This window comes from Ambystoma mexicanum, chromosome 3p (assembly GCF_040938575.1).
Source record: "Ambystoma mexicanum isolate Mex_15411 chromosome 3p, UKY_AmexF1_1, whole genome shotgun sequence".
In the NCBI taxonomy this organism is placed as follows: Eukaryota; Metazoa; Chordata; class Amphibia; order Caudata; family Ambystomatidae; genus Ambystoma; species Ambystoma mexicanum.
The window spans coordinates 105,268,865-105,340,953 of NC_090925.1; positions in this window are offsets into that span (position 1 = coordinate 105,268,865).

Genomic DNA, 72,089 nt, shown 5'->3' on the forward strand with positions numbered 1-72,089 from the left:
CAAACAAGACGAAGTAAATAAGAATCTATTGGCAGCCCTCGCCTCAGTCAATGAGGGAAAACACAATGATATGATTGATAAAAAGCTCTTTGCTGAAGTAGTAAAGGAAGCACTGGCCCTCTTCCGTAAATCCCACATGGAAACAAGTGGCGGTGCACTACCCGGAGCTTGCAATGTTTCGCACATGCTATCGAAGGAGCAACCGACGGCATTGTCTCTACTGCACAATAGTGCTTCAGTATCAGAGAACGAAGCTGTAAAAATGCAGCCAAGCCAAAACGAAAGCAATCTCGGCCAAATGAACAGGGTCCCTAAAAGCTTTTTGTTGGCTTCTAATGGCCCTACTGAATCAGAATCTGTCGTTCAACCTCACTTCGTGGTAATTGATTTAGAAGGACACGCAAGTAGTGGTGACTTATGCAGTGAAATTACTGGGCCAGATTCTATAATGGAAGCTTCCTTTCATACTGCGTTTTTACAATCTAGAAGCTCAGCAAATCTTGCACAGCTGGATATTCAAACTGCGACTGGTTCAGTCTCTCAAACAACAGCTTCTGATCTGGTCTCTGGTAATAAAGCTGTGGCTGTTGACGCTATAAAGTCAGCAGGGTTATTTCCCATTTTTGGAGGCTCAGTTGCTGATCAACAAAAAAATGTGGAAATTAAGAAATCCCAACCACTGCAAGCCAAGAAGCAAAAAAATCTGCCAGGACATAAGAAGAGTTACCAAAGAGGTGCCCGTAAATTTCTTCGTAATATTAACGTGCTACAGATTGTTGACAAAGCAATCACCACACAGTTGAAATCAGGTGTAGTAACAAAAGAATGTAATAAGCTGCCAGCAGAGTCAACTATAAGCTGTTTGCAAGCAGGGACCTGCCAGCCGGTTGACACCGCAAAGGCAGAACAAGATGAGCTGATGGATTTATCGGTTTATGAGGACTTTGATGAAGAAGAATGCTTACCAGTGAAACAACATCTCGATGCGTCTATCATCATAAGAGGGGTCACCTTGCCTAATAGACAGAGGGTGGTTAACATCGTAAAGAGTGTGGAAGTCGGTACGACGAATCCCAAAATGATTGTGCCGCGGGATATACAGGATCAATGAAATAAACCTGCAGCTGTTAATGGGGGCAGAATCTGCTCCATAATTCCGACTGAAGTAGCTGCTACTAAAAGTGATTTGGTACTTGCGTGCCCTGTGTTTTCCACTTTACAAGAAAAAAGGGAACAGCTAATGTCTAATTTACAAATGAAGCACCACGTGTCCGGGAGAGAAAGTTATCTACCTCAGAATGCCCCTAACTTGGAAAGGGAAAGCTTTGCGTCTATTGCAGCTCCTTTGTCTGCTGTCGTATCTGACTTAAAAAAAGATGAGTATCATTGGCTGAAAGTATTGGAGAATAGACAGAATAGCAGTAAAGGGCATGAGACAGTCCGTCCCTTGGATCAGACCCTGATGATCAAATTGATGCTGGGGAGGTTGGAGTCTCGTGATAAATTAATCTTGAATCGATCAAATGTATTAACATTGCTCCATCACGTCCCACCCCTACGATCATTGGGTACCAAGGACATAAATATTGTCGAATTCCCTGATGAAACATGCAATGACAAGGTGATTTTTCACGTTGATTCCAATATAATTGCAAACACAATTTTGGAGGCGAGTGAAGATCTATTGTCCTTGGGGTTTGATATTTTTAAAATAATGGAGAATGCACGCCGCAAAAACTCAGAGAATGATGCTGCAATGGGGGCAGTCTTAGCGTACAAGAGTCCAATTCATGCTCAACAGTGATGAAACAGCAAACTGCTCTGGTGGTACACATGCCTATTGTGCAGAACCATAGGAGTGAGCCGGTACCCAAAGCAGGGCAAACAGCAAACAACTCTCAAAGAGTGACGTTTGTTGAGCAGGAGGCAGTTTTGAGAACCAGTCCAATGGATAACATTCGAATTACTATAAACAGTGGCAAAACTTTGGACGAGAGTGCAGCTGGTTTATCAAGTAGCCCAACTTGTAAAGAAAACAACCGAGCAGGAAATGGCTGGCCAAGGCACTGAATGATAAAGCCCAAAGCTAATGCCCGAAGGACAGAGCAGTGCAAGCCTGTACTTTTGCCTCATGGAACACCCGCAGCTTTTTCCACTTGCTGAATAACGTATGGCTTCAAGATTCTCAGCTACTTTGTCTTCAGGAAACATGGATGTGTGAAAGGCCAGTTATTGCAGAGTTTGAATGTGCCCCGAATACAGCAATTAAGGCAGAGAAGGGGCGACCGACGGCTGGCCTTCTATGTGTGATCAAGCAGTCTGATAAAATCCACGAACCATACGCCATACATTCAAGTCTCAGAAATAGGTAAGATCAATCTCTTGACAAAGGACGTGGATGTGATTCAGGTCATAAACTTGTATTGGAATCACCGTTGTACAGGGACCTACCCTTTTATTGACCAAGTAACAACGATCATTGACAACTTGCTTGATTCAAATAAAGGGGTCGGAATTATAGTATGCAGTGATTTAAATATTGATTTTTTCAAGGCCCAAAGTACAACTAGCGAAAGACTGGTTGGAAGAACTAAATACAAGAGCATTAACGATGTTAAATGGTTGTACTCAAGGGGATACCCCGGCGAAGTCTACATGACACCGGGAGGGCCACTTGTCAACTATAGACTACATCTTTACATCGGACGGTCTGCATGCTCGGGTAAACTCTCTGAAGGTTCTTGCAATGAAAAATAGTGATCACAAAATGTTGCAGCTGAAATTTCAAGAATCCAAAACCGACCAATGTCGAAAATGGGCGACGAAGGTCCAGGTCGAATCAAATCGCCTAAGATTGAGGCTGGATGAACAAGAGGTGTCTAATCTATATAATCAATTTAAGACCAATTCAGAGGAGGTGGAATATGCCTCTTTATTGTCCCAATTCAAAGCTAAAAACATTGGGCTAAAACAATGGTCGTTTCGTAAGACTCATTGCTTCGATCTAATGGTGATGCAGCATAAGAGAGTGATGCGTGCCGAGATTCGGAGAAATAATCAAGGGCCAGCGAGGAAAGCAAGATGCAGAGGCCATGTTGAAGACCCTAATAAACAAGAACAGCAGCAAGTTTTGGCGAATCATTATTCGCATGGAAACGCCGCAGGGAGCTTTACAAGTGTGCTTGGTGTCAGAGCTGGAATGGGTAAAGCACTTTACGACATTATACAATAAAAACCCGGTTAGCACTTTTTCATCTGTGCAGGAGACAACATCATGGGATTTAAAATTCTCGAGAGAAGAAATTTGAGACATTATCATGAAAGCTAAAAACTCCAGGGCACCCGGACCAGATGGGTTGACGAATTTTACGATCAAACAGTTCCCTGATCTCTGGGCTGATTTTTGCTTTGATTTATTTGTGAGAATTAATCTGCACCAACAGACCCCTGCCTCATGGAAAACGGGGATAATTGTCCCAATTTTTGAGAAAGGTGACAGAACTTCACCTAAAAATTATCACCCTGTGGCCTTACTGGATGTTTTGGGTAAGATCTATGCTTCATTGCTCCAAAAAAAATGGATCAATTGGGCCCAATTAGCAAATAGAGTTGACGAAAGACCAGCAGGCTTTGTGAAAAAGGTTGGATGTTCTCTGAACCTGTTTGTCTTGAATCTCCTGAAGATGGAAGCACTACGCACGAACAGCAAAGTTTATCTCGATTTTGTTGATTTCTCCTGCGCATTTGATATGATTGATCGAGAGTTACTCTGACAAAAACTGAGATTGTGGGGCAGGTCTGTTAGAGGCTATTAAAGAACTGCATACGGACACTTCAATCGCAATCTGTTTAGACCAAACGGGTAACCTGGCTTTGCAGATTAAGACACATAAGGGGGTAAACAGGGCTGCCCGTTGGCAGCTGCAATCTTTAGTCTCTTTATTTCAGATATTGGTGATGCAATAAATTTGCTGCGTGCATTTAGACCTAAGCTCCATTTATCCCAAGTAAGTTGGATACTGTACGCGGATGATTTGGTCATTTTGGATGTAACCCCGATCGGCTTACAACAAAAACTTGAGGCAGTCCAAAAGTATGTGTCTCTGAACAATCTGAAAATCAATGCAGCAAAGAGCGAAATCTTGGTGTTCCATATCTTAAGAGCTACTCAACATGCAAAGGGGCCAAAGTTTGTATGGAAGTTAGGCCAGGATCCGTTACGCATTTCAAAAAGTGTAAAGTACTTGGGCATGACTCTGAATTCCAGCATTTGCGATGGCCCATGGATCCTAGAATCAAAGAGGTGATGTGGTCAATTGGCATGTCAGGGACTACTCCTACACAGAAGGTTCGGAAAATTCTCAATGCGACCTCTGAGAAATTTCTATAAACAGAAAGTGTCGCCGATTTTAACATGCGGAGCAGAGAATGCTTTCGGATGCTCATTCCATCATTGGTCATCGTTAGAGCATATTTTCTGGACTAAAGCCTTAAGTTTACCAATTGGTATTCCGACTGCTTGCATACGATATGAACTTGCTCTAATCTCTTTGCACGCTCAGATTAGTTGGAACTTATTGGCATTATTTCGGAAATCCAGAGCTGATGAGAGTATCTTGAAATTCCGAATTCTTCACAAGGCGCCCTCGTGTGGAACAGACATTGTCTCTCTGTGGTAAAACACTGTGAAAATCTTCTACTTGAATATGACATTAGCATGGAAACTCCTCAATCAAATCCCACGGCAGCGAAATTGAAGATCTGGCGTGCCAATTGGGAGGCCACGTGCAGCGAGAGATCCGCCGCCACAGCGATGACAAATTCACCCGTCGAGGCAAGAGGTTTTAATGTGCTACAGAAATACTTGCAACTATTTCCAAATCCCAAAGCACGAAGACTATTTATGCTGTTCCGCTTAAATGCTCTGAAAACCAAAGAGCGGTCCAGCAATTGGGCTTGTAATATAGGCGTGAATCTCTCATGCCGATTCTGTGAGAGCGAAAGTGAATCACTTAAACACCTAGGGCCTCATCACGACCCAGGCGGTAAGGGGTTTACGGCGCCGTAAACAGCGCCGACCCTTACCGCCTGAGTACGAGGTCCCTTAGCGCCATGGCGAATTTAACACCTGCTTTTAGCAGGTGTTAAAATCCATGGCACTAAGGGACCATGGAGTTAATTACGCCACCGTAATTTACGGTGGCGTAATTAACGCCTTCCCCACTCCCATTATGCCCTATGGGGCAAAAATGGGAATGGGGAAGGGTAAATGGGGATTGGGGACTTACCGCCCCGCCAAGGTCCGAATGGGGCGGTAAGTCCGCCAACCACCATGGCGTAAACGTAGTTTACGCCATGGTGGTAAAGTCACGGCCCAGGCGGTAACTTACCGCCTGGGTCGTGATGAGGCCCCTAGTGTTGTTTTGCCCGATATTGAAAGACGAGCGATCAATTCACGTGGGACGCTGGAGTGATGATCATCCTACTGTGTGTGCGGAAGAATGGTGGATGAGAATGTGGAATGGCATCGACAAGAAACTAATAATGCCTCTAACATCCTTTTTAGCTTCAATTGAAGTCAGGTTATACACGTGCGAGCAGTCACAGAGTGATTGACTTAAGTGGAAGTAAGATGGATAATTCATTATGAGTTGGATGGACTATCATGAAATGGGGGGATTGGAGAGAGATTTGTGTTTGGTTTTGTTTTTGTTATGTCTTTTTGTGCAATATTTTAAAGGTTTGAATTTAAACCAATAAAATGTTTTTAAAAAAAGAAATAAAAACAGTTTATATTGTGTTGTAAACTATCATTATTTGCAGTTTAGTACAAATTAATTTAAAAGCTGGCCTTGTGATGCGGGTAAGTGGCCTCATGCAGATCGATTTCTGCTAAACTGCATTAAACTACAAGATTGACATAAGTCAACATACGTTTTTTATTAAGTGTTTTATCAGCATCTTGAATTGCGATTAGTTATTTGCCTTTGCTTCAGTTTGCTGGCTCTGGCAGCAGTTATTGTGACATCACAACTCAACCCAAGTAAAAAAAAAACAGCCTTAGTGAGGGACTTTAACGAGGACTACGGGCTGTTACCCTATAGTGCGGTGCACGACTCCTGTTATTATTGCCAGCAGAGGTCAAGGGTGTTGATACCTTCTTCTTTTGTGAAATAAAAGTTTAGCATGGGATGCTGTTGAGTTCAGGGTTTGGCCACAAATGACTCTGACACTCCAGTGAACTGTTAACTTATTTACTTAAGTTTAGGCACACCAAATACAGTTCTTAGAGTCAGGTAAGTAAAAGGGGACATAGGACACCCACCGGCATCCTCTCTCGGGGCTTACATCCTTGCAACTAACAAACCTGGAACTCACTCATAGATAAACATTCTAAGCCCTGCATTCCATCTCAAGATTCTAGTCACTTGCACCAGATGAATGCAAAGTTAATCACAACACATCTTTCCCCTATAGGGACAACAACAAGAACAGTAAAGTATCGGTGGCAAGATCAATATTTCATCAAAAGATTTGTCCAGTAAAGTCCCACCTGAAAAACAAAAGATTATTCAAAGCATTTCATATATAACCACAACCAACTCCAAAAGGTTTAGACCCTGTCACCACTTCAAAATCTATTAACATTAACATCAATGTCCATCTGTGGATTAAAATTAAAAGTCCACCTGTGGAGAGAACATATTAATATGCCTGCATAGAACAGCTAATGATGAACACTGTTATCAACTTAATAACTCTAATGAAGATTTAATAAACACTCAAAACCTTAATATCTTATTTCACTCACACATCACCGCATACATGTCTACCAACATATGCCAAAACAATGGCACCAAAGTCTAGGAACAACATTTCCCTTTTTATACAGACAGTGTAATGGACAGTAGTCCGCTCAATGGTTCACCACAACCATTGCACCTTTTTACACATGCAACACATGTAATGGACAGTAGTCCGCTCAATGGTTCACCACAACCATTGCACCTTTTCACACATGCAACACATGTAATGGACAGTAGTCCGCTCAACGGTTCACCTCAACCATTGCACCTTTTTACACATGCAACACATGTAATGGACAGTAGTCCGCTCAACGGTTCACCTCAACCATTGCACCTTTTTACACATGCAACACATGTAATGGAGAGTAGTCCGCTCAACGGTTCACCTCAACCATTGCACCTTTTTACACATGCAACACATGTAATGGACAGTAGTCCGCTCAATGGTTCACCACAACCATTGCACCTTTTCACACATGCAACACATGTAATGGACAGTAGTCCGCTCAACGGTTCACCTCAACCATTGCACCTTTTTATACATGCAACACATGTAATGGACAGTAGTCCGCTCAACGGTTCACCTCAACCATTGCACCTTTTTACACATGCAACACATGTAATGGACAGTAGTCCGCTCAACGGTTCACCTCAACCATTGCACCTTTTTACACATGCAACACATGTAATGGACAGTAGTCCGCTCAATGGTTCACCACAACCATTGCACCTTTTCACACATGCAACACATGTAATGGACAGTAGTCCGCTCAACGGTTCACCTCAACCATTGCACCTTTTTACACATGCAACACATGTAATGGACAGTAGTCCGCCTGTGGAGAGAAATATGTTAAACTACATAACTCAATTAAAGAGAGAGACATGTACCTACAACATCACTCTAATAAATTAATATATATCAGCTCTAGTATCTCAACTCTAATCGCCTGCACCTCTGCATTCTCTCCTACTTCACCATTGCATAGAGAGTAACGGAGGAACACAGAGCTCCCATCCCCATCAAACTTCATAACTGAGTCAGGCCTCCCGCTGCAGCACTCATACCGAACTCCAGGACTCCACTTAAGCCAACCGCAGCAACCTTCGGTTCCAGTCAAAGGTAAGCGCTGACATCGGATAACTTTGTCAGTGATCTCAGCTGCCTTCACTATGACCAATAGCTTGTAGCCTTGGCGTAACAGATGTTTGCACAGTCCATGGGCCCCAGGCCCCTCCTAGATCCATTAACAACTTCCAACTCTTCTGAATGTCTGTACAGTCTCAATTCTCTTAAATGCTTTATGAGAGACTGCCACCTTGAACTTCACCATGCCAATGAATGAATGAACCTTGCTGCTCCAATGAACTTCACAGCTCCTTCTAATAACCATGTCTCACAGAGCCCACTGCACTTTACAGCAGACCGTTGTACCTTTCAACACTAGAACTTCTTGTCCCCACTGCCCTTTGCAGCACACCCTTGTCACTGAAGTGCCTCTTCACTCCCTATGCAGTGCCTCTTCACTGCCCCGTGCAGCACTTCACTGCCCTCGCAGCGCCTCACCTCTTCACTGCACCATGCAGCACTTCACAGCCTCTGCAGCGACCACTCACTGCCTCTTGCAGCGCCTCTTGACTGCCTCTTGCAGCACCTCTTAACTGCATCTTGCAGTGCCTCACTGCCCTTGCAGCGCGTCTTCACTGCCTGTTGCAGCACCTCACTGCCCTTGCAGCACTTCTTCATGCAGCGCCTCACTGCCTCTGCAACATCTCATTGCCCATTGTAGCGCCTCACTGCCCTGGCAGAACCTCTCCACTGCCTCATGCAGCACCTTTACATCCATAGCTGCTCTGTTATTCCAGTGCCTTCGTAGCGCCTCTGTCTGGGCCTTTCGTGCCCCCTCTGCCTCTGTAGCACCTCTGTCTGGGCCTCTATTGCCCTCACTGCACTTGCAGTGCCTCACAGCCATCCAGCGCTCTTACCTGAGAGAGGATCACTTCTCAGAGGGGGCGGGGGGCGGTGGGTGTCTCCCTTTGGTGCTGTCCCCCCAGCACAGCCAGATCCCATCCTCGTCGCCAGTGTTGAGTTCAGGGTTTGGCCACAAATGACTCTGACACTCCAGTGAACTGTTAACTTATTTACTTAAGTTTAGGCACACCAAATACAGTTCTTAGAGTCAGGTAAGTAAAAGGGGACATAGGACACCCACCGGCATCCTCTCTCAGGGCTTACTGTCATGATCTCTGCTTCCAAAAGGTCAGGGTTTTCCCAACTCCCTTGGAAGCAGATCCATAACCCAGGTTCCGAGAGCCAACCAGTCCCAATTGGGACCTTTTGGACCCAGTCCTGGTGCCAGTGGCACCAGGCTCATAAATATGCCCAGTCCCAGCGCTGGAAGCGCCGGGCTCATAATGCTTGGGTGGACTTACCTTCAGCAGACCATGCTGCTTACTTGCCTGCCAGTTGAGCCTCTGATCCTCTTCTGTTTGGAACTACTTTTCCTGTTGGGTGGGGCTGGAGCCACTCCCTAGATTCAGAACACTGGAACTCTTCTGGAAGGCAGGAACTCTTTTCTTACCAGGAACTCTTTTCTTACTTAGGCGTGGCTGTGGAAGGAGACACCTAAGCACTACAGGAGGCTATTTAAACCACACCCGGTGGATGAATCTTGCTTTGCGTTATTCTGCAACCTCTGCAGCAGAACGCTCATCGTGTCTTCTGCATCCGGTCCTGGGCCTAAGGAAAAAGGCTTACCATCCTGAATCCAGTCTTCAGCAACATCTATAAAGACAAGAAAGAACAGGTTAGCATTCCGGCATCTGAAAGGCAAAGGCTTACCATCCTGAATCCAGTCTTCAGCAACACCTATAAAGACAAGAAAGAACAGGTTAGCATTCCGGCATCTGAAAGGCAAAGGCTTACCAACTCTTTGCACGCTCCGGAGGCCTTCGGCGCTGCATCCCGCATCTGAAAGACAAAACAAGGTGCGTTTAAAGACATTGGGGAACTTTAATACTCACGTGCCATTACTCCTTTCCACATCTAATCCAGTGGGTATTCCAGCACCCTGCAGCCGCTCCGAACTCGTACCTGCAAAATAAAAAGACAGTTAGAGCGCATAGTGAAGCAGGCAACAAGCGCTTACTTACGTGCTTCCAGGCGCTTCTATTCATCACACGGGCTCCATCTTCAACTCACTTCAGCCCGTCATCCGCCATCGCCGGAACCCTGCAAAACAAGAGACATCATTACTAAAGACTTTAAAGACATTTGAATGACTCGAAACTTACCGTTCGTGCAGTAAACGACGGACAGCAGTCCTCTGAAGTCAAGAGGCCTGCGCTACCTATCCAGTGAAGAAACTGGTTACAGCACCCTGCCCCGAGGCAGATGGAGAGCTCGGCATTCACTTACCTAAGGTGAGAGCGTTAACCTTTGGGGGTCTACAGGAGAGGAGAAGAGGAAAGAGATAGGGACACCCCAATAACCCCAGTTCATTAACCCCATATTTTCTATCTGCAGACATCTTACTCTACACGTCAGGCATACAGTGCACAGAGGTCCAGCCCAAAGAGCCAACCGGGTGCTACACATCACCTTTGAAGATACGGTAGTCGCCCAGTCAAGACCGGCGCCTCTGCGAGAATCAGGTGAGCGTTACAGAACGCAAAGACTACCGCAAAACTCTCGCCCAGGCGCTATGGAAACCTCGGATACTGACCCCCTAGCCCGGTTACTTGGGGAACTAAGGGCAGAAGTGCATGCAGCTCGTCAGGAAACGAATGCTCTAAGAAGGGAACTAATTATTTCCAAGGAGAGAACAGACAATCTTGCTAGACAAGTGCTACAGTCACAAGCCGGACAGACCCCGTTACCCGCATCAGGGGCAAATCTTCCTTCAACATCCTCTATGAATCCAGTGCAGATCAACCTACCTGGGAATGTACCTCTGGCTCCGCCCGAACGATTTTCTGGTGACCCAAAGAGGTTTGCAGTATTTATCAATCAGTGCCGGTTGCACTTCTTATGCCGGCCAGCAGCCTTTCCAACTGATCAAGCAAAAGTAGCTTTTGTACTTTCGTACCTTAGTGGCAATGCGGCAGACTGGTCGATCCCTCTAGTTAATCAAGATGATCCGGTTCTCCATGATTTTAAAGCCTTTCAGCTTAGTATGGAAAAACTGTTCGCAAGACATTCACAGGGGCAGGCCTTGGACAATGAGCTTCTTTCGTTGCGACAGGGTAATCAAGACCTTTTGGCTTATATTGCATCTTTCAATAGACTAATAGTGGAAACTCAATGGCCTGAGGACAAAAGGATTACGCTGTTTTATAGAGGTCTACGTGGAGAGCTCAAAGACGTTTTAGCCCAAGTAGTGAATCCCCCACAAGACTGTTCGGATTATATAGACTTGGTCGTTCAAATAGATCACAGGCTGCAGAACAGGAAGGCCGATCGTTCCAAGTGTGATGCTCGAGTATTTTCCAAACCGCCAACTCCTTCCAAAGGAGTAGACTCCGGGGAACCCATGCAAATAGGGGGTCTGAAAGGTCCTCTAACACAAAGGGAGCGGGAAAGGAGGAAACAGTTGCAATTATGCCTATATTGCGGAAACTCAGGGCACTTTCTTCGAGACTGTCCGGTGAAACCTGCCAAGAAGGCAGTAGGAGCTGCAGTTACCAAAGTTACAAACTCTGAGCAGGGAAACGACCTCGCCCGACAAGAATAGAGGTCCTCTTGCCGAGCGTGAAAACCAGTTCCGTGACCTCGCATTTCGTGATACCTATGGTCCTCATTAGCCCTGATAATCCGGATCGATTACATGCAATTGAAGCTTACGTCGACAGCGGTGCCATCGGCAATTATGTGGATCATGAAATGGTTTTGAGGATGAATCTAACTCTTTGTCCCAAGGCTGTAAAGGACGTCATTACTACGGTGGATGGTACGGAGATAGCCTCCGGGCCAGTAACGCATACCACTCAAGAGGTGACGCTAGTAAGTCAAGATGGACACCATGAGAAGATCGTGTTCGATGTGATCAAGGCCCCTCAGTTTCAGATTATTCTAGGAATACCTTGGTTAGAGAAACACAATCCTCTGATCGATTGGCGAGCAAGAACGGTCCAGTTTCCAGAATGTGTCTCTACTTGTCACCCTCCACCTGGTGTTGCATTGGCAGCAATTTCTTCAGAGACTCCCCAGTTACCTCCCGAATACCTAGAATACCAAGATGTTTTCCGGAAGGATCAGGCTAACTCTCTACCTCCTCATAGGTCTTATGACTGCCAGATAGACCTGATACCTGGATCTACTCCTCCTTGTAGTAGAATTTATGCCCTCACCGAGCCTGAGAACCTTCACCTTCGACAATACCTGGATCAATACCTGGCAAATGGGTTTATTCGTCCTTCCAAGTCCCCTGCTTCTTCAGCTTTGTTCTTCGTTCCAAAAAAGGAAGGAGACCTTAGAACTTGTATCGATTATCGCTCCATGAACCAGATCACCGTTAAGAATAGATATCCGTTACCTTTGATCCCTGAACTCCTGGACCAAGTCAGAAAAGCATGCATATATACAAAGCTGGATCTTAGAGGAGCTTACCACTTGGTACGAGTAAAAGAGGGCGATGAATGGAAGACGGCCTTCCGCACCAAGTATGGGCTATTTGAATATCAGGTCATGCCCTTCGGACTTTGCAATGCCCCGGCCGCCTTTCAATATTTTATGAACGATGTCCTCAGAGAGCTCATAGATGTATGTGTTGTTGTTTACATTGACGACATCCTCGTTTATTCTTCATCGGAATCTGAACATCGGAAACACGTGAAAATGGTCCTCGAAAGATTGCGTCAACACAAACTTTTCGCTAAGTTGGAAAAATGTGTTTTCAACGTGACTGAAGTTGAATTCTTGGGATTCATATTATCACCTGGCGGAGTGCGTATGGATTCAAAGAAGGTCGATGCAGTTCTCAAATGGCCATCACCATCCTCCGTAAAAGGTGTGCAAAGCATGTTAGGCTTCGCTAACTTTTACCGCAGGTTTATCCCTGAATTCTCTCGAATAGTCCAGCCCATCACTGCCTTGTTAAAGAAAAACAAACGTTTTGAATGGTCTACCGAGGCGGAACAAGCTTTCCAGGATTTGAAGACTAAATTTATCTCTGCACCAATCTTAAAACACCCTCGCCCCGAACTCCCCTACATCGTGGAAACTGATGCTTCAAGCCTTGCCATGGGGGCAGTTCTATCACAAAAGGACCCGGTAACCAATCAGTTGCATCCCGTGGCATTTTGGTCCCGCAAATTCTCGCCTCCTGAAATCAATTACACGATTACTGACAAGGAACTTCTGGCTATCAAGTCTGCCTTTAAGGCTTGGCGGCATTATCTGCTGGGGGCCCGACACACCGTTACTGTGATTACGGATCACCGAAACCTGCAATATTTGAAGACCGCAAAAGCCCAATCCTCTAGACAACTCCGTTGGGCATTATTCTTTGCCGAGTTTGACTTCATAATTACCTATCGACCTGGTACAAAGAACGGTAAAGCCGATGCCCTTTCTCGGATGGGAGTGGAAGAACACTTGGTCAACCCTAAACCTGTACCAATCATTCCCGAACAAAGAATTCTGGGTGTAATCGCCACAGAATCCATAGAGGAAGTTAAGGATAAAGCCAGGCAACTTGTAACTCCAGCAGACATACAGAATTGGCATCTGCAGGGAAAGGACTTTGCAGTAAAGGACAACTTATTGTATTTCCAAGAACGATTATACCTACCCAGCACAGATTTACAGAAAAAAGTAATCTCTTGTTATCACGACTCTTTAATGGAATGTCATCCCGGTATAGCCAAGACCTCAGAAAAGATCAAGCGCTACTTCTGGTGGCCGTCTTGGAAAAAAGATATCAGAGACTTTATAATGTCCTGTGGAGTATGCGCCCAAAACAAGAGTCAAAAGGAAAGACCAGCAGGCCTCTTACGCCCTATTGACATCCCACCTCGCCCTTGGCATACGCTTTCTATGGACTTCATCACCGATCTACCTCCATGCTCCGGATACAATACGATTCTAGTAATCGTGGACTTATTCTCCAAGATGGCGCATTTCATTCCGCTCAAAGGCTTGCCAACAGCAGCAACTCTGGCCCGAGAATTTCTCGAAAACATCGTCCGACTGCACGGTTTTCCTTCGGTTCTAATTTCGGATCGAGGTAGTCAATTTATTTCTCATTTTTGGCGAAGTTGCTGTCGGTCGGCTCAAATTGATGTGAGACTATCGACCAGTCACCACCCTCAGACCGACGGACAAACCGAGAGGACCAATCAAACTCTGGAACAGTATTTACGCTGCATGCTGCAACAAAATGAAAAAACTTGGAAAGATATCCTTTGGATAGCCGAGTATGCCTACAATAACTCTGTCCATTCGGGAACTGGGAAAACCCCGTTTTTTCTTTTGTACGGCAGTCACCCTCGAACCTCGGAGTTGGATCCCCTCCAAGATCTTGAAACACCAGCAGTAGACTACCTGCATTCTACAATCACCCAAGCCTTTAAGGAAGCTGTTTCTCACCTTCAAAGGGCTAAAGAACAATACAAGAAAGGAGCAGATCAACATCGGAAGGAAGCCCCTCACTATCAAGTAGGGGATCAAGTCTGGTTATCCACCAAATATCTATCTCTAAAAGGGCCACGCACATTCAACCCAAGATACCTTGGTCCCTATTCCATCACTACCATAGTAAACCCAGTAGCGGTCAAGTTGGACTTGCCCCCGCACATGAAGATACATCCGGTCTTCCACGTCTCTCTATTAAAACCCGTGCAACCTCAAACCCGACTAACCAAATCTCCAAAACCTATCCTAGTGGATGGAGAACTCGAGTTTGAAGTCAAAAGCATTCTGGACTCCAAGATCTCCAAATCTAAACTATTCTACCTAATTGACTGGAAAGGCTACGGCCCCCAAGAGAGATCCTGGGAACCTGCTGAATATGTCCACGCTCCTCGCCTAATCAAAAGATTTCACCGAACATTTCCTGACAAGCCAAAACCCCCGGAGAAGCCCGGTTTGGGAGGGGCCTTGAGGGGGGGTACTGTCATGATCTCTGCTTCCAAAAGGTCAGGGTTTTCCCAACTCCCTTGGAAGCAGATCCATAACCCAGGTTCCGAGAGCCAACCAGTCCCAATTGGGACCTTTTGGACCCAGTCCTGGTGCCAGTGGCACCAGGCTCATAAATATGCCCAGTCCCAGCGCTGGAAGCGCCGGGCTCATAATGCTTGGGTGGACTTACCTTCAGCAGACCATGCTGCTTACTTGCCTGCCAGTTGAGCCTCTGATCCTCTTCTGTTTGGAACTACTTTTCCTGTTGGGTGGGGCTGGAGCCACTCCCTAGATTCAGAACACTGGAACTCTTCTGGAAGGCAGGAACTCTTTTCTTACCAGGAACTCTTTTCTTACTTAGGCGTGGCTGTGGAAGGAGACACCTAAGCACTACAGGAGGCTATTTAAACCACACCCGGTGGATGAATCTTGCTTTGCGTTATTCTGCAACCTCTGCAGCAGAACGCTCATCGTGTCTTCTGCATCCGGTCCTGGGCCTAAGGAAAAAGGCTTACCATCCTGAATCCAGTCTTCAGCAACACCTATAAAGACAAGAAAGAACAGGTTAGCATTCCGGCATCTGAAAGGCAAAGGCTTACCATCCTGAATCCAGTCTTCAGCAACACCTATAAAGACAAGAAAGAACAGGTTAGCATTCCGGCATCTGAAAGGCAAAGGCTTACCAACTCTTTGCACGCTCCGGAGGCCTTCGGCGCTGCATCCCGCATCTGAAAGACAAAACAAGGTGCGTTTAAAGACATTGGGGAACTTTAATACTCACGTGCCATTACTCCTTTCCACATCTAATCCAGTGGGTATTCCGGCACCCTGCAGCCGCTCCGAACTCGTACCTGCAAAATAAAAAGACAGTTAGAGCGCATAGTGAAGCAGGCAACAAGCGCTTACTTACGTGCTTCCAGGCGCTTCTATTCATCACACGGGCTCCATCTTCAACTCACTTCAGCCCGTCATCCGCCATCGCCGGAACCCTGCAAAACAAGAGACATCATTACTAAAGACTTTAAAGACATTTGAATGACTCGAAACTTACCGTTCGTGCAGTAAACGACGGACAGCAGTCCTCTGAAGTCAAGAGGCCTGCGCTACCTATCCAGTGAAGAAACTGGTTACAGCACCCTGCCCCGAGGCAGATGGAGAGCTCGGCATTCACTTACCTAAGGTGAGAGCGTTAACCTTTGGGGGTCTACAGGAGAGGAGAAGAGGAAAGAGATAGGGACACCCCAATAACCCCAGTTCATTAACCCCATATTTTCTATCTGCAGACATCTTACTCTACACGTCAGGCATACAGTGCACAGAGGTCCAGCCCAAAGAGCCAACCGGGTGCTACACATCACCTTTGAAGATACGGTAGTCGCCCAGTCAAGACCGGCGCCTCTGCGAGAATCAGGTGAGCGTTACACTTACATCCTTGCAACTAACAAACCTGGAACTCACTCATAGATAAACATTCTAAGCCCTGCATTCCATCTCAAGATTCTAGTCACTTGCACCAGATGAATGCAAAGTTAATCACAACAGATGCGCACAGTTGTTTTCCACAAAATAAACCTAAAGCCAAGATGGCCACCAATAAAACATGAGAAGAAGTTCTCGGAGGAGCGCCTTTTATTTGTATTCCCGATGTCTTCTGGATGATGACGTCAGCTGTGTGAGGATAGAGACAGAGAGAGGTTGAAAGGGAAGTGTCAAGATTAGGGGCGCACAGGGGACAGGGAGCGCAGGGGGGTTTGAGGGAGACGGCCGGAGCAAACAAAACAATTATTCATACATAGGCCTTTATCAGTGAATTCATCCTGTGTTCCGGGTAACGTGATAATCTGCTCACAAAAAAACAGGTGCTAAAAAGAAAACGATGTGCAGTCTGTTTTAGAAATATTACAAGCATCTATTTATTACATGAAAAACATGTGTAGATTATAATTCATCCGCCGTCTGATAGTTTGTTTTGAATGTTCATCCAGTCCCAGACCTTTATTGGTGGCGTGCAAATTCCTCCACTTGTCCGCTACATTTTTCATGCAAAATTGATCCTGTAACTTGACACTTCAATCAATCGTATCGCCAGTAGGCAATACAGCGATGTTAGAAATGGACGGTCACTTTCTTTGGCATCTCAATACCAACTTGAGTACCAGATTATTTCAACAGTTCACATTGTATTCCTTTTCTTCCTCAGGGCATTTTTAAACTCTGCGTTTTTCAGACTGTAGATAATGGGGTTACAGAGTGGAGTGACAGCGGTGTACGTCAACGAAAACATCTTGTCGTCTTTAGTTAAAAAGGTTGATGTCGGTCGCATATATGTTGAGCAGACAGACGAAAAGAACAAGACAACAACGATGAGATGGGAGGCACAAGTGGAAAAGGCCTTTTGGCGTCCCTTTGTAGAACGGATTTTCAAGATGGCTGAAATGATTTTTACATAAAATACGATGATTAAAACAAAAGACATTAGCGTCAATAAACTACCAATTATGTAGCTCGTTGTCTCAATAGTGAAAGTGCTACTACAGGAAAGCTTCATCAGGGCTGTCACAACACAGAAGAAGTGGTTGATTGTGGTGGAATCACAGAAAGAGAGCCGAGAGATTAGTACTGTGTGTGTTTTTGGGTCCATGAGACAAAGTACCCAGGTTCCCACAATCAGACGCATACACACAGCTTTATTCATAATAGTCATGTAATGTAAGGGAAAGCAGATGGCCACATACCGATCATAAGCCATGACAGCAAGAAGTACAAACTCTGCAGACACCAGAACGATAAAGAAATACACCTGCAAGAGGCACTCAGTGAGAGAAATGTATGTGCCCTCCTGAAAGAAGTGGACCAGCATTGGTGGGAAGATGAGTGAGGTGTAGCTGATATCGATGAAGGACAAATTTGTGAGAAAGAAAAACATGGGTGTGTGAAGGTTTGAGTTACAGTAAATTGTTGCCATAATAAGAAGGTTTCCCACCAAAGTCATTAGGTGTATCAGTAAAAACGTTATGAAAAGGGGAACTTGCAGCTGTGGAACATCTGAGAACCCCACAATCAGGAAGCCATCCGCTGATGTCCGATTTTCTGGTTTCATGTGTTTGGCAAACTTGAAAACAACCTGAAAAGAAAAGAAAAGTAAATATATTATTTGAGAACGGAGTCAAAAGGCAGGATGACTGCTGAAAATGAACTATAATCATCTTTTTTTCCATAAGGAGAAAGAAGGCCTACCTAATAATAATTATGGTAAATTATTAGAACACAGCTTGATATTTGTTTTTTAATGATTTTGTTTCATGTAGTCTCTCTATGGTACATTGCAGCCAATTTCTGTTACCATTTCACTGTTCTTGTGCTGTGGTTGCTGCGCTTTCATCCATCCCTTTTCCATCAAACATGTGTCTGTTAATACATTTACTAATTGTGCCATTTCTTAAAATGTGCATTCTAAAGATGCTTGTGATGAACCATGCTAGTGGAGATATAATAAGAGGACCAGTTGAACGTGGATCAGTGGTGCATTATAACGTCATCAGTCCTTTTATGTTAGTGCTGATATATGCTAGTTTACTCACCGATTTGGCGATCTTTCATGAGAGAACCAATACAAGGGCGTGGGTGAACAGAAACAAAGTGGGTGCGAAACAGCTTGAATCATCAAAAGAATTACAAACTTGATTTGACCTGAGTCGACATTTTGGAACCTTTCCCTAATTATGTTTGATGCATTGCATTTTTATTTTGGTTTCACTTGGTGGCATGTCTACGTTTTTGCGCTAGTAGACTTTCACTCTGATTCAAACTATACAGAGCGATAGGTGCATGTAGGTTGAACTGATTCAAATGGATTCGAACCAAGCATTTTCCAGCTTGTTTGGAATCTTCCAGCTTATGAATTGCACAATTGCAAACCGCCCTAGGAAGCAGCAGAACTTTGTACTTAGGGAATTTAACCAAGGGGTTAAAGTTAGGTTGAACGGTGCATAGAGGTTTGTCTGATACAACTGATTTATATTAATATTAAAATTGTTTCCAACCCTGCAAATTAAATGCATTGGGCTCACACTCAAGGGCTGCCATTTTAAAACCATGCTTGTGGTTCTTTTGTTTACAGTGATACAAGGTATTTTCAATGGCAATGCTCTCCCCCTCTCTCTCCTCTTGTCTTCCTCTTCTTAAGTACGTCTTCCTTGGAAGAGTGCATAAAGCAAACCACACTACCACTCAGTCTGGCCGCCTGTTCCCCCACAGCGAACAAGGTATCCACTTCGTCTCAGCCCTACAGGTTGTACGCAACGTCGTGAACCTCCTGACAAACTCCCTTCTCATGTAGCTTAGGAGCTATCCCTGACCCCCAAACTCCCGTCTTTTAAGATGGCTCTGTCTGCCCTCCATTTCCCCTACACTTTATCAAATTTACACTACTGTTCTCTTTTGAGGCTCAACCGATGGAAAAGTGAACTGCATTGTTAAAAACAGCCCCTGAGAAGATGGAAAGAAAAGAGGCTGCGTGGAGATACACTGTGAACCGAGTCCTGCACCACTGGAGAGAGAATGGCTCTGGTTTATGGAGGAATAGACAGTGATTAGGGAGAGAAATGGTGTATGCAGGGAATTGTACAGACAAATAGAAGCAGTGGTTTCCAAGTGTACATAAGGTTTATTCACTAAAAAAAAAGGTTGTTAAAGGGACGTTATGGTTAAGTTTCACTAATACAAACCTATGAAATTCGGTGAAAGAACTTTGTTAAAGGGATATTATGGTTACAAGTAAAACCCCCAGAAATACACCATTTATGGTAAGCTAAGCAACCATAACGTGCGCCACCACCGTGCACTGCTAAGACTAATACCCAGGACATCAAAGATGAGATCAGAAATGTCATTGATGACATCACGGATGGCATCGCATATCTGGGCCACTGGTTTCACTGACATGTTTAGGCTAGTTTTTCTTCAATCAGAATTTTTAAAATTGAGAAGGTGCTATATATATATATATATATATATATATATATATATATATATATATATATATATATATATATATATATATAAAAAGAAACATTACCCTTCTTATATCCTCTTAAAGTACTTTCTATATAGTTTGATTTGACTTCATAATGCACACACATGGGGCAATAAGCAGACGTCTAACACACAATTCACTTGTGTACATGTTAATCAACTCTATTGTTATTGTCATTTTTTGGTGCTGTTGTTTCTTTCTTACTTTAGTTTCCCTGTATGTGGCATCATCATTGCGCTGTCAGCAGGTCGAGCACATATTGGTTTTCCATCGTCATCAGCCTCAGGGCACGCAGCTCAACTCTTATAATGTTGAACCCTTGCTCGGTATCATTAGCCAACAGGATCAATTCCCAACGTACAATCTGGAGCCATTTGGCATTGGCTCGGGTCTGCACACGGTAGTAATTAGGATGTGAAAAATGTCTCCGCTGATGTAAACAACTTGTACTCATCAGGTATTTGTGCGAGTAGTTTAGATTAGTCTTTTGATATGTAATTCAATGATCTTTTCCTTCTTCTTAGTTGATCATACAGTTCTTTCTTGGGGAGGATGCAGAAGTCTGGTGGTGGAAGCGTGTGCTGTGCTTCGATTGTTGGGGCCACTGTGGGTGCTTCGTCAGGCAGTGGCCCCCTTTCAGGTGTTTTTCTGGGACTACTAACAGGGCTGAGTGTAGCATAGCTAGTGAACAGTAGCCCCTCCATGAGGGCAAGAGGTGTAAGTACACTTGTTGGCCACACACCCAGTAGTAGTCCATCAGCCCTGCAGTTCCCCTCTTGAGGTCTGGAATCAGCACAGTTCTCTGACACTGTTCATTCGAGCTGACAGCGATAGTTCCTTCACTGAAGAAGCACAGTTCATAAATCTTTTGTTGGTGCACTTTCACCGGCTTCTCTATGTCTGCAGCCCATGTCAGTTTTATGACATGTTCTGTCTATACTTGTGCGCATGTCTGTTCCACGAGAGACACCATATTTTCTGGAAACGCTAAAAGTCATTCAGATTTACACGTGAGGGTAATTTCTTGCCACTTGTTATTGATGTATTTCACTCCTTCGATCACCAAGTAGGGCTGTTTTAGACATTGGATTTTGTTAAGACTTCTTTTGCATTTCTCGGTGTCTGAATCAACCAGTTCTAGATGGACGCTGCGTGCCGGGAAAGTGCCTCTGATCCTACATACTGCAAGATGGATTAGGCATCTTCCTGTGATACTAAAGCCTTGGGAGCCGCAGGTGGGTGCAGTATTAAGGCGCACACATAGCAGCTGCTATTAGTTGTTCGCCTTCCCACTGCACTCATGTCAGAATACAAACTGTTTTTAGTTCTTGGGATGACGGATATCCTCAACTGCATCCAGGCCATGGCCATGGTATGCGTCATGTTTGGGTTTACGTACTTGTCTTTTCATTCTGTTTTAGCGTGATATGGGTCTTTTTGTTAGCCTGTTTCTGCTGTTCGTAGTATTTACATCATTGCTTATATAATTCACAAAAGGTTTTTGACATTCGGAAGTAGTATTTCAAACATTTTACTCGTGCACACAATCGTGCAGGTGTGGCTGTCATTTGTGGGGATCATATCATACATCTCTATTCTCATGTTTCCCTATTCATTTCAATTTAAGGGGGTGCTTTCAGTCATACTTTCATTCGGTTCAGGCTTGGAGATGATTCAGTTATGTTAAAGGCTATACTTTTGCTAAAATACCATTTCTCTTGTTCCCCCACTTTGTTTTAGATGGCCTCCCCAGATAAAAGATGTTCCCCAGTATACTCCTAATAAAAACATGAGAAGGGTAAACAAAAATGGCAGTAAAATGGAGACCACACTAATAAGAATACATTCTAGTGTTACTGATAACATTTCTATGGATAGGGTAATGAACAATTCAACGTGGAAGTCTTAATCTTTCTGACACCTGCAGTGGAAATAATAGCGGGTACAACAGAGGAAAGGGAGGGTACGGGGGTGAGGGTAAATGAGGTAAATGCTGGGGAGGGGCAAGGGTCAGGGAGAGAGAGTAGTTTATGCCTTTAGCAGCAATGCATGTTTGTATAGCTCTTGTACATGCACTTATAAAGTCAGCTACATGAACGGAGGTAGACTTGTTTGATTCGTTTTGGGCAGCTGGTGTGGAATTGGGTGGGGCCCTTTCGAATGTCTGAGAGGTGTATCCAATATGTAACTACTATGAAAATCTCTGTTTTTTCTCCATTAAGGCAGAAGCTGTTAGTTGCCATCCAGTTCTGGATGATGGAGTAGATTTTGTTAATGCAGATGGTATCCTGTTCTAGATTGCCTGTGATTGGGATGAGTATCTGTGTGTCATCCGCAAACTTTGTATATAATACTCCCATGGCATCTAGAGCAGTGAAGAGGAGTTTAGTATAGGCATTGTAGAGAGTGGGTAGAGGCAGGAGACTTACGAGACACCCAAAGGGACTGTTATAGGGTCAGCTGATTCTTCACCGATGGCTACTCTAGAGGTGCGATCTGACAAGAATGATTTGACCCAGGTAGTTGCTTCCTTGGAGAAGTGAATGTTTTTAGCTAATGTTAGGCATAGTTTGTTATGGTCTACTAGGTAAAATGCTGTGGATAAGTCAAGTAGTAGGAGGATGCAGAGGTTCCCTGAGTGTCTGATAGCGTCCATCTGGTTTTTTAGGTCCAGAGGGCTGTTTCTTTGCTATGTCTAGGAATAAACTGGATTGTCTGCCCCCTAACAGATAATAGTTTTCAAGGTGGGATTGTACTTGGGTATAGGCAATTTTATCTATGACTTTGAGGAGAAAGGGGACTGTTGTGATGGGTCTGTAATTGGTGGGAATGGTGGGATATAATGTGGTTTCTTTGAGAACGGGTTATTACCCAGGCTTCTTTGATATTGGCAGGGATGGAATTGAAATTGAAAGAGGCATTAACAAAATTTGTGATGATGGATGCAAGGGTCTCACCCATGAGTCTCACCGACAGGCACGGAGAGCATAACCATTTGATAAGTCAAAATAATTTGCAAAACATGATTTTTAGATGGAGTTAAGAGAACCACAGTGATTTTAAATTGCCCCTTAGCACATTTTGGCTGGGAAGGAGGCCGAAGAGTTCTTAATATGTAACTTTTGTAGAGCGGTACGTGCGTTGTTCAAGGCTCTGGCAGTGTCATGGAAGGGAGCACTTCTCATGAGAACTTAGATGAGATGACCGGGGAAGTTGAATAAAGTTCCGCTGGTCATCTCAAATGATTCAATGAATTGTCATTTTGATGTGGGAAGTGGGGGTTGGATTGTGAAATCACATATTTTAATTGTGGGCGTGTGGTAAGGTTTGTGGTCCCAATTACAAAGCATAATGTATGTTTTTCTATAAGGGCCTGATGTGCGAGTACCAATCATCTCAGTGTGGGGAAATGTTTTCATGTTGCAAAGTTACTAATGTTAATCAGCTCGATTATTATAAAAGTCTTAGATTTAGGGGCACTTCTTTGACAGCGCCTTTTCATGCAGTTCTATTCCACATTCTGTTTGAATATAGCTGTCCTAGCTGTGTCTGGGCCCTGAATAAACCTGCGTTACTTCTTGCCTAAATACACTCCTTTTTTGACAACTTTTGTAATTTGTATTGGTGAGCAGGTGCAGTGGGTCTAGGTCACATGGTCTAAGCCCCACCCATCTAGTGCCTTCCTGGTTGCCGCTCTTTTTCCCTACTTAAGGAGCCCTCCAGCCTCCTTTGCAGATGGGGAGCAGGTGCAAGAGGATTTAGGTCACCTGGCCTAAGCCCCACCCATCTGGTGCCTTCCTGCCTGTCGCTCTTTTTCACCACTTAGCAAGCCCCGCCCACCTGGTGCCTTCCTACTTGCCGCTCTTTTTCACCACTTAACAAGCCCCTCCCACCGGGTGCCTTCCTGCTTGCTGCTCTCCAGCCTATTTTCCTTTGCAGATGGGGAGCAGGTGCAAGTGGATCTAGGTCACATGGCCTAAGCACCACCCACCTTCTTAGCCCTGCCTCTTCCTTCCTGCTCTTAACTATTAGATCAAGGGCGTCTCTCACCTGGGCGTCCTAAGCAAGGGGCAGACAAAGAAAAGGGAAATTCCTGTTCGGACCAGGAGGACCCAGGGCCCGACCCCCTGCTCAGACAGCAGGTAAGCATGAACCAACATGTGTTACTCCCTCTGTCCCCACAGGCCATCCCCACCCCCTCTGGTCCACCGGTGATGTTCCCTTGTGCCCCCCACCCTTCTTGCACACAGGTGTTGCCTGTTGTGCTTGATTCTTCTACCCTGCTCCCCCCTCACCCCCCTCAAGCCTACTTCTGCAGGAGGCTGTCCTGATAAATTCTGGTTTCACCATCACGTCTTGTGGCCAAAGCTGGATTTGACTTTTATGGACTTCATTCATTCATGGTGTGTCACCCTTTCTCAACTCTCATGCTGGACTTCCTTTGCATCTTGTACTCATGGTGGTCCTCAATCATGCTGTTTCCATCTCCATCGTGTATCCTGGCTTGCAACATTATGTGTTACTACTGACTTCTGCAATTGTATTCACTCTCCCCTCTTGCTTCTCCACTCTTGTGACTGCAAACTCTCTGTTCCCTCCTCCTTTCCCTTCTCTTCTCCCTTTTCCTATCTCCTCCCCTTTCTTTCTTCTATGCACTTACCCCATCAGAATTGTCCCTGGACCTAGTATGTGTCATGATGCCTACCCCCGGGCATCCGGATCGAGTCCATCAGCCCTGGGAGCAGGCATCCAGATACTCATTAAAACCCCAACAGCCCCGGCTGGGGGGTGTTTGGATTCAGTCCTGGTGCCTTAGCCGCCAGGCTCATCATAGAAATCAGTCCTGGCGCCATAGGCGCCAGGCTCATAGACTTTACTTACCTTATGCAGACCATGCTGCAAATGAGTCCAAGCTAACGTGAGGCCTGGATGGGACTATTTTATTACAGGGACTATTTTTTACTGGGGTGTGGTTCTGGGGAACTTCTTACCTGGGAGTAATTTGCAGGCTATTTAAACCACGCCTGAACAGCAGTTCATGCTTCGTGTTATTCTGCATCCAGCAGCGTAACGCTCACCGTGTCTGCAAGTCAGCATCCAGTCTTCTGCCACACCCGCCTTGAATCCGGAGTTCCTAGACAAAAGGAAAAGAAAGGAGAAGAGGTTAGATCACGGACATTATTTGATTCTGTTAGGCAGAAACCTGTGCAGTTCCCTCTGGGACCACTGCAAACGATTTAAGACTACAGGTGTTTGGCAGTAAACCCACTTGGTAGCAGTCTGTACCACACAGATTCACTTGGTACCTGTGGCTGAGCAGTCAGACTTCCCTCAAGAAGAGTTAGGCAGTATACAGAGCATACATAGTAGGTACAGAGGCACAGTAGCACAAGCAAACACTGACCAGAGCTGGTGTAAAAGTATATAATTATTTATATAAAAGACACACTTGTAAATTACACTAGCACAGTAAAGGTAAGTACATTCAAAACACAGTCCTAATTACTATATGCACATCCCTAGTTATTTGTTGGACAAGTCTTAGTTAACACCACTTATTTCCAGACAGAGGTGAGTGCTTAACGTTAGATGGCACTCCAACAAGTTGTTTAAAAAGGGAGGGAAAAGGCAGAATTAAGCAAGCAATACGGCAAAACACTTTTCAGAGAACCACAGTAAGTATTAGAGAAGGCAGTCTATTGAGGAGCAAGGAAGTTCAGTGCCAGGCCCACTTTAGGGAGAGCCAGGCCAAATATGCCCAAGATCACACAATGTCACAAAGTCTCAAAAGTCTTTACAGGTGAGTAGAAAAGTTCTGTTAAGCTTAGAAAAGTTTAGTTAGGGTGTCCCAGGCTAACCCAGGTTCGAGAGCCGAGGGCTAAATCTACCTCGTACAATCGGTGGCAAGGGAAGCCGGGCGGAACACAGTACCTTCAAAATAGAAAGGATCCTCCAGTGGTGGCAGTTGTTCCTGGTAGTGGGTGCAAGTCACGGCGTCGTCCAGAGGAAGAGAAGATCTCGACGTGGAGGAAGGCTGAAGGTCGTTGCACTACCAGGGAAGAAAGCAGCCGTGGAGTTTTCCGGTTAAAAGGATGTTACCCCTCTTTCGCGGTAGAGGTAAAAAGTGGTATTCCGGTTGCCGGGGTGCTTGGCACAGGCAAGGCAGCCAAGAAATGCTCCAGGGAGGCAAAAAGAAGGCAAAAACTGGTTGTCCCCACCAGTCAAGGGAAGAAGACTCTCCGGACTGGAGATCTCCTCTGTCGTTGGGAAGTGGTGAGACGATGCCGCAGGGCTCCACCGGTGGTGTTGTCGTGGCAGGTCGGCTCAGCTTCTCCCTCTTCGGCTTCTTAAGTCCTGTGGCGACTTCTGAAGTTCCAGTCCCCAAAGCCCTGCTTTTATGCAGCAAACCCCCATTCACCAGTCCTAGCTGTCACTCAAACATGCTAAGTGGTGAGCCGGGGGGCTCACCACTGGGCCAATCACACAAAAGTGCGATTTGAGTTGCCAAGGCAACTCAGTCCAGGGTGGCTAAATCCCCCTCCCACACATCCTGTAGACCCAGACACAGTGGCACCACTTTGGAGGGCTTCTGTGCAGAAGCCCGCCAAAAGTGGAACAAAGGCTTGACTCGGGTTCAGGGTTACTGGAGTGAACCCAGATGCCATTTTGGCAGCGAGTTCTGGCAAAAAATCCCAACCGGTGAATTAATATTAAATAAATAAACCAGCGGTATCTTTAACATTGCACCAAAAAGTGGTGCATTAAAATCAATGGGAAATCCCATTGGGAAATATTCCGGTGGAATATTTCCGTGGTATCCACTGCCACCAGCCAGAAACTCGGCGAGGGAGGACGGGACAGTACCCCCTAGACAAACAGACCCAGGGGCAATCTAATTGACCCTACCAGTACTTCCACAGTATGATGGTTTGTACTGGTTCTGTTCACAATTTAAGACTAGTAAAGTCAATGGTGACTTTACATGCCCAGGGAGACAGTAGTCAGTCCCAGGGTATGGAGTCTATGTTTGGGGGTCACTATGACACCCCTGTGTTACTGCACTGAGGGTGCTGTGTAACACACATACAAAAACCAATGATAGCCTATGAGGAAAAATACCCCAAAGCCCATAAGCACATTACAAGTCACAGGAATACACTCAAATCATGTCCAAGAGTGAGGGTAAAAGAGTCTCACTCTTGGCAGGAGAAGAAAATAAACCCCAAAAATCCAGCAAAGCTGCTGGGGGACTCACTAGGTTAGGAAATTCAGCCTGAACAGAGAATTCTCCCTAACAGATTCCTTACCTGATTCCAGACCCAGCACATCTCCGAGCCTGGAAAGGACATTATTTCAGCACGCGTCGCTTCGCCAGCAGCAGCGCCGCGTTATACTCACCAGTCACCCGCATCTTTCAACTCGGCGCTGCCTCCATCATTTTCTTCGTCGAAACCCAGCACCTGGGGAGAAAACAAAAGGAATAACAAGGTGAGCCGAGAAAACTGACAAAGACAATCTCTTTGCCACCATAGGCTTACCTGCTTTACCACCGGAGGTATTATGCTTTAATTCACTGCATCTTTCTATGCCGCACCTATAAAAGAAGAGAAAACAGCAAGTTAAACTCATGCAACTTTTACCGGACAGTGTTTGGTAATACAGACTCTTACCTGAACGCCATCAGCTGCCTCCAGGCAATATTCTTTTGGACCCAGCTGCAACCTAACGACGGAATGGAACAAGAGTGAACATTGGACATATTGAACTCTTTGAACTTTATAGACACTGCAGTCAATTTCCTCTGGAACTCCTCCGGTACCTTCAAACCAGTGAAGTAACTGGTATCTACGCGCCCCTGCATGCCATGCAGTATGGAGAGCTCATCATTTAAAAACATAAGGTGAGGTTACCAAGAGGGGATATCAGAGGTGATTAGTGGGGAGAACGAGAACAGTTGGCGGGGCCATCATTAAAGTCCACGGGTGGCTAAATCCCTTTCTCCACTTGCAGGAGAATACTTCTACGAGTCCAGCAGACAAGATTAGGTGGGCCAGTCCAGACTGTCATCTCTTCACTACGCATCACATTGGTGGAGACCGCAGCTGTCCGGGTCCGATCGACGCCCCTGTGGGAACCAGGTGAGCGTAACAGAACATGAAGCCTATCTACAAATCCCCACCCAGGCGTAATGGATACCTCAGAAACTGACCAACTAGCCCAATTGTTAGGAGAATTTAGGGCAGAAGTGCACTCTGCGTGCCAAGAAACTAATGCCCTCAGGAAAGAACTGATTGTGTCAAAGGAGCGCACTGATGATCTTGCCAGACAACTGCTGCATAACCAAGCTGGGCAAACACCACTACCTGGACTTGGGGGGAATTCAACCCCCGTTTCATCGAGCAGCCCTGTGCAAGTGGTTCTACCAGGGAGCATTCCTTTAGCTCCACCCGAAAGCTTTCCTGGGGACCCGAAAAGGTTTGCCGTGTTCAAGAACCAATGCCGCTTGCACTTTTTATGCAGACCAGGAGCTTTTCCAAACGACCAAGCCAAAGTAGCCTTTGCACGGTCATACCTTAGTGGCAGCGCAGCGGATTGGTCAATTCCATTAGTCAACCAGGATGACCCTCTTCTTCGGGATTTTCAGGGTTTTCAATTGAGCATGGAAAGACTTGAGCATGGGAAGACTATTCGCCAGACATTCACAGGGACAGGCCCTGGATAACAAACTTCTATACCTACGACAAGGAAACCAGGACCTGCTAACTTATATTGCAACCTTCAATAGGTTGGTGGTGGAAACCGGATGGCCAGAGGTAAAGCGAATTACATTATTTCATTGTGGACTTCGGGGTGAACTCAAAGATGTTTTGGCCCAAGTTGTGACCTCACCTCAGGATTGTGCAGAATATGTAGACTTAGTGGTCCAGCTAGACCACCGACTTCAGATTAGAAAAGCTGATCGAGCTAAGTTCGAGAATCGGGTATTGGTTAAACTCAATGTTACTCCCAAAGGAACAGATGCATCAGAACCAATGCCGATTGGGGGATTTAAGGGACCCTTAACTCAAAATGAAAGAGAAAGGAGACGACAGATGCAGTTTTGTCTGTACTGTGGGGCCTCAGGACATTTTCTATGGGATTGCCCTATAAAACCATCCAAGAAAGTAGTCAGAGTTGCTGATAGAAATCAAACAGAGGCTGATTCAGGAAACGACCACGCCCGACAAGCGTAGAGGTCCGCTTGCCGAGCTTAAAGAAGGACACTCAGACCTCGCACCTAATCATACCAATGGTCCTTATTGATCCAAGGCAGCCATCACGTATGCACGCAGTTAGGGCATAAATTGAAAGCTGGGCCTTAGGAAACTATGTGGACCACGAATTGGCTTCTAGGATGAATGTTCCTCTCTGCAAAAAGACCACTTCGGATGTTATCACCACAGTCGATGGAACTGAAATTGCCTCTGAGCCTGTAGCTCATTCCACCACAGAGATGACACTGTTGGGTCAAGATGGGCATCGAGAGACTATTGTGTTTGACTTAATCAAAGCCCCGCAGTTCCAAATAATACTGGGGATACCTTGGTTGGAAACACATAATCCTTGTATTGATTGGCGAGAGAAGAGAGTAACCTTCCCGGAGTGTGCACACACCTGTTACCCGGAAAAAACCTTGAACAAAAGGCTGGCCACAGTCGCTAATCCGGTCATGCAGTTACCGCAGCAATATCAAGAATTCCAGGATGTTTTCCAAAAAGAACAGGCAAACACCTTACCACCTCATAGATCATACGATTGTCAAATCGACCTCATACCCGGCGCACAACCTCCATGCAGTAGGATCTACGCCCTTACGGAACCCGAAAACCGTCACTTACGACAATACTTGGACCAATACCTTGCTAATGGCTTCATTCGTCCATCTAAGTCCCCCGCATCTTCAGCTTTATTCTTCGTGCCCAAAAAGGAAGGTGACCTCAGGAAGTGCATAGACTACCGCGCATTAAACCAGATCACGGTGAAGAACCGATATCCATTGCCTCTGATCCCCGAACTACTAGACCAAGTAAAGGATGCTTGCATCTACACTAAATTAGATCTCCGAGGGGCATATCATCTGGTACGTGTAAAGAAGGGTGGCGAATGGAAGACCGCTTTTCGCACCAAGTACAGATTATTCGAATATCAGGTGATGCCCTTGGGGTTGTGCAATGCACCAGCAGCCTTCATAAAAACATGAGAAGGGTAAACAAAAATGGCAGTAAAATGGAGACCACACTAATAAGAATACATTCTAGTGTTACTGATAACATTTCTATGGATAGGGTAATGAGCAATTCAACGTGGAAGTCTTAATCTTTCTGACACCTGCAGTGGAAATAATAGCGGGTACAACAGAGGAATGGGAGGGTACGGGGGTGAGGGTAAATGAGGTAAATGCTGGGGAGGGGCAAGGGGCAGGGAGAGAGAGAGTTGTAATGTAAGTAGTTTATGCCTTTAGCAGCAATGCATGTTTGTATAGCTCTTGTACATTCACTTATAAAGTCAGCTACATGAACGGAGGTAGACTTGTTTGATTAGTTTTGGGCAGCTGGTGTGGAATTGGGTGGGGCCCTGCGAATATCTGAGAGGTGTATCCAATATGTAACTACTATGAGAATCTCTGTTTTTTCTCCATTAAGGCAGAAGCTGTTAGTTGCCATCCAGTTCTGGATGATGGAGTAGATTTTGTTAATGCAGATGGTATCCTGTTCTAGATTGCCTGTGATTGGGATGAGTATCTGTGTGTCATCCGCAAACTTTGTATATAATACTCCCATGGCATCTAGAGCAGTGAAGAGGAGTTTAGTATAGGCATTGTAGAGAGTGGGTAGAGGCAGGAGACTTGTGGGACACCCAAAGGGACTGTTATAGGGTCAGCTGATCCTTCGCTGATGGCTACTCTAGAGGTGCCATCTGACAAGAATGATTTGACCCAGGCGGTTGCTTCCTTGGAGAAGTGAATGTTTTTAGCTAATGTTAGGCATAGTTTGTTATGGTCTACTAGGTCAAATGCTGTGGAGAAGTCAAGTAGTAGGAGGATGCAGAGGTTCCCTGAGTGTCTGATAGCGTCCATCTGGTTTTTTAGGTCCAGAAGGGCTGTTTCTTTGCTATGTCTAGGAATAAACTGGATTGTCTGCCCCCTAACATATGATAGTTTTCAAGGTGGGATTGTACTTGGGTATAGGCAATTTTATCTATGACTTTGAGGAGATGTGATGGGTCTGTAATTGGCGGGAATGGTGGGATATAATGTGGTTTCTTTGAGAACGGATGTTACCCAGGCTTCTTTGATATTGGCAGGGATGGAATTGAAATTGAAAGAGGCGTTAACAAAATTTGTGATGATGGATGCAACGGTCTCACCGAGTCTCACCGAGAGGCACGGAGAGCATAACCATTTCATAAATCAAAATAATTTGCAAAACATGATTTTTAGATGGAGTTAAGAGAACCACAGCGATTTTAAATTGCCCCTTAGCACATTTTGGCTGGGAAGGAGGCTGAAGAGTTCTTAATATGCAACTTTTGTAGAGCGGTACGTGCATTGTTCAAGGCTCTGGCAGTGTCATGGAAGGGAGCACTTCTCATGAGAACTTAGATGAGATGATTGGGAAGTTGAATAAAGTTCCGCTGGTCATCTCAAAGGATTCAATGAATTGTCATTATGATGTGGGAAGTGGGGGTTGGATTGTTAAATCACATATTTTAATTGTGGGCGTGTGGTAAGGTTTGTGGACCCAATTACAAAGCATAATGTATGTTTTTCTATAAGGGCCTGATGTGCGAGTACCAATCATCTCAGTGTGGGGAAATGTTTTCATGTTGCAAAGTTACTAATTTTAATCAGCTCGATTATTATAAAAGTCTTAGATTTAGGGGCACTTCTTTGACAGCGCCTTTTCATGCAGTTCTATTCCACATTCTGTTTGAATATAGCTGTCCTAGCTGTGTCTGGGCCCTGAATAAACCTGTGTTACTTCTTGCCTAAATACACTCTTTTTTTGACAACTTTTGTAATTTGTATTGGTGAGCAGGTGGGGAGCAGGTGCAGTGGGTCTAGGTCACATGGCCTAAGCCCCACCCATCTAGTGCCTTCCTGGTTGCCGCTCTTTTTCCCTACTTAAGGAGCCCTCCAGCCTCGTTTGCAGTTGGGGAGCAGGTGTAAATGGATCTAGGTCACCTGGCCTAAGTCCCGCCCACCTGGTGCCTTCCTGCATGGCGCTCTGTTTCACCACTTGGCAAACCCGCCCACCTGGTGCCTTCTTCTTGCCTCTCTTTTTCCCTAAATAAGGAGCCCTCCATCCTCTTTTCCTTTGCAGTTGGGGAGCAGGTGTAAGTGGATCTAGGTCACCTGGCCAAGCCCCGCCCACCTGGTGCCTTCCTGCGTGCCGTTCTTTTTCACCACTTGGCAAGCCCACCCACCTGGTGCCTTCCTGCTTGCCGCTCTTTTTCACCACTTAACAAGCCCCGCCCACCGGGTGCCTTCCTGCTTGCTGCTCTCCAGCCTATTTTCCTTTGCAGATGGGGAGCAGGTGCAAGTGGATCTAGGTCACATGGCCTAAGCACCACCCACCTTCTTAGCCCTGCCTCTTCCTTCCTGCTCTTAACTATTAGATCAAGGGCGTCTCTCGCCCGGGCATCCTAAGCGAGGGGCAGACAAAGAAAAGGGAAATTCCTTTTCGGACCAGGAGGACCCAGGGCCCGACCCGCTGCTCAGACAGCAGGTAAGCATGAACCAACATGTGTTACTCCCTCTGTCCCCACAGGCCATCCCCACCCCCTCTGGTCCAATCGTGATGTTCCCTTGTGCCCCCCACCCTTCTTGCACACAGGTGTTGCCTGTTCTGCTTGATTCTTCTACCCTGCTCCTCCCTCACCCCCCTCAAGCCTACTTCTGCAGGAGGCTGTCCTGATAAATTCTGGTTTCACCATCACTGTCTTGTGGCCAATGCTGGATTTGACTTTTATGGACTTCATTCATTCATGGTGTGTCACCCTTTCTCAACTCTCATGCTGGACTTCCTTTGCATCTTGTACTCATGGTGGCCCTGAATCATGCTGTTTCCATCTCCATCTTGTATCCTGGCTTGCAACATTATGCGTTACTACTGACTACTGCAATTGTATTCACTCTCCCCTCTTGCTTCTCCACTCTTGTGACTGCAAACTCTCTGTTCCCTCCTCCTTTCCCTTCTCCCTTTTCCTATCTCCTCCCCTTACTTTCTTCTATGCACTTACCCCATCAGAATTGTCCCTGGACCTAGTATGTGTCATGATGCCTACCCCCGGGCATCCAAATCGAGTCCATCAGCCCTGGGAGCAGGCATCCAGATACTCATTAAAACCCCAACAGCCCTGGCTGGGGGGTGTTTGGATTCAGTCCTGGCGCCTTAGCCGCCAGGCTCATCATAGAAATCAGTCCTGGCGCCATAGGCGCCAGGCTCATAGACTTTACTTACCTTATGCAGACCATGCTGCAAATGAGTCCAAGACAACGTGAGGCCTGGATGGGACTATTTTATTACAGGGACTATTTTTTACTGGGGTGTGGTTCTAGGGAACTTCTTACCTGGGACTAATTTGCAGGCTATTAAAACCACGCCTGAACAGCAGCTTTTGCTTCGTGTTATTCTGCATCCAGCAATGTAACGCTCACTGTGTCTGCAAGTCAGCATCCAGTCTTCTGCCACGCCCGCCTCGAATCCTGAGCTTCTAGACAAAAGTAAAAGAAAGGAGAAGAGGTTAGATCACGGACATTATTTGATTCCTTACCTGATTCCAGACCCAGCACATCTCCGAGCCTGGAAAGGACATTATTTCAGCATGTGTCGCTTCGCCAGCAGCAGCGCCGCGTTATACTCACCAGTCCACCGTATCTTTCAACTCGGCGCTGCCTCCATCATTTTCTTCGTCGAAACCCAGCAACTGGGGGCAAAACAAAAGGAATAACAAGGTGAGCCGAGAAAACCGCCAAAGACAATCTCTTTGCCACCATAGGCTTACCTGCTTTACCACCGGAGGTATTATCCTTTAATTCGCTGCATCTTTCTATGCCGCACCTATAAAGGGAGAGAAAACAGCAAGTTAAACTCATGCAACTTTTACCGGACAGTGTTTGGTAATACAGACTCTTACCTGAACACCATCAGCTGCCTCCAGGCAAAATTCTTTTGGACCCAGCTGCAACCTAACGATGGAATGGAAGAAGAGTGAACATCGGACATATTGAACTCTTTGAACTTTATAGACACTGGAGTCAATATTCCTCTGGAACTCCTCAAGTACCTTCAAACCAGTGAAGTAACTGGTATCTACGCGCCCCTGCATGCCATGCAGGATGGAGAGCTCATCATTTAAAAACATAAGGTGAGGTTACCAAGAGGGGATATCGGAGGTGATTAGTGGGGAGAACGAGAACAGTTGGGGGGGCCATCACTAAAGTCCACAGGTGGCTAAATCCCTTTCTCCACTTGCAGGAGAATACTTCTATGAGTCCAGCAGACAAGATTAGGCGGGCCAGTCCAGACTGTCATCTCTTCACTACGCATCACGTTGGTGGAGACCGCAGCTGTCCGGGTCCGATCGACACCCCTGTGGGAACCAGGTGAGCGTAACAGTATGATAGCAACCTCGTCTGTCTCCTCCTCCCACCCCTTCCTGTTTTTTTCCTCCCCAGCCCCACTCCAGAACTATCTGAAATGTCGTCAGGCCTAGTATAGTAGTCGCTTGGTTTGTTCCTCCCCTCCCTTTCTGCACCCCTCTCCCTCACCTTTTGTTTTCCTCCGGCTCTACCAGAAATGTTGTCAGGCCTAGTACAGTAGTCACCTGCCTGTTTCCATTTCCTTCCCACTCTCCCCCTCCCTTCCTTATCTATGTTTTAGCTCTTGCACTATCTGAAATGTTGTCAGGCCAAGTATGATAGTTAATTTCACATCCTTACTGTTCATGGCCTGTAAGAATGTCATTGTATTTTCCCTTGTTCCCTCCCTTGCCTTGAAGCGCTTTGAAACACATTGTGTATAGGCGCTATATAAATAAACTATCATATGATATCATATGATATCATATGAGTTCCGAGGCGACCCCCAACCTTTAAAATGAATTCGTATGTTTAACCAGAGGCTATTCTTTTTTACAGATGTGTTTTACTCTGTGCATATTTTATTGTATCAAATATGTACTTTGAATGGTGGGTTGTGGCTACTGCGCTATGGGCAGGTCACCAAGACATTGGTGATACTGATCCACTGTTGATGCCCAGTCGATAGTTTTAAGTTACTGGGGATATTGAGCTGATAAAGCAACTGCAGAGCATTGTCCTGGTTCTCAAAATGTTGACCAATATGGCGTTTTTAACCTGTTTCACGGACTGCTCCTGGGGGTCATGGCGCATCAGCCCGAGTTAACAGCCTGAGCGAAGCTGCGCCACCGCAATCAGATAAGTTGAGAGGTGGGTTTATATTTTTTTTAAAGGGAAAGGGTGAGTGTCTGAAAATGGAAGAGGAGGGCAGGGGAGGTAGCCAACAGGGTCCATGGAACCGGAGCTAAGATTGGGATTATCAGCCTGCAAACCAAGGCACCTGATTGACTGCGCCCATGCCCCGGGTGCTAATACTATTTTGCACTTGGGACTTTCATTGCAGCCCTAGTGAGAAATAATCCCTGGCACAATGTTATGCAGGTTTTCTGATTTCCTCAGTTTGTCAGAAACGCCAGCGCTTATGGTTAAAATATTGACTGCTGGCATGGTAGACCAGCTGCTGTAGAGATTTGAGTGTGACATTCAAAGTGGACATTTGAATTTCTGACAAAGTTGGCTCAGCCCTTCAACATTTCCAGGTTTAATAAATAAGTTCCATTGAGCTGGGTATCAAAAGATATTGCAGTTTGCTGATTGGACTAAATAAATTGCTGCATTAATATTTGGCTTTGATTCACTGATGGGTTTCCATGGTATTTGAGGGACAATCGTTTGGTAATGGAAGTTAAAAAAGTGAGAGTTTGGCAGCATTTCCTGCCTGATTTTATACATTTCCCCAATAAAGGTTGCTCTGTATTGCCTTTTTGCTTTCTTAAAAATGCATAAAATTGCACCATTTTGCTCAGGATTTTGAACAATAATTTCACGAACTTGACAAAACAAATCACATATTTCTACCATGGAACTAGTCCAGCAGTCCTTTATATAGGCTATTGTTTTATTGTTTTAAGAACATCAGGCCTCATTCCGAGTTTAGATGGTATTTCGTAATACTGCCAAAATCGGTTACTGTTACCTTCACATGGTCCAGTGGGTTTATCACAGTATTGCAAGTGGTGGTAGGGAGGTGCTAGTCCCCATTTATGGGATTTTTTGGTTGAATTGCACCAGGTGGAATTACCGAGTTGCAATTAGGACGATTTTTCGAGGAAAAGATGAAGATTTACGACCAAGTGGTAAATCCACCAAAACTTGTAATTTGGTGGTGGGGGATATGTGGCAGTAACGGAATTACTGCCACGTGTTCACCGCACAGCCAAACTCAGAATGCAGGCCATTATTTGGTAGCGAATTGGAGGTTCCTCACACAAGTCGCAGTGCCCTACATCTGCATTGCAGTATGCTTTTATCATTCTCGAAGTTCATAACATCTCTCCACCCTTGCTGCACTATTCCTTTATTAAATAAACCATTTGGGAGAAATGCTAATATTGATTCTGTGTCTTCCAATTCAGATCTGTTTTACCAATAGGTGAAGCCAGAAGTCATTTAAAGTGACAGTGATTGTTTACATTTGTAAAATGGTTTAAGAGTATATTTACAGGGGGTGTGGCTTGGCACCAGAAAGAATGGCCGCATAACCGCACTGCTCCAGCCCATCAATTCCTTCTCTTTGATGTTATAACAACTTACCACCTTCTTCTCTCGAACATCTTCTGCTACCCGCTATCGTGGCCGACGCCTGCAAGCTCTGCTGTGTTCCGGCGGCTTTGGTGTCTCTTCACGTCAGATTCCATTAACGAAGGGAAACACGCACCAAGCACCCTCTTGTGCGATTTCTAGCTGCCTCTCATATGATAACGTTGGGCGTCGCGTGTGACGCAACAGACCGGCTTGGGTCTTTTCGGCTTATCAGCTTTGTTTCTCGTATTGAGTGCCACCACCTGCCTCAAATTATTATTGTGTTTGAAATGCCTACAGAAAGCTAAGTGTTTCTTTCTCTAATACTGCTTTTTGCTACAATGCTTGTTACCTTGCCCTAATGTTATTATTTCACTTTGGAAAGCATGTTATGCTCTGACTGCTTACTTTCAAGTATTTTCAAACTTTCCTGTGAGGAGATTTACTGCTGCACTTTACCTATTTTCCAATACCTCCATTCTACACACCTTCTGACTGATGCTTCACTGATGTTTTAAAGCCATCTTCCTGCAACTTAATCGCCTTATCTGTCGCAATGGCACTTGAATACTATTCTGACATCCCTACAAACATTGTACATTGAATTTAAGGGACTTGAATTATTTTACATCAGCATTTCGTTCACATTCCTCAACCTATTTTTCATTTTTCTCTTTTCCGGTTGCTGCATTACGGGCACCTCCCATATGTATCATACTGATCACTGCAATTGGTCTGGGTCTTCAAAGCCTTTAAGGCTCGGACCTTTAGACTTGGCTGCTGTGTAGACTCTCTTGCATTAGCACGCTATCACTGCTTTCATCCTAATCCACTTTTAAAGCGATCTATCTCGCCTGTCTTATTTGCTGTCATGGCATCTGGTAAAGGCCCTCAAAAATCACAGCCCACCACCAAGGACTCAATTCCTCCCTTGGTCAATCATAAAGTCCTAAAAGTGATTCGCTGCCACCGCTCTCTTCTGCTGACCTGGCTATTGAAGCTATATTACAAGAGATCAGAGCTCTAAAACCCTTCATTGAAACCACTAACCAGAAACTACAGCAACCTGATGACAGGTGGAAAGGTTTTGAAGGAAGAATGGATGAAATGGAGAGAAGATTTGGTTTTGTGGAGGATGTCTCCCCAAGAGTGGTAATGCTGGAAAAAACAATCAAAGCTCTTCAAAGACACACTGAGGAGTTGGAGAACAGAAGTAGGTGAAATAATCTGCGTGTTGCTGGTCTACCAGAGGGATCTGAAGCGTCCGATCCCATCTCATTCCTACAAAAGATGCTGCCAGTCCTGCTTCGCCTCCAACCAAATATGTCACTCAACATCAAGCGTGCCCATCGCGTTGGTCCAGTCAGAAGCTCCTCATCATCTAATCAACCCCCCTCCAGCTTCTAATCTCGAAGGTTAAGGAGAGAAATCCCCTCAGCTGGCAAGTTAGCAAAATTCATATCACGTAGGATGTGGCAAAAATAACTGCTCAATGTCGTAAGGAATGTATGTCTTTTCGCCCAGCCCTGAAAAAGCTTAACAAGAGATACATTTTTCTTCCTTGCTCCTTTAAAATTACTACCGATGTGCGAACAGACGCTTTGATGGCCCTGCCGATCTGAACGCCTTTATTCGCTCTATAAAAACTGAAGGAATGGAGACCTAAATCCTCTTCTGCACTTGGCGGTTTCTTTGAACTCATGCTATGCATTATTGTTATCAACTCATGGTCTGTATTTTTGATGGGTCGGTGTGGTTCTGTGACCCATCCCCTGGAAAGGACTGCCCGTGTATGTTTGACGGTCCAGGTGGTGTCACCTACTCCCGTTACTTTTTTCCAGTTTTCTTAATCTTTTAGCCTGACCCTGCAGGTTTCACAATTCTTTTGTATGTGTTTTGCCACTTGGAATTGTGGTTTCTTTCACCTGACGTGTAAACACTCCTTAACATGGTCAGGCTTCCCTTTCTTTCCCCTTCACCCTCATGTTCTTTTCTTCTGTGTCTGGTCTTCGCTTTGAAGCCATTTTTCTTACTATTGCATGTTTTTGAATCTGCATTTGATTTATCGGTGCACTTTTGTCTGTATTACCTTTTTTTTGCATTGTGTTTTGGTCCATTTGTTGCTGTACTCATGTGCTACTATGGTTTTTAGGTGCGTAACTTGGAACATCAAAGGGTTTAATAACCCTATTAAAATACACAAGATCATCTCCCACCTGAATAAACTCAAGCCATCCGTAGCATGTATACAGGAGACTCACCTGTTTCTTTCTGAAACCATGAAGCTTAAATCATTCTGGATTAAAGATGTTATTGCTAGCCCTGCCATGGGCAAGAACAATGGTGTTGCTATACTTATCAGCAAAGAAATCGTTGTTAAAAATACTAGCACAGGATGCTGACACGGAATAGGAGTTGGGTTTGGGTCAAACATCTGATTGCCTCTGATTCTCTCTCTGTTATGAATGTGTATGGCCCCACCCTCCCTGACCCTGGTTTCTGGGATTCTATTTAACAAATTATTCTTAGTTCTGGCCTCAATAACCTCATTTTGTGTGGTGATGTTAATCAGGTATGGGATCCCTTTTTAGACAGTAAGTACAAGTGTGTCTCCAAAAGCTCCAAGTCCCATAAGGCCTTCACGCATTGTCTAGCTGAGACTGGCCTTGTTGACACTTGGAGGCTCTCTCACCCAACTCACTTAGATTACACCTTTTACTCATCCCTACATGACACTGTATCACGTCTCGAGTTTTTCATCGAATTCTCTCACTGGTACTATCATTGACTTTTCTATTTCTAACATCATCATCTCCGATCATGCCCCTGTCTCTACCAGGTTTAACCTTGCTGATAACAAAAAGCCACCCCGCGCTGGAGATTTAACAATAGTTTACTACATGATCAACAGTTTATCCAGTTGTTTCATTCCTTTCAAGAACAGTATTTTGCTAAAAATCTAGACTGTGATACTTCAGTTGTCACCAATTGAGGTGCCTTCAAAGTGACGTTGTTATATCATCGCTTACTCTTGTAAGAAAACAAAACTGCATATAGCACACCTCGATAACTTGTACCTCCAGCTTTACGATGCTGAAAAACAATGTTATCAATCTCCCTTGGATGTTAATCTTTGTTTGGTCCTTTCATTGGGCTTTCAGATAAATAAAGAACTCACTGAGTTGGCCGCTGGTGCGCTGTTGAAATACAAAACCAAAATGTGTCAGGCTTCCAACAAGGCTGGCAAATCCCTTGCCTCATCTCACGCATTAAGGATACATCTGGCACCTTCAAGACTAATTTGGATGATATTCTCAACAGTTTTAAACTATTTTACTCTGAGTTATATACCCCTGAGACTTCTGTTTTTCCTACATGTATTGACTCCATTTTTAATAAGATCAATAGAGTATCATATCCTCAAATGCATGCCGCCTACTTAAAGGGAGAGGTTACACTTCTTGAGATGAATGGTACTAGTAAGGGATTATGTAGAGGGAAAGTCCCTGGTCCTGATGGACTCTCTATTGAGTTTTTCAATCACTTTGTTAGCTTCCTTTCTCCCAGGTTAAAGTCGCTATACTCTCATTTTGCATCACAGCAATGTTCATCTGGTTCCTTCTCTGAGGCACTTCTTATCCTTTTTCCTCAAGGCCGATAAAGACTGCGATATTCCCAACAATTACAGACCAATCTCTCTCATTAATGCAGAAAGCAAGAGTTTTGGCCAACAGGATTGAATCTTCTCTACCTGCCTTGATTAAGTCTGATCAGGTCGGCTACATCAAGGGCAGGAACATTTTTTCAAATGCCAAGCTTCTACTGAATGCTCTACACGTGGCCCCTGACTCATGGATTATTCGTGCCAAAAAGAAAATGGGTTTTGTGCGCCATTCTGCCCGCAAATCCCTATTTAGCTAATGGGGATTTGCAGACAGAATGGCGCACAAAACCTGTTTTTTTTTGGCGCAAATAATCCATGAATCAGGCCCATGGTATCGAAGGACAAAAAGGACAATCTAGGGTTTGCCACTATTGCACTTGATGCTGAAAAAGCCTTTGATCGGGTCAACTGGGATTTGTGGTGGCATGGATCTGGGGAAAATGTTATATTCCTTACAAAACTTCTCTATTGATGCCCTAAATCTTCTATCTGTACTTATGGTCTATCCTCTTCCTTCTTCCCTTTACTAAGAGGCACTAGGAAGGGCTGCCCTCTCTCCCCTATTCTCTACATTCTATCTCTAGAACCTCTGTTAGAACTCGTTAGATCAGATGGAAACATCCCTGGAATCTCATATGGAACCTCTAGCATTAAAATTGCTGCTTATACTGATGACATCTTGATTCCTATTAAAAACCCCAAGCTCCATCTTCCTTATTTGCTATCTAAACTGCGTCAGTTTCCCTTGGTCTCCGGCTACAAGCTTAACAGATAAGTCAGAGATTCTTCCTCTTAACTCCTTTTGTCTTAAGCATGATTTGGGATTTGGATGTGTTTGGATTTAAATAGTGCCAGGAGTCAATTAAATATTTAGGTGTACTATTTGCTTCTACTGTGGTCTACACCGTTAAAATTAATGCTGAGTTACTAATCAATGGACTGAAAGAACTCACTCCTGCCCTCGATCATCCGAAGTTACATCACTTTCACTTTTTTATCTTTCCGCTCATCAGTTCCAACCAGTGACTGATACAGCAACAAATATATACAGCGTTTTCAGCGATGAAACAATAAGGTGTCATGCCCGCCCCGCTGGCATACGCATTGGCAATCATGGACTACTTGCTACTCATTTATCCACCCAATACTCTTTGAACAACTCCTATTCATGCCTTGATCTTTAATTTCCATTTGCTCGAATTTGGTTCTTTCTTATTTTATTCAACTAACTACATTTACCACAATGCACCTTGCTACAGTCCTCAATTCCTGGCTATTCTCATTCATCGTTACTGGGACCACAATCCCCAGAAGCCCTAGCGGGCAGTGCTGCTTCCACCTGCTCAGGACCAGAGAGGGAGGAGACAGATTGTCTTCAGGTGTGCTGCTCCAGGTGCTGTCAATTAGCCTGCCTCAGAACAGGGCAGGGCTGTATATAAGCAGCTGCCTGCAGGAGCACAGTGTCTTGCATCTTGAGATCTCCCTGCTCCTGTTTGCCTTGACCCTTTACTTTGTATGCTGTTCCTGTTGCTGCATTATCCTATTTTGATCCAGTGCCCTTTCCGGGCTCCCTGCCTTGCAGCCGATCATGTTCCGCTGCCTTCTACCTACAGCCCTTGTCCTCTGGGCTTCCTGCCTTGCAGCCTATTACAGTCCTCGGCAGCCCTCTACAGTCAGCGGCCCTGCTCCTCTGGGCTCACTCCTTGCTGCCCTCCTCTTCTGGGCTCCTTGCCTTGCAGCCTGCCTAACTCCGGCTGCCTACAGTCCTTGTCCTCAGGGCTCCCTGCCCTGCAGCCTGCCTCACTCCGGCTGCCTACAGTCCTTGTCCTCTGGGCTCCCTGCCCTGCAGCCTGCCTCACTCTGGCTGCCTACGGTCCTTGTCCTCTGGGTTCCCTGCCCTGCAGCCTGCCTCACTCCGGCTGCCTACAGTCCTTGTCCTCGGGGCTCCCTGCCCTGCAGCCTGCCTCACTCCGGCTGCCTACAGCCCTTGTCCTCTGGGCTCCCTACCTTGCAGCTTGCAACCCTCTGCTGTCTCCAAGCCCTTGTCCTCTGGGCTCCTTCCTTGCAGTTTGCTCCCTCTGCTGCCTACAGCCCGTGTCCTCTGGGCTCCTTCCTTGCAGCCTGTCTCCCTCTGCTGCCTACAGCCCTTGTCCTCTGGGCTCCCTGCCTTGCGGCTTGCTACACTCCTCTGCCTTACAGCCTGTTTTACACTTAGCTGCCTACAGCCCTGCTCCTCTGGGCTCCCTACCTCGCGGCCCTATTCTTTTGGGCTCTCTGTCTGTCGCCTACTACTAATCTCTCTCTGTCCTGTTCTTCTGGACTCCCTGCCTTGCAGCCTACTACAGTCCTCCGCAGTCCACTACAGTTTTCCTGCACCTAGTCCCACTCTTGTCTGCAGTCCTGCTTCCTACTTGCAGCCCTTCTGTTGTCCTGACTGCAACTCCCTTGTTCTCTTCCTTGAGTCCTCTGTACTCCACCTTAGGTTATCTACTTCAGTCTAACTGCCTTTCCTTCATGTCCTTCTGCTAGATTGCTCATTGACTTCCTTTTCGCTGGATATATCTGTTCTTGTCTTCTCATGTGTCTTATGTAATCCCTTTGTACAGAGCTTGCCTGTTGGTTTCCGGCAGGCAACCTCTCCCCCTTCCCTGGTCGCGTTTTCAGTGTTACAGACACCCACTGCTGTTGTTCCCAGCCATGAGCATACAGCATGGGCCTCTGTTCTAGCAATCTGTGCAGAAGGCTGGAGTTTCCTAAGGTTCGTGAAACACTCTTTCCCATTTCAGCATACACCCCAAGAGGGAATCCAGTTTGTTTGTACCTTTGTATCTTTTGCCCCCTTTGGCTCACTGCTACAGTTTCCTACTCTTCTTTCTTGTTGAACTTCCTGCTGTGTGTACTTATCTGCTACCTTACTTCAGCACAGCCACCCAAAACCTACCTGGGTACCCTGTGCCACTCTTGACAGAGTGCCATTCCTGACATAAGGAAGCTGTGCATTGCACAGTTCTTTATTTAGGTATGCAGTTTTAATATCTGCACCTCTACTAGTACCAGCTAAATATGTTACTGTTTAGCTCTTTAACGCTTAATGCACTGATCAACCTTTTTCTGTCAAACAACTTCAGAGAAATTAGTCATTACACAGACTTTAAAACATCAAACTATACGTTTTTGTGGACATTAGGGCTCCTACGTGTAACATGAAGGACCCATCTCTATTAATGGAAGACCAACCTGTATATGGGTCGCCTCGCTATCAACTACAAATCCACCCTTATAAAGGGTAAGTTTAACCAAACTTTACATTTTTTGATCTAAAGAAAACGCATTTCTTACGCTAACTGCAACAAGCCTCAAAGACCTCCTTAATTCAACACTTCTTTATGCATCCCTATCAAGGACCCTACACAGAGACTGCATATCTGACATACGGCTTTGTTGAAAAAATACGCATTGTACAGACAAACTGTACGAAACCCAAATGGTTTCAACTTCAGGAACGTTCTAAGAACTTTTTTCAATTACCTAACATTAGTATTGTATGTCCCAATAACGGCTTTGTGCACACTTGCCGATAAATGTACAAATGTCATCATATGCATAGTATTCCTTGCATTACTATTATTATTATATTCCCTTGTTCCATGTCTTTTTCAAATTTCTAAAAAAATGTCTTCACTGAGCTCCATTTGTTTTTCTTTCTTGTCCACTTTTTTCTTTTTTTGCCAAATTTTAGATCTAATTTTGAAAACTCGGAGTCAAATCAAAATTTGAAATTAAGTACAACTGATACTACATTTATAATTCAAAAACTGTCCTTGAAACCCCTCCTGATGAACCAGCATTAACAAGGCTGGAGAAACATGTGTAGAGGACCATTCAATTTGGGACTATTCACTACTAAATATTCTGTCAATTACTCTTTTTATTGCCAACACACTTCAATAAATGAATTTTCCCAAAAAACAAGTGACTCAATGAAACTCTAAAATCCTTGATCCCCCCCCTTTATCTATCCTCGTGGGGTCTTGTGGATCCCATTAAAATGATTCTGTCCCCTATCGTCCTGTACTATCTGTAGCTACTCCCGATTCCATTACTTTCCTCATTTTTCAAGTCCATTAATTCTATTCTTCTCAATTTCCTTTGAGGGTCAGGGAAATGTAAAAGAATTAGCAAGTTAAGAGCCTTGTATGATGGTGAGGGGAGGGAGGTCATCAGACCGGATTTTAAACTCTATCACTCTGCCTTCTTACTCGAATAAACCTGTTGCTGGTTCACCACTTTTGCTCCTTCACACATTCCCTCTCGGTGTATGTTGGAAAAAACTCTGGTACTTCCGTATGACATTATTGACCTAAATTACATCTTCAGTCATATCTCTTCTGTATTCTCAGAACCCATCAAGGCTTCAACCTCTGCCTTGAAACTGTTTCTCTTCCCCCCATTGCAGATCCCCTGCCCAGATTCACTCTCCATTTCTGTGACATAATAAAGCTATTGCTATAAAGGGCAGGGCACTCTACCGCAGATCCTCGTTAAGCAAAGGCATCAGATTTGTTTATCAGATTATTAATAACAGCTCTCATTCCAACAGCTAAAATATCTCTTCCCCATTCCGATTTCGGATTTCAACTTAAAATAAATTGGTCAATGCATGTTTGGACGCTCTGCTATGCGAATTGTATTCTTTTACATGATGACATCGGAACCATGGGTTCCGATGTCCCTGCTGCAAAATGTTATAAAGTTGTGTGTAATAAGGATCATCCTATCACTAAATGGATTGTGCTTACCTTAGATGATAACACTTGGTCTCTACTGTTTGCAAAGATTAAGGGTGTCTCCACCTCTGCTAACATTATGCAACATCTGTATTTTTTTTATTCATAGAGCCTTCATCACTCCCCTGAAACTATCTAAATCAAAACCTGGGGCGGGGGACAAGTGTTGGTCTTGTGGAGATGTCCCCGCTTTCTCTAAACATATGTTTTACGACTGTCCTTATGTACTCAAGTTTTGGAAAGAGGTGTGGCGATTTCTTCACTTAATTTTTGATGTCAATATCCCATCTCTCGTTTCTGAATGTTTTTCTAGGTAGTCATGCCATCAACAATGTCAATTTACGAGAATAAGCTAAGCTCTGCAACCTCTTTATTGCTCTTGCCCTTAAGCTTGTCACTACCAATTGGAAAAACTTGCATAATGTCTCCGATAAGGGGCGGTGGAACAACATTTGTCAAGTGCAAAGAATGGAACAATGTATGGCTATTTACCTTGACGCTATGCCCAAATATAATGGAAAATGGGCTCATTTCATTCGCTATTTGGATCACTTTAGCTCGACTTCTCATGGCTCTTGAGATGTCCATTGATGAGCACTTGGATGTTGCTGTACCATCCCTTCTTCCTGATTAGCATGTTTGTTTTTTTTGTTTTTTGTCTGGCGCCTCAATTCAATTAAAGAGTTTATAATGCTTTAATGTTACATGCTTCTTCCCCTCCTTTTATTCTCTTGTCCATCCCCCTGTCTGTTTCCCTGGTCTGTCTATTATTTATACACATGTCTTTTTGATACAGAGTTTGTTGCATTTGGCTGCTGCTTGACATTTCTAAAACACTAGTTTGCCTGTTTTACTCTACGAGCATTATATTTGACAGTTTTGCTCAATTGTTGTTCATGTACAATATGAATATTCTCTGGTTACCTGTATGGTCTTGATTATGCTGTTCTAACCTTTTTAATAATCTTAATAAAGATTATCAAACTGAAAAAAGAGTGCATTTACATGGTCCTGCTTGCAACAGGGCCTAAAAAAAAGCACATGATATCAAATAGAAGAGTGTAGGGAATTTCTCTGCCCACACAATGATTCATTTTGAATCCTATTTCTGTGTCAGTGTTCGCGCCAGGCACGTGATAGCGGACAAAAATGCAACGGACAAACACATGGCCATATCAGTATTATCAAAATGATTACACTGCCATTTATCCAACATTGTGTTGTGTCATGGGGTGAATAATCTAGGTGTTTTTTTATGTCAATAAAGCTTGCTAATGTGAAATCATGTTCCTGAAATATAATTGAGTGCATGTCGCAGTTTAGCAAGAGACTATCCATCGGGGAATTGGAAAGACATGATCATTATGAACAAATCACTAAGGTTGTGTATTTGGAGAAGCCGCCCTCCCTTCTTTTTCGTTTTCCCTGTTGCATACTGTATTTGTAACTGTAATATCACTGCGTCTGTGATCTGCATGGGAATCGTTTTAGCTAAGTAGGATCTGTAATTCCGGCGTAGCCTGACTCTACTGGACTGGCAGACCTCTTTTACTTTCATAGTCTAGGCTCCTATCACAGTTTAAACAATTAAATCAGAGTTGTAACTTCCCATCTAAGTGTCCAGGGCACCCTGAGACTGGGCACATACCTCAGAGAAGAGAAATCAATGAGGTAGGTTTACAAACACAAGCTGCACTTCCTGCAATCGGAGGTCTGAAATGCTTGGAAGGTCTCCGGATCCCCGAGATTGACGGTCTGCGGCTCCCCAAGATTGACCTTTGTGATGCAGACAAAGCTCCGGAAGAGGGGTGGAAATAACATAATTTGAATGTATGGTAGGTCAGAGTGGGGACAAATAAATAAGAAAGCCAGGAGGCAGAAATGAAGCTGAAACTGTCTTCCCCAGGACCATTTTATAGCATCCTGTGTGCCACTGAGGACATGATCCCCAGAACTGGGCCGCCACCATATTGGTAATTACAAATAAGATGCTCATTAGACTCTGAAGTGAATCAAAAAACCAATGGGAATCTTTAAGGGCTGGGTTTCCATAGGGCTTAACAATTACTTCATTTATATTTAGGCCTATTGGGTCTCTGAAAATGACCTGTTGACCTTTATCCAGGTCAACCATACTTCGATGTAGCTGTACCATTTGGGTTCTCAAATTCTCTGTATTCCTGTCTATGACAGGGGGTCCAGTTAGGCCCCAGGCTAAAAGGTATCTATTTTTTTTTATTTTGGGAGAGCTTGATAATTCATAACTTTGTTGTCCTACATAGGAAATTTGAAAAGGAACATGTATTTTGCCTTCTAGGGTATCTGGCTTGAATATTACTATTATGTGCAAACCCTCTGTACCCATGTTATGAGCAGGAAGGTCTGATTACAGCAGTACAGTCATTACCTTTATGTCCCACCATGTTGTTACAGTACACATGCCATTGTTTGTCTTTTTCCTTTCTCTTCTAGGGCTTGTTACCAGACTATCAAACAGAACGTCCGGCTCGACTGCCTCTCATTTTGGTCACGCACTTTGCTAAAGTGGGAGTTGTTTATCTATTGCACTGCAGTAGTTATACTGCACTGATGATCCCTAATAAGGTTGAAACCAGGTATGCCGTTGTCTGAAGCCTTGAGAAATGCCTGCCCTGGCTTGGTTTAGCAATGTCCTCTAAGACAAAGACAATTTTCTAGAGTGAATTCATTGCTCATGTGACTCCGAACCGGAGGTGAACTCCCAGTGATGGATATTGGATGTCAATTTGTCATGTGTAGCTTGGCTTAAATGGCTTGGTGTCATGATCACTGCTTCCAAAAGATCAGGACTTGCCCGACTCCCTTGGAAGCAGACCCATAACCCCGGTTCCGAGTGCCAGCCAGTCCCAATTGGGACCTTTTGGAGCCTGTTCTGGCGCCAGTGGCACCAGGCTCATAAAGATGCCCAGTCCCAGCGCTGGAAGCGCCGGGCTTATAATGCTTGGGTGGACTTACCTGCAGCAGACCATGCTGCTTACTTACCTGCCAGTTGAGCCCCTGATCCTCTTCTGTTTGGGACTACTTTTCCTGTTGGGTGGGGCAGGAGCCACTCCCTAGGTTCAGAACACTGGAACTCTTCTGCAAAGCAGGAACTCTTTTCTTAGGCGAGGCTGTGGAAGGAGACACCTAAGCACTACAGGAGGCTATTTAAACCACACCCGATAGATGAATCTTGCTTTGCGTTATTCTGCATTCTCTGCAGCAGAACGCTCATCGTGTCTTCTGCTTCTGATCCTGGGCCTAAGGGAACAAAGGCTTACCATCCTGGAATCCAGTCTTCAGCAGCACCTGTAAAGACAAAGAAAGAACAGGTTAGCACTACGGTCTTCAGTGGCAGCGCATCTCTGACCTGGTCCATCGGCTGTCACCAACACCTCGCGCTGCATTCCAGCATCTGAAAGACAAAGGCTTACCTACTCTTCACATGCTCCGGAGGTCTTCGCACTGCATTCCGGCATCTGAAAGACAAAAGCTTACCAGCTCTTCGCACGCTCCGGAGGCCTTCGGCGCTGCATCCCGCATCTGAAAGACAAAAGAAGGTGCGTTTAAAGACATTGGGCAACTTTATTACTCACGTGCCATTACTCCTTCCCACGCCGAATCCAGTGGGTATTCCAGCACCCTTCAGCTTCTCTAAAGCTCCGAACTTGTACCTGCAAGATAAAAGGGACAGTTAGTGCGCATCGTGAAGCAGGCTACAAGCGCTTACTTACGTGCTTCCAGGCGCTTCTATTCCTCACGCGGGTTCGATCCTCAACTCTCATCAGCCCGCCATCGGCCATCGCCGGAACCCTGCAAAACAAGAGATATCGTTACAAAAGACTTTTAAGACATTTGAAGTGCCCAGAACTTACCGTTCGCGCAGTTAACGACGGACAGCAGTCCTCTGAGGTCAAGAGGCCTGCACCCTTATCCAGTGAAGAAACTGGTTACGGCACCCTGCCCCGAGGCAGATGGAGAGCTCGGTGTTCACTTACCTAAGGTGAGGGCGTTAACCTTTGGGGTTCTACAGGAGAAGAGAAAGGGAAGAGGAGAGAGGCACCCAATAACCCCAGTTCATTAATCCCATATTTTCTATCTGCAGACATCTTACTCTTCGAGTCAGACATACAGTGCACAGAGGTCCAGCCCAAAGAGCCAACCGTGTGTTACACATCACCTTTGAAGATACGGCATTCACCCAGTCAAGACCGGCGCCTCTGCGGGAATCAGGTGAGCGTTACAGAACGCAAAGCCTACCGCAAAACTCCCACCCAGGCGCTATGGAAACCTTGGATACCGACCAGCTAGCCCAGTTACTTGAGGAACTAAGAGCAGAAGTGCATGCAGCCCGTCAGGAAACAAATGCTCTAAGAAGGGAACTGATTATTTCCAAGGAGCGAACAGACGATCTCGCTAGACAATTGCTACAGTCACAAGCCGGACAAACTCTGTTACCCGCATCAGGGGCAAATCTCCCTTCAACATCCTCTACGAACCCAGTGCAGATCAACCTACCTGGGAATGTACCTCTGGCTCCGCCCGAACGATTTTCTGGTGACCCAAAGAGGTTTGCAGTATTTATTAATCAGTGCCGGTTGCACTTCTTATGCCGGCCAGCAGCCTTTCCAACTGATCAAGCTAAGGTAGCTTTCGTGCTTTCGTACCTTAGTGGCAATGCGGCAGACTGGTCGATCCCTCTAGTTAATCAAGATGATCCGGTTCTCCATGATTTTCAAGCTTTTCAGCTCAGTATGGAAAAACTGTTTGCAAGACATTCACAGGGGCAGGCCTTGGACAATGAGCTCCTTTCATTGCGACAGGGTAATCAAGACCTTTTGGTTTATATTGTGTCTTTCAACAGACTGATAGTGGAAACTCGATGGCCTGAGGACAAAAGGATTACGCTGTTTTATAGAGGTCTACGTGGAGAGCTCAAAGATGTGTTAGCCCAAGTAGTGAATCCCCCGCAAGACTGTTCGGACTATATTGACTTAGTCGTTCAAATTGACCACAGACTGCAGAACAGGAAGGCCGATCGTTCCAAGTTTGATGCTCGAGTGTTTTCCAAACCACCAACTCCTACCAAAGGAGTAGACTCCGGGGAACCCATGCAAATAGGGGGCCTGAAAGGACCACTAACACAAAAGGAGCGGGAAAGGAGAAAACAGCTGCAATTATGCCTCTATTGCGGAAACTCGGGGCACTTTCTTTGAGACTGTCCGGTGAAACCAGCCAAGAAGGCAGTAGGAGCTGCAGTTACCAGGGTCACAAACTCTGAGCAGGGAAACGACCTCGCCCGACAAGAATAGAGGTCCTCTTGCCGAGTTTTAAAACCAGTTCCGTGACCTCGCATTTCGTGATACCTATGGTCCTCATTAGCCCTGAACATCCGGATCGATTACATGCGATTGAAGCTTACATCGACAGCGGTGCCATCGGCAATTATGTGGATCATGAAATGGTTTTGAGGATGAATCTGACTCTTTGTCCAAAGGCTGTAAAGGACGTCATTACTACGGTGGATGGTACGGAGATAGCCTCCGGACCAGTAACGCATACCACCCAAGAAGTGACGCTAGTAAGTCAAGATGGACACCATGAGAAGATCGTGTTCGATGTGATCAAGGCCCCTCAGTTCCAGATTATTCTAGGAATTCCTTGGTTAGAGAAGCACAATCCTCAGATCGATTGGCGAGCAAGAACGGTTCAGTTTCCAGAATGTGTCTCTACTTGTCACCCTCGACCTGGTGTTGCACTGGCAACAATTTCCTCGGAGGCTCCCCAGTTACCTCCTAAATACCTAGAATTCCAAGATGTTTTCCGGAAGGAGGAGGCTAACTCTCTACCTCCTCATAGGTCTTATGACTGCCAGATAGACCTGATACCTGGATCTACTCCTCCTTGTAGTAGAATTTATGCCCTCACCGAGCCTGAGAATCTTCACCTCCGACAATACCTGGATCAATACCTAGCGAATGGGTTTATTCGTCCTTCCAAGTCCCCTGCTTCCTCAGCTTTGTTCTTCGTTCCAAAAAAAGAAGGGGACCTTAGAACTTGTATAGATTATCGCGCCCTGAACCAGATCACCGTTAAGAATAGATATCCGTTACCTTTGATCCCTGAACTCCTGGACCAAGTCAGAAAAGCATGCATATATACAAAGCTGGATCTTAGAGGAGCCTACCACCTGGTACGAGTAAAAGAGGGCGATGAATGGAAGACGGCCTTTCGCACCAAGTATGGGCTATTTGAATATCAGGTCATGCCCTTCGGACTTTGCAATGCCCCGGCCGCCTTTCAATATTTTATGAACGATGTCCTCAGAGAGCTCATAGATGTGTGCGTTGTTGTTTACATTGACGACATCCTCGTTTATTCTTCATCGGAAACTGAACATCGGAAACACGTGAAAATGGTCCTCGAGAGATTGCGTCAACACAAACTTTTCGCTAAGTTGGAAAAATGTGTTTTCAACGTGACTGAAGTTGAATTCTTGGGATTCATATTATCACCTAGCGGAGTGCGTATGGATTCAAAGAAGGTCGATGCAATTCTCAAATGGCCATCGCCATCCTCCGTAAAAGGTGTTCAAAGCATGTTAGGCTTCGCTAACTTTTACCGCAGGTTTATCCCTGAATTCTCTCGAATAGTCCAGCCCATCACCGCCTTGTTAAAGAAAAACAAACGTTTTGAATGGTCTACCGAGGCGGAACAAGCTTTCCAGAATTTGAAGACTAGATTTATCTCTGCACCGATCTTAAAACATCCTCGCCCAGAACTCCCCTACATCGTTGAAACTGATGCTTCGAGCCTTGCCATGGGGGCAGTTCTATCACAAAAGGACCCAGTATCCAATCAGTTGCATCCCGTGGCATTTTGGTCCCGCAAATTCTCGCCTCCTGAAATCAATTACACTATTACTGATAAGGAACTTCTAGCTATCAAGTCCGCCTTTAAGGCTTGGCGGCATTATCTTCTGGGGGCCCGACACACCGTTACTGTGATTACAGATCACCGAAACCTGCAATATTTGAAAACCGCAAAAGCTCAATCCTCTAGGCAACTCCGTTGGACACTATTCTTTGCCGAGTTTGATTTCATAATTACCTATCGACCTGGTACTAAAAACGGTAAAGCTGATGCCCTTTCTCGGATGGGAGTGGAAGAACATTTGATCAATCCTAAACCTGTACCTATCATTCCCGAACAAAGAATTCTAGGTGTAATCGCCACACAATCCATAGAGGAAGTTAAGGATAAGGCCAGGCTACTGGTAACTCCAGCAGACATACAGAATTGGCATCTGCAGGGAAAGGACTTTACGGTGAAGGACAACCTATTATATTTCCAAGAACGGTTATACCTGCCCCGCACAGATTTACAGAAAAAGGTAATCTCTTGTTATCACGATTCTTTAATGGAAGGACATCCCGGTATGACCAAGACCTCGGAAAAGATCAAGCGCTACTTCTGGTGGCCGTCTTGGAAAAAAGATATCAGCGACTTTATAATGTCCTGTGGAGTATGCGCCCAAAACAAGAGTCAAAAGGAAAAACCAGCCGGCCTCTTACGCCCTATTGACATCCCACCTCGCCTTTGGCATACGCTTTCTATGGACTTCATCACCGATCTACCTCCATGCTCCGGATACAATACGATCCTAGTAATCGTGGACCTATTCTCCAAGATGGCGCATTTCATTCCACTCAAAGGCTTACCAACAGCAGCAACTCTGGCCCGGGAATTTCTCGAAAACATCGTCCGACTGCACGGTTTTCCTTCAGTTCTCATTTCGGATCGAGGTAGTCAATTTATTTCTCATTTTTGGCGAAGTTGCTGTCGGTCGGCTCAAATTGATGTGAGACTTTCGACCAGCCACCACCCTCAAACCGACGGACAAACCGAGAGGACCAATCAAACTCTGGAACAGTATTTGCGCTGCATGCTAAAACAAACTGAAAAAACTTGGAAAGATATCCTTTGGATAGCCGAATATGCCTACAATAACTCTGTCCACTCGGGAACTGGGAAGACCCCGTTTTTTCTTTTATACGGTAGTCACCCTCGAACCTCGGAGTTGGATCCACTCTAAGATCTTGGAACACCAGCAGTAGACCACCTGCATTCTACAATCACCCACGCCTTTAAGGAAGCCGTTTCTCACCTTCAAAGGGCTAAAGAACAATACAAGAAAGGAGCAGACCAACATCGGAAGGAAGCCCCCCAATATCAAGTAGGAGATCAAGTCTGGTTATCCACCAAATATCTACCTCTAAAAGGACCACGCACATTCAACCCAAGATACCATGGTCCCTATTCCATCACTACCATAGTAAATCCAGTAGCGGTCAAGTTGGACTTGCCCCCTCACATGAAGATACATCCGGTCTTCCACGTCTCTCTATTAAAACCCGTGCAACCTCAAACCCGACTAACTAAATCTCCAAAATCTATTCTAGTTGATGGAGAACTCGAGTTTGAAGTCAAAAGCATCCTGGATTCCAAGATCTCCAAATCTAAACTATTTTACCTGATTGACTGGAAAGGCTATGGTCCCCAAGAAAGATCCTGGGAACCTGCAGAATATGTCCACGCCCCTCGTTTAATCAAAAGATTTCATCGAACATTTACTAACAAGCCCAAACCCCCGGAGAAGCCCGGTTTGGGAGGGGCCTTGAGGGGGGGTACTGTCATGATCACTGCTTCCAAAAGATCAGGACTTGCCCGACTCCGTTGGAAGCAGACCCATAGCCCCGGTTCCGAGTGCCAGCCAGTCCCAATTGGGACCTTTTGGACCCTGTCCTGGCGCCAGTGGCACCAGGCTCATAAAGATGCCCAGTCCCAGCGCTGGAAGCGCCGGGCTCATAATGCTTGGGTGGACTTACCTGCAGCAGACCATGCTGCTTACTTACCTGCCAGTTGAGCCCCTGATCCTCTTCTGTTTGGGACTACTTTTCCTGTTGGGTGGGGCAGGAGCCACTCCCTAGGTTCAGAACACTGGAACTCTTCTGGAAAGCAGGAACTCTTTTCTTAGGCGAGGCTGTGGAAGGAGACACCTAAGCACTACAGGAGGCTATTTAAACCACACCCGATGGATGAATCTTACTTTGCGTTATTCTGCATTCTCTCCAGCAGAACGCTCATCGTGTCTTCTGCTTCTGATCCTGGGCCTAAGGGAACAAAGGCTTACCATCCTGGAATCCAGTCTTCAGCAGCACCTGTAAAGACAAAGAAAGAACAGGTTAGCACTACGGTCTTCAGTGGCAGCGCATCTCTTACCTGGTCCATCGGCTGTCACCAACGCCTCGCGCTGCATTCCGCCATCTGAAAGACAAAGGCTTACCTACTCTTCACATGCTCCGGAGGTCTTCGCACTGCATTCCGGCATCTGAAAGACAAAAGCTTACCAGCTCTTCGCACGCTCCGGAGGCCTTCGGCCCTGCATCCCGCATCTGAAAGACAAAAGAAGGTGCGTTTAAAGACATTGGGCAACTTTATTACTCACGTGCCATTACTCCTTCCCACGCCGAATCCAGTGGGTATTCCAGCACCCTTCAGCTTCTCTAAAGCTCCGAACTTGTACCTGCAAGATAAAAGGGACAGTTAGTGCGCATCGTGAAGCAGGCTACAAGCGCTTACTTACGTGCTTCCAGGCGCTTCTATTCCTCACGCGGGTTCGATCCTCAACTCTCATCAGCCCGCCATAGGCCATCGCCGGAACCCTGCAAAACAAGAGATATCATTACAAAAGACTTTTAAGACATTTGAAGTGCCCAGAACTTACCGTTCGTGCAGTTAACGACGGACAGCAGTCCTCTGAGGTCAAGAGGCCTGCACCCTTATCCAGTGAAGAAACTGGTTACGGCACCCTGCCCCGAGGCAGATGGAGAGCTCGGCGTTCACTTACCTAAGGTGAGGGCGTTAACCTTTGGGGTTCTACAGGAGAAGAGAAAGGGAAGAGGAGAGAGGCACCCAATAACCCCAGTTCATTAATCCCATATTTTCTATCTGCAGACATCTTACTCTTCGAGTCAGACATACAGTGCACAGAGGTCCAGCCCAAAGAGCCAACCGTGTGTTACACATCACCTTTGAAGATACGGCATTCACCCAGTCAAGACCGGCGCCTCTGCGGGAATCAGGTGAGCGTTACACTTGGTCTACCATGTACAATTCAAAATTATTTTAAATATTGTTGTAATTTGAAATCTTCTTAGAAGATTTCTTTCAAGAGGACATGATTTACATAGCACATTGATAAATCCTTAGAGCTTAGAAAGAGAGAGAGGGGGGGGGATGAAAGGCAGGGAGAACCAAACCAAAAAAGTGAATCATCAGAAAGGCAGACAGCCCAGAAATCGCTATCTCACTACCTCTCTGAGACATACAGGAGACAGAGAAATGAGAGGAAGGGACAGAGGCACAGGCAAGAAAGAGGCATCAACGACATCCATCAACTCAAGCACTGTTTGTTCCTCATCAAAGCCTGGATGTCAAGTACCTACATGAAGCACAACCTGAAAAAGACCACAATTATTCTCCTTGGCTACTCTGCCAAACAGGCCCAATTCCACAATTGATTGATGACATGAAGCTTGGCAGATTCACCCTTCAACTCTCCCCCAGAGCTAAATAATCTCTCAGCTTTACCATCTGCTGTGAATGCTCATGCAAATCACACAACTCCAAGAAGACTCTCGATGCATGGCACCAGCTCGCACTCCTCCGCAAAGCCAATCCTTTCATCATGTCCAAGCCCGAGCCCCATCTCCACTATAGCACTGGCAGCGCCCTACTCTCTGCAGTCCCGAACGTTAACCCCCCCCTCCAAAACAGTCCATCTCACATCAGCATGCCTCACCACGATATCAAGATAATTCAACCACATCACCGAAGAACTTTGCCTTGGGTAATGAAAAATGTCTTGCCATGATCACTTGTTTCCAAAACACTCTTCTTCCACTTTAAAGTATTTAATATCTTTTTTTTATTTTTATTTTGGTTGGCTAATTAATTAATCTTTCAAAACAGACATTTAATAAATACGATCAGATAAAAACTTTCTCAAAGAGACATAAATCATTACAATAGAAAAACAAAACATAGAAAACCCATCCTTTAAGTACTTTGAAACAAATAAATAAAATAATAAGAGAAAGGGAGTATTAATAAAGGATAAAAGGGATCAACAATCATCCTAAATATATACAGGTTCACATTGCCTTGTGGAAGTAACTAGCATGCTCATTGCCCTCCTATCAAAGGATCATAATTGTGCTCTATTTTCAAACACCTCAATAACTCCACTCACGCCATGTCTTTTTTGATAATCTTGGATTGTCTTAGCTTCACTCGATAATAGTTTAACAATAAAAATCGATCATCTATTTCTCTAGACACGTAGTATGTAAAACTGTCACTAGAAATTGCATAGTAGCTATTCTTACTGCAATTTTTGAAGTAGCAAATAGTTCATGCCACAATTCATCATTTGACCGTCTAATGTGGTGATGTTGTGTTAATTTTTAATGACCACTTCTCTCTGCGTTCTCAGTTCAACACAATCAATTAATAAATGCCTTAACGTTTCTTTACTGTCTGCTATTTTACAAAATCGACATATCACATATTCCGCTTGAATTAGACCTCTTCTTACTAGTATCTGATTAGTGGGCCATAAATTCAAACAAAATTGTAATATTTGATTTCTTAGATTAAACGAAGGACATTTTAATAAGTAATCAGCCGCCTGCCGAAATTTATTATGACCAAAAAGTGCCCTGGCAAAGTCTTTCAATTGGAGACACTTTTGTTGAGTGCTATTCCAATCAAATTGGTGCAATTTCAATTTTGCTTTGTTAGGATTGTGTAGCAGAGTATCGAGCGAGATGTTGGCATCACTCATATCTGCTAGAACAGCAGCTCTCCATTTCAACGGAAAAGCATGTTCAGATCGTAATAGATAATTTGCCAACACTGTGAGCACATTTTTCTCGGCTAGACCTAGTACACACTTTCGAAAAAGACAACATCTTTTCCAGGCTACTTGTATGTTTATAGATAAGTTACCCAGCTCAAAACGGAGGAGAGCAGTGGGAGTTGAGTTAGGAAGATTCAATACTCTTTTCCAGAACTGTGCTTCTATTTTGTTCCAGTAAGTGGGATTTTGTGGCAACCACGTCTCACCTCCGTAAGTAATGAAGGGTACTACTTTCTGTTGGAAGAATACAAGAATGTGTGCACAGGAGAATTTCCCAAACTTATATTGGAGAATCCTTGCCTGTGAAGTGAGAACTTATTATTTATACTATTTAACTGAGGTTTGTTCACAATGGAGTTACTAAATAGGACTCCGAGATATTTATATTCATCAACTATGGTAAGATTTTGTTTTTTCAAAACCCAATCAAAATGATTTTTTTGTCTCCTTTTGTTTTTGCCTAATACCATAATTTGTGTTTTTTCCAGATTTAAAGTTAGATTGTTTTTATCAACATACAGATCTAATTTATGAAGCATGTTTTGCAGACCACTTGGCGTCGGCGAGATAAGGAAGAGGTCATCTGCATACAAGAGCCAGGCGATGGTCTGAACTCCAAGTTTTGGTGCATCATGCGTTACTTTCATAATATCAATTCCTAGATCAAAAATGAATAGATTAAATAGAGTAGACGCAAGTATACACCCTTGTTTTAGGCCTCACTTGGTATGAATCACCTCAGATAGTAGCCCATCCAAATTCAATTTAACTTGCATAGAGGTGTTTGAATGCAATAAGTGTATTATAGAGACTAATGTAGATGGACAACCAAATCTTACTAGTTTTGAATAAGCAAATGGCAATCTACAGAGTCGAAAGCAACTCGGAAATCTACATACGCCAAATATAGAGCTTGTTTTTTTGACGCATAAAGCTCCTTGATCGCATTTAAAGTCGTGATGTTAATAGCAGTGCCGAGGCCTGCGACAAATCCAGTTTGAAAAGGAAGGATCGCGGCATTTTTCCTTAAGAGTCCAGGCATGAATATCTCTCAGTACAATTCTACTAAAGATCTTCCCTGGAGCATCCAGGAGAGATATTGGCCGATAATTGGCCGGGTTGGTTCGAACTCCTTTTTTATATATTGGCACTGTGATCGATCTGCACTAGGTTCCTCAATGTTTTTTGATGTGTTTGAGCATCATGGGACTGATGTAACATGAGTTCTGCCTCCACGATATCCTTTTTCTCAAGACCAATGCCTTTCTCACCAACAGCAGTTTATGACTTAAGAAAAATATTCTCTTCAGAACATATTACAATTATCGACATATCACACTTTTCTTTTAACTGAATACTTATGTCAGGATAGCAAAACAAAAAAACTTCTTGTAAAGCAACAGTTTGTACAGAAATGATTACTGAGATAACACTTGCTTTTTGCAACGCCTTTTTGCCACCAACTCAATGTTTCACATTATCTTCTTCTTTCTTGGTCCAATCACCTGCCAGGACTAACCACTGAAGAGCCATTTCCTGTGGTCTGCTATCTCTTTGTTGCTCTCTCATGACCTCACTAGCGCATCTCAAGCTTGGGAACTGGTTCGTCTCCCTGGTATTGGCCAATCACTGTGCAGCATTTATCTGTGTGCTCTGAAAGTTACAGTTGAGATGTGTCTATGCTTCCTTGCTAAGGTTTGGTAAATATTTTCTGCAGTGGGAGTGAGGATTTTTATCCTTGCGTGGTGGCTGACTAGATTTCAAGGCCGGCATGTACTGCACGCTCAGTTTAGTGTGAAATGCTTCTGTCATTCATTATTATTATTATTGTTAATACATTTTATATTTCCCTAATTGGTGTTAAATGCAGCTGTGTTCACAAAGCTATATGGTAAATATGCTATGGTTCAATAAATTATGGCTACTCATGTTTTGTTGGGGCTACATAAGGTAATCTCTGCTGCGTGTGCATGTGGCTGCTGGCTTCTATGCTGTTTGCTCAGGGTTACAGAGACTTTTGCAGCTTGTATTTTCGTGCACGTTTAGGACGCTGGACGTACTCTCCAAAGTTGTTGTAGTCCCCCATATTCTAATACTCCTCAACAGCTTATATTGTGTTGTAAACTATAATTTTTAGCCATTTCGTACAAATTAATTTAAAAGTTGGCCTTGTGATGTGGGTAAGTGGCCTCATGCAGATAGCTTTCTGCTAAACTTTGTCTCGGGAGGATAGCTCAGCGGCAATGTGCTCGTCTTGGAAGCAAGACGACACAGAGCAACATGTGTTCAATCCCCGGGTCCGCGCTTAGAAACCTCTGGGTATTAAGCGCGTTATAAATAACATATATCATATCATAACTGCACTAAACTACAAGAGTGATCTAAGTCAATATAAGGTTTTTATTAACTGTTTAATCAGCATTTTGAATTGCGATTAGTTATTTGCCTTTCCTACAGTTTGTTGGCTCTGGCAGCAGTTATTGTGACATCACAACTCAACCCAAGCAACAAAAAAAAACTTAGTGAGGGACTTTAACGAGGACTACGGGCTCTTACCCTATAGTGCGGTGCATGACTCCTGTTATTATTGCCAATAGTGCCCCAGCAGAGGTCAAGGGTGTTGATACCTTCTTTTTTTGTGAAATAAAAGTTTAGCATGGGATGCGCACAGTTGTTTTCCACAAAATAAACCTAAAGCCAAGATGGCCACCAGTAAAATATGAGAAGTTCTCGGAGGAGCGCCTTTTATTTGTATTCCCGATGTCTTCTGGATGATGACGTCAGCTGTGTGAGGATAGAGGCAGAGAGAGGTTGAAAGGGAAGTGTCAAGATTAGGGGCGCATGGGGGACAGGGAGCGCAGGTGGGTTGGAGGGAGCCGGCTGGAGCAAACAAAACAATTATTCAGACGTAGGCCTTTATCCGTGAATTCATCCTGTGTTCCGGGAAAACCTGATATTCTGCTCACAAAAATCCAGGTGCTATTAGGAAAACTATGTGCAGGCTGTTTTAGAAATATTGCAAGCATCTATTTTTGACATGAAATCATATGTAGATTGCAATTCATCCACTGATTTCTTTAGAGTTTTCATCCAGTCCCAGACCTTTTTTTGGTGGCGTGCAATTTCCTCCACTTGTCTGCTACATTTTTCATGCAAAATTGATCCTGTAACTTGACACTTCAATCAATCGTATCGCCAGTAGGCTAAACAGCGATGTTAGAAATGGACGGTCACTTTCTTTAGCATCTCAATACCAACTTGCGTACCAGATTATTTCAACAGTTCACGTTGTATTCCTTTTCTTCCTCAGGGCATTTTTAAACTCTGCATTTTTCAGACTGTAAATAATGGGGTTACAGAGTGGAGTGACAGCGGTGTACGTCAACGACAACATCTTGTTGTCTTTAATTGAAAATGTTGATGTCGGTCGCATATATGTTGAGCAGACAGACGAAAAGAACAAGACAACAACGATGAGATGGGAGGAACAGGTGGAAAAGGCCTTCTGCCGACCCTTTGCAGAATGGATTTTCAAGATGGCTGAAATGATTTTAACATAAGATACGATGATTAAAACAAAAGACATTAGCGTCAATAAGCTACCAATTATGTAGCTTGTTGCCTCAATAGTGAAAGTGCTACTGCAGGAAAGCTTCATCAGGGCTGTCACATCACAGAAGAAGTGGTTGATTGTGGTGGACTCGCAGAAGGAGAGCCGAGAGATTAGTACTGTGTGTGTTATTGGGTCTATGAGACAAAGGACCCAGGTTCCCACAATCAGACGCATACACACAGCTTTATTCATAATAGTCATGTAATGTAAGGGGAAGCAGATGGCCACATACCGATCGTAAGCCATGACAGCAAGAAGTTCAAACTCTACAGACACCAGAACGATAAAGAAATACACCTGCAAGAGGCACTCAGTGAGAGAAATGTGCATGCCCTCCTGAAAGAAGTGGACCAGCATTGGTGGGAAGATGAGTGAGGTGTAGCTTATATCGATGAAGGACAAATTTGTGAGAAAGAAAAACATGGGAGTGTGAAGGTTTGAGTTACAGTAAATTGTTGCCATAATAAGGAGGTTTCCCACCAAAGTCATTAGGTATATCAGTAAAAACGTTATGAAAAGGGGAACTTGCAGCTGTGGAACATCTGAGAACCCCACAATCAGGAAGCCATCCGCTGATGTCCGATTTTCTGTTTTCATGTGTTTGGCAAACTTGAAAACAACCTGAAAAGAAAAGAAAATATATTATTTGAGAACTGAGTCAAAAGGCGGGATGAAATGTACTATATGTGTAGCATGGTGCATCTTGTGCTACACTGATGTGGAACCCACAAGGATTCCAGAAGGAGAATGTGGAGGTGGAATGCCGGGACTCAGAGGACGGTTGGAGATAGAGAAGCAGCTCCCTCCGGAGACTCCTCCTATATTTAATACTCAATGTAACCTATTCACAAATAAACCTTTAAATATATACATACAATCATTTCCTCTCCGTGCTTCATACTACAATTGGCGACGAGGATGGGATAGATTTGATCACCTGGAAGAGTGAGAAGACTGATTACTGAAGCCTTCAGGTGAGCTTAAAGGAACCCTGCCCCCCATAGAGATTTAAGAACGGACGACTCTGCTGCTGGCCACCAATTGTAATAGAATATATGCTTGATCGACTTACAATTTCGTTTCATAACACGCGCGAGCATCCAGAGCTACGCGCAAATGTAAGCAGTGCTCCCGAGCCCATCGCAAGCCCGCAATGCAGAGCTAGCGCTATAGAGGAAAGGACCTTCGACGTCGTGATGCACGTCACATTGGGGCGGCCATTTTGGGTTGGAATGAGTGAAAGTTGCAGTTACAATTATGGCGCTCGTTCTGCCTACAATTCTTTATCGAAAGGGATGAATAAAGGAGAATAAATAAGCGGACATCGTTTAATGTGACAGCGCTTATAATTACGCTTATGTTGAATTATTTAAAGTAAAACATTTTTTTTAAAAATTATTGCTTTTGTTGTACTCATGCTCCTACTCGTCGCAGTACTTTTACTGTGATTTTTTTTAGTGTTGTACAAATAGCAATATCACTTGCTATATCACATGAACAATGGAGTGAGTCAGATGCGGATCACAGGAGTACATTTGAGAAATATACAGTATTTCTGTTAGGGTTTCTGTGGCAACCATTGGTGAGAGAGGAGCAGGTGACCGAGTTCAAGCTGCCACTATGTCAGTGCACACTGTACCACCACCTTCCATGTTTCTGCTGGAGGCAGGGGAACCCAATTTGCCATGGAAGAGATGGTTGAAATCATTTGAGCATTATGCTTCTGTGGTTTGTGGAACAAACAATTGTGTAGAAAGAAAGAAATCATTGTTGCTCCACTGTTCGGGGCCAGCAGGACAGGAAAAGTATGAGGATTTGCCGAATTTACTTGATGATGAAGGGGATATGAATGAATATGAAAAGTGCATTGCAAAATTGAATACACACTATGAAAAGAAACTAAGCACGATTTTGGAAAGATATAGATTCAGCAAGAGGACACAAGAAAGTGGAGAGAGTGTGGAGCAGTTCATAACTGTCCTGAGGAAACTGGCAAAGAATTGCAAATTTGGACCACGACTTGATGAGAGACTTAGGGATCAATTTATGTTGGAGTGCAATAGTACCAAGATCAGAGAAAGACTATGGGGAGAAGACGATCCCGATCTAGATACAGTACTACGCATAGCCAAGGAGGTGGAGCATATGGAAAATTGTGTCAAGACACTAGAGGAAAGAGTAAAAAATACTACAGTAAAGTCGGATAATTCTATTAATGCAATAAATAATCATCTTTTTTTCCAAAAGGAGAAAAAAGGCCTACCTAATAATAATTATGGTGCATTATTAGAACACAGCTTGATATTTGTTTTTTATTGATTTTGTTTCATGTAGTTTCTCTATGGTACATTGCAGCCAATTTCCGTTACCATTTCACTGTTCTTGTGCTGTGGTTGCTGCGCTTTCATCCATCCCTTTTCCATCAAACATGTGTCTGTTAATACATTCACTAATTGTGCCTTTTCTTAAAATGTGCATTCTAAAAATGCTTCTGATGAACCATGCTAGTGTTGATTTAATAAGAGGACCAGCTGAACGTGGAACAGTGGTGCCTTATAACGTCATCAGTCCTTTTATGTTAGTGCTGATATATACTAGTTTACTCACCTAGTTGGCGATCTTTCATGAGAGAACCAATACAAGGGCGTGGGTGAACAGAAACAAAGTGGGTGCGAAACATCTTGAATGATCAAAAGAATTTTAAACTTGATTTACCTGAGTCAACATTTTGGAACCTCTCCCTAATTATGTTTGAGTTATTGCATTTTTATTTTGGTTTCACTGAATGTCATTTCTAGGTTCTTGTGCGCGTAGACTTTTACTCAGATTCAAACTATACAGAGCGATAGGTGCATGTAGGTTGAACTGATTCAAATGGATTTGAATCAAGCATTTTCCAGCTTGTTTGGAATCTACCAGTCTATGAATGCATGGCATTTTTATAAATTGCAAACCGCCCTGGGATGCAGCAGAACCTTGTACTTAGGGAATTCAACCAAGGGGTTGAAGTTAAGGGAAGGGTGCATAGAGGTTCGTCTGATACACCTGATTTACATTAATATTTAAATAGCTGAACGCGTGATTCGAATTGAGCATTATAAAGCTTGCCCGACCCTAATTCTAACCCAGCTAATTAAATGCATTGGACTTACACTAAGGGACGCCATTTTAAAATCATGCATGTGGTTCTTTTGTTTACAGTGATACAAGGAGTATTTTCAATGGCAATGCTCTCCCGCTCTCTCCTCTTGTCTTCCTCTTCTTAAGAACATGTCTTCATTGGAATGTGTGTATAGTTAAAGAGTGCATAAAGCAAACCCCACCACCACACATCTGCCCGCATGTACCCCACAGCGAACAAGGTATCCACTTTGTCTCAGCCCTACAGGTTGTACGCAACGTCTTGATACTCCTGACAAACTCCCTTCTCATGTAGCTTAGGAGCTATCCCTGACCCCCAAACTCCTCCCATCTTTTAATATGGCTGTACCTGCCCTCCATTTCCCCCACACTTTATCAAATGTACACTACTGTTCTCTTTTGAGGCTCAACCGATGGAAAAGTAAACTGCATTGTTAAACACAGCCCCTGAGAAGATGGAAAGAAAAGAGGCGGCATGGAGACACACTGTGAACCGAGTCCTGCACTGCTGAAGAGAGAGAAGGGCGTGGAGACACAGAATGGCTCAGGTTTATGGAGGACTAGGCAGTGATTTGGGAGAGAAATGGTGTCTGCAGGGAATTGTACAGACACATAGAAGCAGTGGTTTCCAAGTGTACATAAGGTTTATTCAGTGAAAAAATATTGTTGAAGGGACGTTATGGTTACAAGTAAAACCGAAACCCCTCAGAAATTCACCAGTATGGTAAGCTAAACAACCATAACTCGCGCCACCACAGGGCACTGTTAGACAAACACCCAGTGCATGAAAGATGACATCACAAATGTCATTGATGACATCACTGATGGCATCACATAGCTGGGCCATTGGGTTTTATTCACTGACATTTTTAGGCTAGATTTTCTTTTTATTGTCAATCAGAATTTTAAAAATTGAGAAGGTGCTATATATATTACATGGCCACATTAGTGGCCATGTAGTCATGGTTAATTTGCTGTTTCCATAGGAAGAGCACTTTTTGGGTGGCTTATAACTTCGCTCCCCCTGGACGAATCCTCACCAAACCTTGCAAAAAAAGTATAGGGCCCACTCTGAATTTCTTTGCAAATTTTGGTGAGGATTCGTCTAGGGGGGGGCAAAGTTATAGGGGGGAACCAAAACTTTTTTTTTCCCCATAGACTGAAGGGGGAAAAAACTGGAAACTTGATTTTTCACCATATTTGGACCAGGAGTAGCGGCTTGGCCCCGAGAGCGTGCTTTTGCAGATTTGGCAAAAATCTGTCCAGTAGTTTCTTTTAAAATGACCAAAAAGTAGGTCATAAAAAATGTGTGATATCTGTGTTCGGTCCGCGGACATACTTCACTGTTCGCTCCGTGGACAGTGTCCTGATTGGCCAATCGGCTTGCGTGATGTCCGCAGACATGCAACGTGCTCGCTGATTGGACGACGCAGAGAGTGGAGCGCGTCAGATTTTCGGTAGCGCCTGCCATCTTGTATTCGCGGACGTCCGCGGACAGCTCAGTGAAACTTGGTTTAAAATTTGTATTTAGTAGAGTGTGTTGGTGTGTAAGAGTGTTTGGGGAGGGTAGGAGAGTATGAGATAGGTTAAATGTTGTGTTTTTTTTGATGTGGTAGACGCTCTTGTTGTGTTCAATTTGTCTGCGGACAAAATGGCTGTTCTGAAATGTTCTAAATAAACTAAATGGGGGGGTGTTCTGAGGATGCAATATGTGTCCGTTTTGTTTGCAAGCAAGCTGAAACTGTTCTAAGAACACTCAGGGGGTCCTGAAATGCTCATAGGGGGTGTCCTGAAGACGCTGTCCGTATTGTTCTCTGGCAAGTTGAATGTGTTCTAAGAACACTCGCGGTGTCCTGAAATGTTCGCAAATAAACAAAATGGGGGTGTCCTGAGGACACTGTCCGTATTGTTCGTTGTCAAGTTTAAAGTGTTCTAAGAACACTTCCGGTGTCCTGAAATGTCGGTAAATAAACACGATGGGGGTGTCCTGAGGACGCTGTCCGTATTGTTCGATGGCAAGTTGAATGTGTTCTAAGAACACTCGCGGTGTCCTGAAATGTTCGCAAATAAGCAAAATGGGGGTGTTCTGAGGATGCTGTCCGTATTGTTTGTTGTCAAGTTGAAAGTGTTCTAAGAACTGTTGCGGTGTCCTGAAATGTTCGTAGGGGGTGTCCTGAAGACGCTGTCTGTATTGTTCGCTGGCAGGTTGAATGTGTTCTAAGAACACTTGTGGTGTCCTGAAAGGTTCCTAGGGGGTGTCCTGAAGACGCTGTCCGTATTGTTCTCTGGCAAGTTGAATGTGTTCTAAGAACACTCCTGGTGTCCTGAAATGTTCGTAAATAAACACGATGGGGGTGTCCTGAGGACGCTGTCCGTATTGTTCGATGGCAAGTTGAATGTGTTCTAAGAACACTCGCGGTGTCCTGAAATGTTCGCAAATAAGCAAAATGGGGGTGTTCCGAGGATGCTGTCCGTATTGTTCGTTGTCAAGTTGAAAGTGTTCTAAGAACTGTCGCGGTGTCCTGAAATGTTCGTAGGGGGTGTCCTGAAGACGCTGTCTGTATTGTTCGCTGGCAGGTTGAATGTGTTCTAAGAACACTTGTGGTGTCCTGAAAGGTTCCTAGGGAGTGTCCTGAAGACGATGTCCGTATTGTTCTCTGGCAAGTTGAATGTGTTCTAAGAACACTCGTGGTGTCCTGAAATGTTCGTAAATAAACAAAATGGGGGTGTCCTGAGGACGCTGTCTTTATTGTTCAATTGCAAGTTGAATGTGTTCTAAGAACACTCGCAGTGTCCTGAAATGTTCGCAAATAAACACAATGGGGGTGTTCTGAGGACGCTGTCCGTATTGTTCGTTTTCAAGTTGAAAGTGTTCTAAGAACTGTCGCTGTGTCCTGAAATGTTCGTAGGGGGTGTCCGGAAGAAGCTGTCCGTATTGTTCGCTGGCAAGTTGAATGTGCTCTAAGAACACTGAATTGTTCGCAAATAAAAAAATGGGGGTGTTATGAGGACGCTGTCCGTATTGTTCGCTGGCAAGTTGAAAGTGTTCTACGAACACTCATAATGTTCGCGGACATTACAAGTTTCCATAGGCCATAGTTGAAATGTTTGACTCTATGGGTGTGATATGCTGCGGTGGTTGTGGCCAGGGCATAGAGTGTTGTGGCCAAGACTCTATGCCCTGGCCACAACCACCACAGCATATCACACTCATTGTTGCTTATAACTTTGAGTCAAAAACAAATTTATAAGGAACAAAGTTATAAGCCACTATGGGTGTGATATGCTGCAATGGTTGTACTTATTATAATATACTTACTGTTTGGTTCAGTAACTGGAGTACATGTATTTCTTGTTCATTTCTGTGATAAAAGAAAATAGCATGTTAGTATTAGTATTTTGTAATGACTTATTACATTGTATAATCAACATTTTTTTTATGTACCCTCATATTTAGTAGATTACAAACCAGAGTAGTGTACAATTTTCTCAGTTTCTGTGTTTGTTGATAAAATCATTGGGTCTGTGGGAGAAAAAAAAATCCATGTTGGATTAAAAAAAAAACTTTTTCTGGTATGCTACAGTTTATTTGTTTGTTTCTTTCATTGTTCACTTGTTGTTTTTGGCTAATGCCTTATATATTGGCTTGTTGCAGTTTTTTGGAGCAGTAACATATTATTTATTTGTTTGGGTATTGAAAAATTTTGGAGCAGTTAGATACCAGTAGGCGTATTCTAACTGTCTATTTTTTATATATTTTAGTGGAATTGATTTATCTGTTTGGATATTGTTAAATTTTGGGACAGCTAGATACCAATTGGCGTATTCTGTCTTTTTTTTGCTCTAATTTAGTGGTATTCATTTATATGATTAGTTGTTGTAGAATCTTTGGACAGTTAGATAGCTTTTGGAATATTTTAACAGTTTATATTTTTTTGCTACAAGTTTACTTAAGGTTTAAGTACAGTTTAGTTATCAAATTTTGGTTTTAAGAACATTAAATAAGTGTTTGTAAGATTTGCTGGTAATCTCTGCTTTAGAGTAATGGTACTATCATTACATTCAAACCATCCACATTTCTTTTTTAAATATGCAGTGTAGTGCCCTGAATTGGTTGTGGCTCCTGCGTGGTAGATTATACCTAATGTTGTGAAGGTTTTCTTACCAAGTGATATTTGACCATGTGTGAATCCAGTCAGCTTGCAGTTGTTTTTGGTACCATCTGCATAGTAACGTAGAAGCATTAGTATTACGTATTTACTATGTGTTTGTATTACTAACGTGGAGCGATTATCCGAATTGCAGGTAGTACATAATCTACCATGGTTTGCATTTTGTACAAGTTGCTGAAATGGAATGGATTCACAATTAGGTATTGATATATATATATATGAAGCGTTCATTGGGGATTTCTTCTTGTGTCACATTGTTGCAGAGAGTGCATGTATGTTTCCACATGTATGTTTTTATTTTCCAGCACTTGTAGTAAGTACATTAGAAATTCTTGTGGATCTTCCTGTGAGTTTATAGTGAATTTATCCATTCCAGAACAGTAGTCCAATTGTTGCCTTATTCCATAAACACTATATGTGTTATCAGGATTGTTTGTTGCATTTCTTTGAAGTACTAACATTTGCAAACACAATTGGTCTGTACTGTGTAAGTAAATGTTGTCAACAATTGGTGGCAATTGAAATAGAATATTCATTGCTATGTTTGCGTAGCAACTTACTCCAACTATATTTCAGAGTTTAAATGGACCAGGTAGTTCTGTATCTGATTGATTTTTTTTAGTTTGTCTTCCTTCTTTGATGAAGTACCTGGTGTACTTTCCCTATGTTTTTTTTATGCTTGATGACGTTTTAGTTTCTTTTACTCTCTTTGGAGGATTTGCAGTGACATCCTGTTGCATTTCTGTTTGATTTAGTTTTCTTTTAGAACATTTTACTTTTTGTGGTACAGAATATGTGTTTAGATGGGGGGTGTATAGTGAGCGAAGTCTATTGTATTCTAAAATGCAAGGAATATCAGCGTTTACTTTACATACATCAAAGTTGATTAGAAATAGACCGTCAGGTGTATGTAAGCGTGATATTGCTACGTAGATCATGCCTTCTTTAAAGACTGTGTTACCAATGTCTATCATTGCTTTGTCTAGGGTAAGACATTGTGATTTATGAATGGTGACTGCGTATGCAAGAGTTAGAGAAAATTGTTCTCTGCGTACAGACATGTCTTTGAAGAGAAGGAATCGAGCTGTTGAGCGTCCTATCCTTTTTAGTTCTGAAAGTTTGTCAAAGAGAATATTGACAAACTGAATTTTGTTGTCACATGGGTATGTTTGAAAGCCAACAACTGTACCCAGTGCTCCATTAACTAGTCCTTGGTCCACATCAAGGTTACGTTTAAGCATTACTCTGCAATTTAAGGATAATTTTAATATCTTTTCCAAGCCTGCTGTGTTTGAGATTGATTTTTCTAAACTATTTAGTCTTGTTGTGGCTTGGTCACACATGGGTAGTGTCATACCATGTACATCTAGTTTGTCTGTGACGCTAATTTCCATTATGGGTTGGATTTCTTTACTTAACATTATTTCATTGAATTTTAAACAGCTTTCAAGAGTTGGCATAAAGGCCATACAATTGACATTTTTGTGGGCTAATTGTTCCATAACATCTGTAGCACATGCATTATCACCATAAAGTGCATGAATGTGTCGGTTTTTCAATATTGCTTCTGCTTCTTTAGAAAGTATGATACTCTGATACTTTTTAAGATGTTGGCATAAGTGAGATTTGCAGATTGCCGCATGTTTTCTGTTAATTCTCTGTATTGGAAATGTTGCCAAAGGTTGACATTTCCAATGCTGCCAACAGTGTTACGGCAGAGTTTGTGTCCTAACGTTTTAAAAATAGTCTCACCTTTTGCTGGTGTCAATTGAAGAAGATCTCCGAAAACAATAATGTGTTTTCCTGCAAAGAGCTCTTCATAGTTTGTTTTGAGTACTTCTTGTAATCTGAGGTGAATCAAAGCCAACATTAGGTTGGACACCATGCTCACTTCATCTATTAGTAGCATTTTCATTTGTTTCAATACTCTGCGTAGTTCCATGGCAGCTTCTCTAGAAAGTTTGTAATAGTCTAATTTGTTTTGGTGTTCTACTGGCAGGAGTAGTAATCGGTGTAAAGTGACACCACCTATGTTGTGGGTAGCTAAACCTGTGGGGGCAGTGACAACAGCTGACAGTTTGTTGTGTGTCAATTGTTGAAGGAACTTACTGGTGATTTTGATTAGGAATGTTTTGCCAGAACCAGCTTCACCACTGACGTACAATAGTATAGGTTTGTAATTTTGGCAGGTGCATTCTTTGTTTTCATGTTGTACACCATGTGCAATTTCTTTTGTTACTTCTTGAAAAATGCTACGTTGCTCATTGTTTAGTTTTGATTCTAGTATAGTGAAGTCTTCTTTATCTTCATACTGACATGGTGTTTTCTACTTCTATCATAGCTAATTCTGCCTCATTTGTTATTAGTGGCTCTCACAGTGGTTCTTGGCTTCCTGATACAGAAGGTTGACTACTGTCAGGAGTGTCCTTATCTAGTTGGGCCTGGAGTTCTTCTTTGTGTTGCTGTCCATTGTGCAACATTGTTTTGTACTGTGTAAAGTTTACATCAGTTATAGTGCTTTCATTTGCTTTGAAAGCGTCTTCATGTGAGTCATAGTTATCTAGTATTTCTTCTTCTTTTCTCCATGGTTTAAAGAGTTGTAGCAGGGACATGTAAAATACTTCTTTATGTTGAGGAGTCTTTAATGACAATTTGATATGATTAATTACATTTGGTTTGGTGAGTATTACTGATCTGCCTTCACAGTTTGTCACTCTGTATTTACCACTTTTTTCATCAGGTTTTGTATTATTTTTGTATGTGTAGTTTTGGGCTATGTGGTATAGACACATGGTTTCCAAAGTGGTACTCCTGTTTGGGTAGTATGTGTCCAATAAATTGTTTTTTAAAACGTCTTGGCTGTTGGGATCATGTTTGGCTATTGTTTCTATATCTTCGTATGATTTTAGAACTCTTTTTCTAGATTTAGCTGGACCAAGACTTAGCCATACTATATTTTCAGATTTACCATACAGTGCAGTACCGGTTAAACGATCAGCTGCTTCATAGGATCCACATTCTCTATGGGACAGCATTTTTATGCCCAAGCTGTATAATTTTTGAGAGACTGTTTTATCTGATGACAGGTCATTCCAGAGGTCTTGCAGCTCTGTCTTTTCTGCTTTAGTTAAGTATGCTGTGACATATCGTGCAACTTCAGTAGAATTGTCTGCAATGTACTGCACATCTATGTTTGCATTCCATAAGTGGGCAATGATTGCATTATAATCATTGATATATTTTTCTTCTTCTTTTCTTTTTATGTAATATGTATTTTTAGGTGACTTACCTTTAACACTATGTCTAACTGAAGACATGAGGTTGTTCACTTGACCTGTATTTGTAACTGGTCTAGGGAAACCAAATCGGCATTTGGTGTAGTATTTGCCTTTGTTTTTGTATTTGCGACAACAATATTTGCCACATTTGTGTCTTTGAAATTGTAAAATGTGTGCATGAAGATCACTATGTGTGGCTTCTGATGGAATTTCACAAGTGAATTATTTTTCAATAAACTGTAAAACAGTGGCATCACTGTCTTGACCAAATTTAGGAGCATCTTTAATCCATAAAAGCATGTGGATATGTGGTGCTCCTCTGGCTTGGTATTCTTTTCTCCAAAAAAAGTGTTGCACTTCTCCAAGGGGAGAAACAGTTTTATTACAAATAAAATATAGCATAGCAATGAACCGATGGTGAAAATATCTTGAAACATTACCAGGATACAGAGAACAAAGTTCTCCAGGTGTTAGTATATCTATGTTTGTTTTGTTTTTATTTGATATGCGTAGGAAATCATGTAAATCTTCCCATGCATATTCTGCACA